Source organism: Physcomitrium patens, chromosome 18 (genome assembly GCF_059467195.1).
Source record: "Physcomitrium patens ecotype Gransden chromosome 18, ASM5946719v1, whole genome shotgun sequence".
Taxonomy (NCBI): domain Eukaryota; kingdom Viridiplantae; phylum Streptophyta; class Bryopsida; order Funariales; family Funariaceae; genus Physcomitrium; species Physcomitrium patens.
In genome coordinates, this window is record NC_143427.1 from 16,094,732 (window position 1) to 16,166,820 (window position 72,089).

The 72,089-nt window shown below is 32.5% G+C and overlaps 3 protein-coding genes and 1 long non-coding RNA gene across 15 annotated transcripts; 3 read left to right on the forward strand and 1 right to left on the reverse strand.

Moving 5' to 3' along the window:
- The first annotated feature begins 27,286 nt into the window (after positions 1 to 27,286).
- On the forward strand, positions 27,287 to 31,117 carry LOC112295266 (uncharacterized). 7 transcript variants are annotated; one of them, XM_024546591.3, is made up of 12 exons: positions 27,287 to 27,456; positions 28,060 to 28,215; positions 28,389 to 28,448; positions 28,611 to 28,664; positions 28,831 to 28,891; positions 29,026 to 29,102; positions 29,361 to 29,410; positions 29,719 to 29,801; positions 29,931 to 30,001; positions 30,109 to 30,214; positions 30,325 to 30,581; positions 30,711 to 31,117. In XM_024546591.3, the coding sequence occupies exons 2-12, from the start codon at positions 28,165 to 28,167 to the stop codon at positions 30,786 to 30,788; spliced, it is 948 nt and encodes a 315-aa protein (XP_024402359.1). In that variant the 5' UTR covers positions 27,287 to 27,456; positions 28,060 to 28,164; the 3' UTR covers positions 30,789 to 31,117. The 7 variants fall into 7 exon arrangements, with proteins under 7 accessions (XP_024402359.1, XP_024402361.1, XP_090100579.1 ...); XM_024546593.3 differs by having other exon boundaries at positions 27,380 to 27,456; positions 28,063 to 28,215; XM_024546588.3 differs by lacking the exon at positions 27,287 to 27,456 and adding an exon at positions 27,461 to 27,703.
- Positions 31,118 to 31,788: 671 nt separating this feature from the next.
- On the forward strand, positions 31,789 to 34,913 carry LOC112295268 (ribosome-binding factor PSRP1, chloroplastic). The gene is made up of 6 exons (XM_024546594.3): positions 31,789 to 31,899; positions 32,172 to 32,537; positions 32,763 to 32,906; positions 33,553 to 33,798; positions 34,207 to 34,315; positions 34,520 to 34,913. The coding sequence occupies exons 2-6, from the start codon at positions 32,244 to 32,246 to the stop codon at positions 34,624 to 34,626; spliced, it is 900 nt and encodes a 299-aa protein (XP_024402362.1). The 5' UTR covers positions 31,789 to 31,899; positions 32,172 to 32,243; the 3' UTR covers positions 34,627 to 34,913.
- A 9,464-nt stretch (positions 34,914 to 44,377) lies between these two features.
- On the reverse strand, positions 44,378 to 46,981 carry LOC149987497 (uncharacterized). Its single transcript, XR_016498391.1, has 2 exons — positions 46,594 to 46,981; positions 44,378 to 45,493 (listed from the first exon to the last, which is right to left on the reverse strand). It is a non-coding gene; the product is annotated as an uncharacterized LOC149987497 (long non-coding RNA).
- A 4,556-nt stretch (positions 46,982 to 51,537) lies between these two features.
- On the forward strand, positions 51,538 to 56,101 carry LOC112295441 (protein NUCLEAR FUSION DEFECTIVE 4). Of its 6 annotated transcripts, XR_016498392.1 has the most exons (5): positions 51,538 to 52,242; positions 52,846 to 53,324; positions 53,591 to 54,651; positions 54,810 to 55,475; positions 55,648 to 56,101. XR_016498392.1 is itself a non-coding variant. In XM_090244454.1 (4 exons), the coding sequence occupies exons 2-4, from the start codon at positions 53,016 to 53,018 to the stop codon at positions 55,321 to 55,323; spliced, it is 1,884 nt and encodes a 627-aa protein (XP_090100580.1). In that variant the 5' UTR covers positions 51,538 to 52,242; positions 52,846 to 53,015; the 3' UTR covers positions 55,324 to 55,641. The 6 variants fall into 6 exon arrangements, 5 of the variants coding, with proteins under 5 accessions (XP_090100580.1, XP_024402813.1, XP_090100584.1 ...); XM_090244454.1 differs by lacking the exon at positions 55,648 to 56,101 and having other exon boundaries at positions 54,810 to 55,641; XM_024547045.3 differs by lacking the exon at positions 55,648 to 56,101 and having other exon boundaries at positions 51,887 to 52,556; positions 54,810 to 55,641.
- The last annotated feature ends 15,988 nt before the right edge of the window (positions 56,102 to 72,089 follow it).

Sequence of the window (72,089 nt, forward strand, 5' to 3'; positions counted from 1 at the left end):
TTCAACCTTATCTACTACAACTTCTAAAGCTTTAATAGTATTCCTATCCTTTCCATACATCTGTTGCTTTTCTTCCATAAATTAAACAAATGCCCTAAATAAATTATAGACATTCATTCTACTTGATAATAAAAACTTTAGAATTTCATCCTCCATCTTGACTTGTTGAAAAATTTAATACCTAAGGTTCTCTTAGTCAAAGCACCAATATATTGGAATAGAAAGAATTTGCCTTACAAAAGCGTTGGGCTTTTGGCTATCACTAATTGCTTAATCAAGCATCAAGATTTAATAAAACACAAAATTTCTATATTAAAATGGTTCCTATAGGAGAAATTACATCAATATATCATAAAAAATGTGATAAAAATATTAAAAAACCTTGTATATCCTTAAGGTGAATTTTTCTTGAATTTTAATAGTTTATATCTCACAATTGGATAGTCCAAAAAAATCAAAATTTTATATGAAGTATTGATATTCTTTTAAGAACTAACAAAACAAATTTCAACTACAAATTTATTACACATCTTGAGATATTGCTAAAATCCTAACAATAGCTTTAAACTCTTATTTACATACACCCATTTGTAAATATCTTTATATCTCAAAAATTAAGTACTCAAATACCATAAAATTTTAATATATAACTTTTTAATTTAAGAATGCCTTCTTTTGAAAATTTTAAAGCCAAAAATTCATGTGGTGTTGTATTACATGGCATTTGGCATCAGGTACCTGACTGTGGAAGATAAAAGAAAAATTGTAACAAGTCCTAATAACTCTAATAGATTCTTAAATAAATTATAATTAAAAATTAGAAAATATAATCAAACACCAATCAAATTCAATTAAAATTTCAAAGAAATTATACAAGAAATACAAAGAATTTCTAGAAATCCTTTAAAGAAATCATAAAAGAATAATATAGAAATCCAAAAAATATATACTAAAATAAAAATATTAATAAAATATTAAATAAAAACCTTAATTAAATCTCAGTCTAAATCTAGTGAAATTATAATCAAACCTTAGTCAAACCTTGGTCAAATCCTTATCAAATCTTAGTCAATCTCTAAATAAGCCCTAACCAAACTCTAAACAAATTATCAAATCCTAATCAAATTCTAATCAAATCTTTATCAAATCCTAAAAAAATCCTAACCAAATTTTAATCAAATCTTAAATAAATCTTAGTCAAATCTTAATCAAATCTTAATCAAATCATAAATAAATCCTAATCAAATCCTAATCAAATCTTAGTCAAATCTTAAATAAATCTTAAATAAGTCTTAACTAAATCCTAGACAAATCTTAGTCAAAATCTAGTCAAATCTTAATCAAATCTTAATCAAATCCGAGTCAAATCCTAAAAAAATCCTAAATAAGTTCTAATCAAACCCTAAACAAATTCTAGTCAAACTCTAATCAAATCTTAATCAAATTATAATCAAATCCTAATCAAATCCTAATAAAATCTTAAATAAATCCTAGTAAAATCCTAAATAAATCTTAAATAATTCTTAACCAAATTTTAAACAAATCTTAATTAAATCCTAGACAAATCCTAAATAAATCCTAGTCAAATACTAGACAAATTTTAACCAAATTCTAATCTAAATCAAATCCTAATCCTAATCAAACCTTAAATCAAATCCAAAATCCTAATCCTAATCCTAACCAAACCTTAAATCAATCCAAAATCCTAATCCTAATCTTAAATCAAACCCTAATCAATTCCAAGTAATTCCTACAACAGATTTAAACCTCAATTACTAATAAATAAATTATTTATTTTAATTCAAATTTTTTACACTTCTTAACAATTAAGTTAACAAAAAATATAAAAAAGAATTAAAAAAGATCAAAATTACAAAATAGATGATAACTTCAAAAATGTCCTCATGTATTAGCTCGCCTCTTTCTCTAATCTTGATGCCAATTTTCAATAGCCAATTACTCTTGATTAAACCATTACTTTGCTTCCAAACTTTATATACTTATTAAAAATTAAGCTGACTATTTCTATAAAAAAAAATTACTTCAATTTAACTAGTGAATTGACAGATATCTAAAAAAACCTCACTGGTCTTCAAAATCCTAAATTTTGAGACAATAACCTACAAAAACCTTCAAGCCATTTAATTTAATTTTTTGATCAAATCCAAATTTATAGCACACATCAAGCACAACTATACCTACAAATCTAAAAAATTTCACTTGTAGATATATTTCCAAACTTACAAAATTCTCCAAAAAATATCATCCATTTTATTTCAAAAATTTAGAATCATCCAAAACAAACCCTAACTTTGTAAAGCTCTTATAAAGTCAATACACACTCAAATCACTCCAAATAAATGTTCAAAGAAATTCATCAATTCAACTCCTAGATTCTATCCTTTACTCTCCAAAAAAAACCCCAAAATTATTGTCAAGACTTGGTTTTGTGTCTTAAGATGTAATTTCGAGCCTTGTTGATAATCGGTCCTCTCCAAGTATTAACTCTTGAGTTTCTAAGGTAATTTTTGCCACAAAATACTCTTAACTTCTTTTCAAAGGCCCCTACATTTTTTATTTTTCTAATCTACCTTATTTTGCTCTATTTGTGGTCCTACAAAGTGAGTAGAAGCCTATTTTGCAAAAAGGCAGCATTAGCACCTTTAATATTTCTATTCTTTGACTATTATCTATTTTTTTAAGATAATTTGTTAGAAAATATTTGAAATAAGACCTTCAAAAATATGATATTTTCTTCATCCTTTCACCTATCAGCCGTTTTGCATCATGACACCAAAAACTCAAGATATGGCTCCAACCAATACAATCAACAAAATGACTCACTTATTGCCTTTGAATTACATGTGTTGTCTTCAATGCTCTATAACTTCTTCATATAATTTCCAAAGAAAAAAATTCTTTAATAAAAAATATAGATATTAAAATCATCATTATAGTCGTAACTTTTGATCTCTAAAATCTATCATAAAGCTCTTTGTATCTTCAAAATAGCAATAATTTATTACAAAAAGGTACCTTAACTTCAAACGGCTATAATTTCATTACTTTGATTCCAAATCTTCTAAAATTTGTACACAAATTGTAGCTCAAACTCTAAAACTTACAATCTTAGCTTCTAATTCTCAAATGCTTCTTTTGAAGTTGCAAAAACTCTTATTATGGTCACAGACAGCCTGTTGAATGCCTATTGGACATGGCCTTGGATCAATAGGGATAAAGATCTTTATTCTTTGCCTTCATCTATCTATATCTTGCTTTCATCCTTCTAAATAAGTTCCTTAAAGATTTGGATCTTTATCTTTGAGATCCAATCTTTTTTTAAAATTTTATACTAAATATCTAAATTTTATATAATTTAAACACTATAATCAACATAAGTAAACTTCAAAATAAATTTTCTTACATCAAATCTCTTTAAATTAACCTACTAACTACTTTAATATATATCAATACTTATAAATATATTATATGTTATAATTAATTTTTATATACTATAAACAATTATAATACAATAACAAAAGACCATGGTTGTTTTAAAATAGGTAATGGCTGAAGAAGTCCATAAAGCCAATGACAAGGAATTTTTGACCTTGAACAAATATCACTTGATCGAATAAAGTCTTTTATAGCTTTTCACATTTCAAAAAGCTCTACATATAAAATCCAAAGTCTTCTTGTATCCAAAATATCTTGTTGTTAGAAAGTCATAATGTTCTTGATGAACACATAAATGTGCTTCTTTTTTTAGAACATATAGGCATCTTTCAAAATAAAGTAGGTTGTACTTAAATTCAAACTTCGAAGTATCATGAGACTTAAAATAAATATTCTTGATATCATGAATAAGAAGAAGATAAGACACACTTGATTGAATTTTCTTGAAAAAAGTAGAATCAACAGTCAATGTTGATTTCATTGCTTGAAGATGAAATTGTTTTGGCTACAACAAAATATTCTTTTGTTGATCAAAAGTTGTATCTTCTTTTTTGGTAGAAGATAAGAACGTCTATAAAGGGCATTCAACAAACCTTGTTGTTTTACTAATCAATAAGTGATATTAAACTTGAATCTTAACAAAGACATGTTCCAACGAGTCTAGCAACAATTCAAAATATGTACTAAAATGAAATACTTGAGGTTCTTGTAATCCATATATGGTGACAAAACTAGAAGCACCTTCCAATTCATGATGCCATTCTTGAAAAGAATCCACAATTGTAAAAAGTTCTTTGTCGTAGATCTTATAGTCAATCTTAGCTATTATAAATTTCTTGAAATAGAAAGCTATTAGGTAGAGCTTATTATCTTTTCTTATTTGTAAAAAAATAATATATATAGAAAAATTTAATGTATTTATTTTTATAAACAATGCCTTAAAAAAGTCGACACAATTCAAGATTGGTATAGAAATAAATGCATATTTTGAGGATTTAAAAGATACTTTATCTTCTTTACTCCAATCAAGTTTGTCTTTACATATACGATATATAAGAGGAGCCACAACTTAAAAAAAATTCTTAATGAAGATCTGATTGTAGTTGGAAAATCTTAAAAAACATTGCACATCTCTTATTATTCTTGAAATCTTCCAATCTATAATAGTTTGAATCTTCTTTGGATCCATCTTAAGTCCTTTGTTGGAAATGATATATCCTAGGAAGTCAACTTGAGTAGTGTGGAATATTTACTTTTCAAACTTGGCATACAATCTTACATTTTAAGTTTTTATAATAAACAAAAAAATATTAACTTTATGCTCTTATATATTTTTAGAATAGATTAAAATATCATCTAAATAATAGATAATAAAATCATCTAAAAATTCAAAAAAAATATCATTCATAAGAAGTTGAAAAGTAGCTGGTGCATTTGTGAGTCTAAAAGGTATGATATTATATTCAAAGTATCCATACCTTATTCAAAATACAGTCTTCTATTCATCTCCTTCTTTAATGTAGACTAAGTTGTATACTCCTTGTAGATCTATTTTTATATAGATCTTAGCTTGATTTAGTTGATTAAAAAGTCTAGTTATCAAAGATAAAAGATACATATTTGTGTTGCTAATCTTGTTGAATCTTCAATAATCTACACACATTTGCAATGATCCATCATTTTTCTTCACAAATAAGATAGGAGCTTTTGTAAGAGATTTCCAATGGTGTATGTAATTCTTGGCCAAGTTTTTGTCAATGTACTTCTTGAGTTTAGCCATCTTATTTTATAATAAATTTTAGATTGGACCAAATGGTGGCTGACTTCTTTCTTTAAGGTTGATTGAGGAATTATATGGATAATACTCCCAAAAAATATCTACAATCTTTTTTTCAAAAACATCTTAAAAATCTTGATATTCACTTAAAATGCCACTTGAAGTCTTTTCATCATTAAAAATGAGTGTGGCATAAATAACAAAAGGTGATCTTTCTTTTGTAATATGCAAGAAAGTTTTTGCACCTACGAGTATGAATTTGGCTATACTAGGCTTATAATTTTTTACAAAAATCTTAATAATGCTCTAAAAAAAATGAAGTTTATGAAAAATCTAATCTATCATAGCATTATATTTTTCTAGCCATGATAAATCTGAAATGACCGGATCAAAAAGAGACCTAATTATATTAAAAATTATACAATTAATATGACCATTTATTGGTACATCTATAGGAAATGTTTTATGAGTAATATCTCTAGAAGATAATAGATGGCCATTTGTGATTTCTACATGTATGGGTTTAGTTTTTTGTACTAATGGTATTTTATGGCTTTCAACAAATTCTTCATTTAAAAAATAAGCTGAGGCTCCTAAATCTATTAAAGCAAAGGCTTTTTAATTATTAGGTCTTAAATATACATCTATTATAAAATAAAGAAAAGATTCTAAGGAGAGAATAGGACCTTCATTTGTACAAGACTAGCTACGCAATTCCTATTATAGCTAGACAAATTTTTTTTTTCACATTTTTTCATCTTTGACAGTCATATTCTTCATTTTATAGTTGCATCATTTCTTTGGACAATATTAGACAATGTATTTAGCTTCTCTACAATATAAACATAATCATTTTTGACAATAATAAGTAATTTCTCATTCAATATGAAATTTAAAACGTATCATATTAATTTCTATGTCTTCTACTTCCAAATGTTTAGATTGAAAGGTCGTTGATATTGTCCTTAAATTGTAATAATGTAAAGGTTTTCTTATACAATTCTCATATTAAAACTCAAAAAGTTGATTTCTATACTTCATAGCAAAGTCAATTCCTTGACTCAATGTTTGAAGATTAGGTAAGTTGAACATCAATTTCTTTACCTCATATTAAAATCCGTAGAAAAATTGGTTGATAAAAGCAGTATCATTTCAGTTGATATTAGTCGCTAATTGTTAAAATTGTGAAGCATATAGTATCACTGATTAATTATCTTGTTTGAAGATATGAATCTTATTGACTACAATACAAGTTGCATCATGTTCTCTACACATAGATCAAAACTTTGCCAACAAAGCCTCTAGATTATCCAATAATAGATCTTATTGTTTAAAAAAAGATGAAAACCATAATAATGCCAAATCTGAAAGAAATGTACCAATGAATCTAACTTACAATCCTAGTATTGGATAGCTTTGGAATTGAAGTTCATTCATAAGTTGTACTTAATTAATAAATCCTCAAAACTTTGACCTTATGCCATTAAACGTCTAAGATAAGATAATTCTAGTTTCTTTAATATTAGAAGAGTGTTCTATTATAGAAAAAGGAATGTGATTTGGTGTAGATGTTGAAGTGGCTTCAATCATATATATATCTTCACTTCTTGCTATTTTTGTTACTCTTGGTGGCAATAAATTAAGTTGATGTATTACAAGCATCAATTCCCTCAATTACTCTTCTATTTGTACTATTATATTCTTTATTTCAAGAAGCTCTATCATGATAATATTTTTTTTAAAAATTACTAATATTACTCAAGACAAGCAAAAAAAAGACTTGAGAATAAAAAAAATATTAAGAACAATATTAGTTTAGAAGAGGATAATCCGCAACTTCTAATATGCTTATGTCTTATCAAAAGCAAGAGATAATCCAATCTTAATCAAGAAAAGACAAAGCTCTAATATTGTAAGTGCACTCTTGTCAATCTATCAATGACATGAATTGAAGATGATGCATAAACGTATGAAATTCATATAAAAAAAATAGAAATAAAGAAATATGTATATTAAAAAAAAAAAAAAAAAAAAAAAAACTAAAATGGCTAATGCCAAAAGATAAGAAAATTAGAGACTCTTGAATGTAGATTAAAAGTAAGAAAAGAATTGACAATAGTGAAGAAGGCTTCACTCTTGCTTCTATATCTATTATCTACTTAAGGTCTATATAGCAACGTTCTATAGGACCTCCAAAAATGAGTTGATTTTACATGACATGTAACTTGACTTGCAATGCAAGTTTTCTATATGGGCACCACATAGTTAGCTTGTTCCATAAGCTCTACTACATGTGGCACATGGTTAATTTGTTGACTAAGTTTTTAACCTTCCAATCATCTACAAATACATGTAAAGTAAAAACAACATCTCAAAAGCTTTTAGGAAGCGTCTCAAAAAAATATTATGAAATTAATATATTTTTATTTACTCCTACCTATTCATATTACTTAAATAACAATCACAATAGATATATATCCGTGATAGTTTTATAACTGTTTTTTTTTAGATATCAATATTTAATTTTTTTAGATAATTTTTATTAAAAAATAATATTTACTTATATTTTGATATATATATAATATTAATTTTTTAATCTATCTAATTTTATCTTATTTATAGCCTTATATAATAAATAGAAGCTTATTTTATAAAAGATAATGTTATCACTTATTAATTTTACTATCTCCTTCAATATTATGTATATTTTTAAGGTGATTAGCTATTATATTTTAAAATAAGATCTTCTTCAATTTAATGTTTTCTTCTCTTTTTCATCCATTAGGCATGTTAGAACATGATACCACCATCAAAGCACTATAATTCATTACATCTAATTAAATTGCTTCAAGCAAATGCCATACTTTCTGAATATAATATATTAATCTTGTTATTAGATCCATGCTTGGCCTTCTAATTTAATTTTTCTTAATCATTCTTCTTTAGGCACTTATTATCATTGATTCAATGTCCTATTTAACTACATTTATTGCATTTGGTATGTGTCTTTAATTTATTGATATATTTTTGTAACTTTTTTTTAAGTCCACAAGTCTTACTACTCTAGCCATATAATGCTTATAAATTGTTTTTATCAATATCATTCCTAAACTTATTGAAAAAAATTTCTTTGAAAAGTTGAATTTAAAATTTAACTTTAATTTGTTAATTTGTGAGTATATTGTATCAAGTTGTCAACACTCTTTTGAACTTACTTAATATTATGCAAATAATTTCAATGACAATGCTTACATCACTAATTTTTTTTTTTATCTAAAACAATCACCTATTTGGCCATAGGATCAATCACAATGATATAGGTTGCAATATCATGAGCTGGAATATCTATGAGAGTTCTCAATTATTCTCCAAAATTTAAATTTTTATTATTTCTTGATTTCATGATAATTAAACATGTTAAATTAGGATTTATATAAGTAGAATTTAGTTTTATAGAATTTTTAGGATTATAAACTTTGATGGTATAAATTATAGCATAATTCCTTGAATTAGGTTAATTAGGATTAAAGTCATAAGAGTTCTAAAATTAAAATAATAACTTAGTTAATTTTAATAATTAAGAGGTTGTTAGTCACTACTATGAAGATTGATTAAAAGCCTATGAATTCACCTATAATTATTTCACATGATTTAGAATGAACTAGAATTATAATTTTTTAAAAGTTTTAGTGAAGTTTAACAATAGTAGTTTTGAAATTTCTTCTAATTCAAAAATTTAAGTGATATAGTAGTTCTTCTAATTAGTAGAAGCCTTTTTAATGCAATAGTCGTACCAGATTCATCCTGTGGAGTGAAGAAAATAAGATCATCACCTCCTTTAAAATACAAGTAGAGCAATGAAATTTTCATTTTGAAGGATTTTATAAGAATTATCAAGATCCTTGTAGATAAAAACTTTCATAAAAATTGCAATCGAGCATGAATTGAAGCATGTGAATAGTTGATTTTATCTAGAAAGGTATTTTTAATACAATAGTGAAGTTAGATTTACCAAAAGAATGCTTTCTTAACTATTTACAAGAGCCATCAATCTTAGTAACGAAATTGACTCTTGGATGAATGAAGGCCATAGATCTACATTAGGGATCTTAAAAATCAAAGGTGGAGATGTAGCCGCCCTTTTACAAACCACTATTCAATTGTATAAGAGTGGCTTAGTTCCTCAAGCCCTCTCTCACACCTCTTTTAGTAAAGGACAAAGCCATGCCAAATTTTGGTCCTAAATCCTAAACTTAAATTTGTTTTTTATTTTTAATCTTATTGTAAACTTGTGATTGTATTTGCATGGATCTTGAATAGTGAATGATGGTCATTGGATTTTAAGACATAGGTCATTGTGGTAGATAGCTCCCTCGGCCTACCAAATACTTAAAGGATTTAAGAGCCTCAGATTTTCCTCAATAAGTTATTCAATTTTTTGAGCTTTGAAGTGACATTTTTTTATAGTAATAGCTTTTATTTTTAGCTTTCTAATAAAGTAAAAAATTTCTTGATTTGAAGTAAGGACAAAATTTTGGTAGAATTTTGAGTATACATGGGTCGGCTACCTTAGTAGTTTAGATCATCCATTTTTGAAAAGATATTTCTCAATGCTTACTTATTAGATTATTGTGAAATTTTGGAAGTAATTGTATCTTTAATCTGAGCTTTTAATGGCATAAATTTCACTAAATTCAAAGATAAATTGATATTTTTTATAATTTTCAAGTAGAAGGAGGTTGCCTACTACAAAAATCTTAATCACTCAACTTTGAAGGAATATTTCTCATAGCTTAAATAATGGATTAAATTTAAATTTATTAGAATAAGAGCGCCTTTAAGTTAAATTTTTAATAAACTAAAAATCATTCAATTTGGATTTATTCATGAATTTTTTTTAAAAATTGGAGTAGAAAGGGATTGCTACCCTCAATTCTTGGATGTTATCAAGGTATCTTTGCTTTTATCTCTTTTTAGTCCCACTTTTATTTTTATTTTTATATTAATTCATAACTTCCATATTTTAATTTTTAGATTTAATTTTTAACTTTTAACCTTTGATCTTTTTTTCTTTTATTTTTAATTTTAATTTTTGACTTTTATCTTTAATTTTTATTTTTAATTTAATTTTTAAGATTTTTACTTTTACTATGGATTAATGGTAATAATCTTGGATTTTTATTTTTATTATGGATTATAGTAAATATGCTATTTTGACTTAATATGTGTTTATAATTGATAGGTAGGTTAGAAATTAACCACATATTGATAGCTTATAGAACAAGCTAATTATATGGTACATATATAAAAAAATTATTGAACAAGTTAAAATATGTGTCTTATAAAGTCAACATGTTTTGGAGGTCTTATAGATCATCACCACATAGCTCCTAGTTAAGAGTATATATGGAGGCAAGAAAAAAGCCTTCTTCACTCTTATCAACACCTTTTTAGTGGTTAGTCTTATTTTTAGACTTTCTAATCTTCTTATTTTTAGCAATAGCTATTCTAGTTCAATAATATATCATCTTTGAGTGACTTTTTAGTTCTTTCTAGTGTGACAAAAGTGTATTGAAGATTTCTTCCTTTGAAATTTATGTCCTTGATAATTTGACAAGAGTGCTGATTTATTCTTTATGTCTTGTTTTAGAAATAAAAAGATTATCTCAATTCTATTATTACATTTTGAAGGTTGCAAACTATCCACTTTTAAATAAAAAATATTATTTTCTAATCTTGATCTTTTTTTTAAAGAGAGTCAATTATCTATCTTTGTAGATATTTTTATTTAGTATTAGAGGTTATAGATTATCCTCTTTTAGTTTAACTTTTTGAATTTATTTGAATTGTCTATGAAAAGAAAGATTATAGATGCTACTCTCAATGGAAATGAAAATAGATTTGTAACTATTGTAGATCTTCATGAACTTGGCAATACTCTAAGAATAAAAATTTAATGTATTTCTAACCTGAATCATGAAGGTACTATGCCTACGCCTATGGAAGAAGTTTAAAGTCTATGGTAAGAAGTTGTACAAATAAAGGAAATAAGTAGATTGATCTCGCAACCAAATCCATGGGATTCCACTTCTACAAGTATGATGGAGACAAGAATTAGTATGCCTAAGAAGTTTGATGGAACAAAATCAAAATTTTGAAGATTTCTACAACAAATCAAACTCTATCTAAGATAGTATCCCTTACAATATGTTGATGGATTTACTCAAGTTTAATTCAAAGATGTATTTCTATCAAGAAGTGCTCTCTTTTGATTTGCAACTTTAATGGAAAAGGATTTGTGACTCTTTTATAATCTGAATTCATTCCTAGAAGTGTTTACAGCCACATTTGGTGAAAGTGAATAAGAAAGAATAGCAAAAGCCAAGGTCTTATCTTTACCGCAAAGATCATGGTCAGCCACTATATATGCTATTGAATTCCAAAACCTTACTTGCAATGTGGATTAAAATGATAAAGCCCTTATCAATCAATTTTAATATAGGTTGAAGGATAATATCAAAGATTTATTACTGATAATATCAAAGGTAAAATCTTTGGAATAATTTATTGCTCAAGCCATTACATGCAACAATTAATTATTTGAAAGATGTCAAGAATAAAATTTTGGATAGAGAAGAACAAATCAAATAATGATAGAAGCTCTCAAGTTTTTAGAAACTTATTCATCAAGGCCAGAACCAATATAAATTGATACAGTACATTTTAAACTCCTCATGGAGTAGAAAAAGACTCAACGATGTCAAGAAGATTGTGATTGTCATTTTACTTACTCTAACTAATCTAATCAAAGTAAACCTATATAGGGAAATTCAAACACAGGGAAAGAATACCACATGAGCTTATACGTTAGGGTCACACAATTAACTGTATTCTACACTACTTAAAATAGTAAAGAAATACTACAAGACTTTTTCTTGCTAATGAAACCCTTTCATTAACCGATAACCACTAAATGCAATCTGCACTGTCTCAAAAGTCCACACAAAACACAAAAATTCCATCCAACACCAGGAATAACCAATCTTACTCAATTAATCTGGCTTTATACAATTTCTGTTTTTCCAGATTTCTTCGGTCTGAACACACACAGTTTTCAATTAACCACGATCATAATCTTCCAGTTATAACCAATCTTCACAGAATCTGATAACAACTTCCAAATTTCTCTCCTTCAATCACACAATACTTTAGTTACACACCCAATATCTCATAAATCATTTCCCTGATTTATTCCACGAATTCTTTTTACAATATTCAAAACTTTAAGCAACAAAACAAAAAAAACAAGAGACAGCATCAAGCTTATCCCGGCTCATATTATCAGATTCTGGCTCTTACTTCCTCTCTCCCATCCTCTTTATGCTACCACAAGATACCAACTGCTACATCTCTAATGAAAACTGCTTTTCCTAACTATTCATCCATTTTACCTACTGAACTACCTTTTCAACAGTCATCTATCCATGTTTACACTATAAACTAAGTATCTACAATTTAGCAAATAACTACTTATTCTACATAGCCCCACTCCCATCTGTGCAACGTCCTCGCAAACATAGAACCAATACATAACTAAAAAAAACTTCTCCAAAATTTCTATTTATTTGATACATCCAATTGATTAATTACTACATTATTCGTTATTGGTTCTACCGATTCTGGCTCTAGTGGTACGTCTTCATCCTCTTCCAATATTTCAAGTGACTCCTTTCTCAACTGGGCTGAAAGATCTTCATTGTATTCTCCCAATTCACGGACCTGAGCTTCCAGTTTCAAGATTTGGGCATCGCGAAGTTCCAACTGATGTTGCTGCAGACTCATCCCTTTTGGGACATCTTCAATCGACACTTGAGATTGGCTCCTCACAGTTAACTCTTCCGTCAATTTTGACACCTCATTTTATAAAACTTCAATTTCAGACCTCATTTTCTCCGTTTCACATCTCAATTGGTCACACAATAACGCTTTCTCTGTCACCAATAACTCTGGCTTGTCTACTTCCGCTTGCAACTGGCATTTGAACTTCTCCCATTCCAAATCCCATGACTTCCTACTCTGAATCAATTCGTCCCGTTGTCCTTCCACAATCCGTGAAATCTGTTCTTTTTCCTTTGTCCAAGCCTCATATTAGAGAATCAATTTCCGCTCCAGGACCAACTTGGCTTCTTCAATTTCTTGAATCCTCAGTTCTTGCTCCTTGATTTTTTGATTTTGATCCGATATCCTTTTTTTACTATCCTCTCAATCTTGTTTACTTCTGTCTTCTACATCCAATGCTCGTACCATACAATGTATTTACAAAATATGCTTCAATACGGTATTTTTAAGAGATACTCCTTCAGGTAATCGACCTTCTGGAAACGCCTACTGGTTGATATCTATCAATAATGGGACTTGATTCTCCTCTTCCACTGCAATACCACTTGGAACCCGTCTCGCTTCGATAACCGGAGCTACCCCTTGAACCACTGTACGACTTGATTCTCCAATTTCGTGTATTACATCCGCTGCATTGTGATTCTGTGCCAACAAATTTCGTTCTCTCTGCAAAGGTGCTGACACTAGTATAGGATTTTCCTCTTCTGACGGTGGTTGACGCAATGTGTGCGCGATGACAACATACACATAATTTGAATAAAACAAGGATGTGAACTTTCCCAATTTGAACTTGGCTCCTATCTCCGCATGAATACGAGTAGCTACGTAAGCCACCCAGTTGAACACCATCCCTTCAAACACCCCTACTGCTGCATACAATAATCGTTTTGACACATATGTGGGATGTCGGTACAATCCTAACTACCTCAGCACGAAACGCAACCATTTCACATATTCTGGTGTAATCGCCTTCTGAGTCCGCCATCCTTGACTCCTTTCAAACGATGACATTCCTCCCTTGAAATATCTACCTGGGCTGAAATCACTTGACTCATCAGTCCCTACTGCCATCTCTCCAATGGGAAGAAACAACACCTTTTCCAGGATTGTTTCATCAATCCCAATAATTTGTCCTTGAACGACACTCGATCCATCCTCGGGGTCGTAATTCTCAATGTATTCCTCCACTAATGACACATTGATTGATGGTAAACGCTCTGAATGGTGCAAAAACTGGAACAGCTTTGCAGTCCAAAAATCCCTTATTTTTCTTTGCGTCCAACAGATTTCTAACTTTATCGGCTCCATTTTGATAACGATTATCACAACCGGTGGTTTTGCTGTGCGTTTAGCTCTCACATTTTGGTCACTTTCATCTCTGTCTACAGCTCTCTTGGTACTTTCAATCACCATGACTCAAATGCTTACAGGTCCTAACCGTCAATGCGATTCTCCAGTATGCCCGAAACACTAAAATGAAACACAAATAAGTAACAACAGAATATAATATCACAGAATAATCTTTAATAGGAGCCCCACTCCTATTCCATTACTTAATGATGAGAACGACAACATGGTACCCATACTGTCTATTTCTCACTTTCTTCGCATCTGACACAATAGTGATAACTAAATATTCTTGCAGCCGCCTCTACACCTTATACCATAATTAGGTCCCTCCTGAGTCCATTCGAAGTCCCCTCTCTTCAAATGAAATAAAACCCGTCCCGGATTTTAGGTATTATATAACCGTAAACGATTCCCATTAATGCGGGTATTGAAATGATGGCTCGTAAAATCCTCCAATTGAACAAATCCATTGGAAAATCCTTCAATTACGCGATATGGCCCATGTCAGCGAACTTGAAATTTTCTCGAAAAATGATTGAATCGGCTGACATACAGCAATACCAAATCATTGGGCATAAAACACTTCGGCCGCAGTTTACTATCATAGTAACTCTTCCTCCGTTTTTGAGTGGCTTCCATGTGGAATAGAGCGACAACCCATATTTCATCCAATTCCTCCAATTTCATCAACCGAGAGTGTAATGACTCGGTGTCACTGAGGCATTTGTCTAAGGCAATACGTAAACTGGGAACCTCCAATTCGATAGGTAAAATTGCCTCTTGACCATAAACTAATTGGAACGGAGTAGAGTGGGTAGTTACTTTATAGGCGGTACAATAAGTCCACAAAGCTGCAAAGAGTTTGGTCTCCCAATCAATATCGGCCCCTGAAATTGTCTTAGTCAAGACTTTGCACAAAATGTCGTTGGTCTTTTCCGTTTGTCCATTGGCACGAGGATGATAGGGAGTGGTCTTACGATGCTTGATCTCATATGTGGTCGTCAAGGCGGCAATGGCAGCATTGATGAAATGGGTGCCTCGATCGCTGACCAATTCCTTGGGACACCCAAAGCGAGTGATAGTATTCTCATATAGAAAAGTTGCCACTGTACTGGCATTATCGGTGCGGGTAGTAATCGCCTCTGCCCATTTGGTGACATAATCTGTGGCGACTAAGATATACTGCTTTTGACCACGTTTTGACGGAGGTGCAATGGGACCAACAAAATCAATACCCCATTTTTCAAACGAGATCTGGGTCAAGATTGGTACTAATGACATGGCAGAAATACCCGTAGGTCGACCAATTCGTTGATAAGGATCACAACGGCGAACGAACTTGTGGGCATCAGAAAACATTGTGGGCCACCAATATCCGGCCATTAAAGCCTTGCGAGCAGTGCTATCTCCCACGAAATGACCACCACAACTATCCAAATGACAATCGGTAAGTATCGACTGTACTTCACTGGGAAAGATACAGCGTCGTAAAAGACCATCTTGGCCTTGTTTATACAAAGCATCACGAATCATCGTGTATGGGGCACTCTTCAGAATAAGGCGCTTCTTAAGCTTGTCCGTGAAAGTTGGCGGAAAAGTATGGAAGTTTAGAAACTGAATAATTTCGCTATACTCGAGGGATATCACATCCACCACAAATAATGCGGCGTCGGAAAGATCGTAGGGGACAGGCTCGTTGCCGAGAATATTAGACAACCGAGATAAATGATCCGCATTCGCATGTTGCTTCCCAGGTCTGACAACCACCGTAAAATTGAACTCCTGAAGGAGTAAGACCCAGCGAGCAATGCGCCCACTCAATTGAGGCTTATTAATCAGATATTTGAGAGCATCATGATCCACATAAAATACAAATGGATACCCAAGCAAATAGTATCGAAATTTTTGAACCGAGTATATCATACCCAATGCCTCTCGTTCAGTAGTAGTATAATTGCGTTCGGCAGCCACCAATTATCGACTGGCATAAAATATGGGATGATCTAATCCCTTATCATCCTTCTGGCTTAACACCGAGCCAATAGCAACATTGGATGCATCAACATACACATGAAATGGCTTTGTCCAACAAGAAACCACCAATATTGGTGCAGAGACCAATTTTGACTTTAAGACCTCGAAGGCTACGGTACACTCCTTGGTCCAGAGGGGACTAGTACCATCAGACAGAGGTTTCTTCAGTAAGTTTGTTAAAGGTTGACAAATAACTGCAAACAAACTTATAAATCGTCGATAATAACTGACATGACCAACGAATCCTCGAACACCAGAGATTGTCTCCGGTCTGGGTAAATTCATGATATGCTGCACTTTGTCAGGATCCATAGCAATACCACGACTGGAAACAATATGGCCCAATAATTTTTCGGACAGAACACCAAATTGGCACTTCTCCGAATTCAACGATATCCCAAGTTTGGCACACTGAGCCAAACATTTGTCTAAACAATGAAGATGATCTTGTTTGGTACTGAATGTACAAAAGTCATCTAAAAAGATCTCCATAAATATCCAGAGATAGTCTTGAAAAGCCTGAGTCATCATGCGTTGGAACGTGGCTGGGGCGTTACATAACCCAAAAGGCATCTCGCGATAAGTAAATGTGCCCCAATCCGTAGTAAAGGTTGTCTTGAGCTGGTCTTCTTTTGCAATTTGAACTTGATTATACCTGGAGAAACCATCGAGAAACGAATAGCATTCGTGACCGGTGACGGCATCCAATATACTATCCATGAATGGTAACAGAAAGTAATCTTTGTTGGTGGCTGCATTAAGTTTCCGGAAATCTTGACAAATTCGGATTTTTCCGTTCTTTTTCGGCACCATCACAATTGGAGAAACCCACTCACTATTCGGTACCTGGTAAATGAAACCCACTGCAAGAAGCTTGTCCAATTCTTTCTTCACCATAAGGAAATATTTAGGATTAAGGTGATGTTGCCTCTGGCGTACTGGTTTAGCGTTTTCTTCCAATATGATACAATGTTCACAGACATCAACGGAGATACCTTGTAGATCATCATAAGTCCAAGCAAAAGCGGATTTATGATGTAAGAAAAATTTTGTCCAACAGGTCAACTCTTGTTCCTTAATACCTTCGTAGATCTTAATTAGCCGAGGTTCGGCCGTGGTCACTAAGTTAATAGTTTGACATACATGTTCAGCAACAATACTCTGTTTCAATTCCCGCAGTGATTTAAAGTTACTCGGTATGTCCGACATATGCAAAGTAACGAATCCCGTCTCGAAGGCACTAACATGGTGCACATCGTGCCGAGGTTTCCAGTCAATACTAACATAAGCAGAGTTTTCCGAATCCTTCAGGTATATCAAGTACTCCTCCGGACCTCGACATTGGTACACCACCTCAAGGTGTTGTGCTGCCTCCACATTGGCCTCCGTACTCGGTACTTCTGTGTCATCCTCGGAGCTAAGCTCTTCGTCCAAAGTTTATTCAGATACTAGCAACTGAGACTCCCCGTGATAGCGTACTGGGTACATTTGTAACACCATTTTATCTACACCCTTACCAATTGTCAAAGTACCCCGATCCCAATCGTTCTTGGCCTTTGCTTGATACAGCCAAGGTCGTCCCAATAAAATAGGATACGATAAAGTCGAACGTTATAAGCGAAAGACAATGTAGTCAATTTCATATGCAATACCTGTAATTATAGTTTGAACACTCCGTAAAATACCCATTAGCTTAACTCGGCTATGATCTACCATCCGTAATACCAATGTCGTGGGGACTAATTGTTTCAGATCTAAAGCATCTATTGTATCAGCGTTCATTAAATTGACGTTGGAACCTCCATCTACCTGGACGCCAGAGATCAGAACACCATCAATCGAAACATCAATGGTTGATGCACATTAATCAGGGTTCAAACTAACTTCACAAACTTTCATATTACGATGCCGATGTCTTGTTAGGGATGAATTCAAGGTGGAACGACACTCTGGTGCGATTGCTAGAAGTTGCTTCATAGAAATTGAAGATTGAATAGCATCCAAATCCTTTAAAATGTCGTAGTGTTCCATATTTAGGATAATTTCCAATGCCTTCTTCCGTTTCATGGATTTGAGTTTAAGTCCGTGAGGTAAATTATTTTGCTGTCCTGGACTTAGAATTGGAACAGCAGCTTGAGCTTCCTTGGGACTACCTTTCCCAAGGGGATCTTTCAACAGATATGATGCTTCTTGGAACTGTGGTGGGAACAGACCGGCTCGAGACGAAACTGAAGACTCCGTAATTGGGACCTCATTGGGCTTCGCAACCAAATCAGGGCTCAAGATTTTTCCAGTGTCAGGACCTGAATGAGATGGATCCGTAATTGGGTGTGATTGGCTCTTCCCTTTTTGCTGACTCTTAATAACAACGGTATGGACACATTCCACCCGATTTACTGGAAAGTCTTGAGGACCTCGATTTATCCCCTCCATTTTTCCTGGACTCTGGATTTGCTGATCCCGATTATTGAAATTGAATGGAGCATTACATTGCTGATACATATGCCCTAAGTGCTTGCAATTCCTACAAACTGGTGCATAATCGTCACTGGCTCTTAGATTGAGACATTCATTGGCATAATAACCAATCTATCTACAACGGAAACAATGCAATGGCCTTTTTGCACCCCCATCAGGCATATTGGGTGTCTCCACCGGTATATACCTACTAGGTTTGTTCCATGTAGGTTGAGAAAATGATCTTGGTTGTTCCGGTTGTACTTGGTTCAATGGCATCGATGGAGCATATGGCTGATATCCATGCTGCTCCTTACCATAGTTCTGAGGATTTGATACAAACCCCTGATTATAAGTGGAATTTTGAAAATGATTGACTGCTTGATTTTTTCGGTTAGATCGATTTCCATGCCATCCAAACATATTTCTTATTTGAACTTGATTGACATCCCATGGAGTTGGTGGAATCATGGTCGGATTACTGAATTGTTGTTGTCTTTGCAAATTCCAACAATTAGCGGTTAAGTACTTGCCTCTATAAAATGTATATTTACCCAACACTTGTGAAGGTGACAGGCATTCTGTTACCAAATGACCGTGGCCTTGACAATTACTGCACCATACATTGGTCCTAGTATTAGTTGGCTTTTGCCTCTTCTCCTTATCTTTGGCCATAATAACGGCCATTTCCTCCATTTTCTTTGTCAAGTTCAATAACAAGGCTTCATTGGAATCTTTTGAAGCTGGTATTATTTGTTTTTTTGCCAAAGTTGACTCTTGTGTTTGATATGGAAAATATGGAGCATACGCTGTTGTGACTTATGGTGGTAAAGCTTGCAATGGAGTAACATTAACTGGCCCCTGAGTATTGGCACTTGAATGGGCCACTATTTCGATCATCTGTGGATAACTATCCACTGATCCGTTCAAAGCCGGATATTGATAATTGCTTTGAACTAGTATCATCATGGCACTCGCAGTTAAAAACTGATCATAATAGCATTCCTCCCAAACCTTGGCTCTATCAAGGGATGCAGATACTGTAACTGGTTGAGCTTCTTTTACAAACATTTTTAGCTCTGGTGGGTGCAAACCATTTATTAATATAGATAATATAAATGCCTCCGACATTTGGTGGTTCGACCACTTACTAAGTGTATCGGCCACTCGGCCATAGTACGATTCCACCGCCTCTCCTAGGATCATTTTGCTGTTCATTAACCTTCCTTGAAGAGGGTCTTCAAAACCAATTGGTCGAAAATGGGTCAAAAATGCATTCTTCAATGCTTCCCAGTTCGAAAATTGACCAACTGGTTGACGGTTATACCATTCAAACGCCATATCCTTTAAAGTTACTAGCAACCATCGTAACCAAATATCCTCGGTTCTCCCATTATTGGCGACACATGCTATCAAAAACTACGACAAATGTTGATCTGGATCCACATCCAGAAAGCCCCTAAAGGTAGATAATGGAGCTACGCTAGTTTTGCGATCACTCACAGTACCCATTTGTACTGCTATGAGAATCGCTGGACCTTCCGTCATCATTGAATTTGACAATGTGACACTTAATTGTTTGCTAATATAGTCTGTGTCTCTCCCAAATATATTTTTCGAACTTTCCACCTTGCTCAATTTGTTATTATTATCCTTGAACAAGTTTATTGGTTGAATAAGAGGTGAGAATGACGGATTTTGAAACACACTGAATTGGTCCTTATTGACCAATAATTTATGCCATTCTATGGAACCAGTTTTGATGGAATTGGTAGTTTCCACTATTAGAAATGTACCCAATGGAGTACCCAATTCTTCTGTAATTCCTCCACTCTTAGTTAATGGTCTCAAAAAAAACCCTAACCTATTGACCAAATTTTCCGCAAGTGCTCTTGGCAATTTCTCCAACGGTATATACTTCTAAAATATTAAATGTCGATTAGCTTCTGGGTATGCTCGAATATGACGACAGGCATGCAACCATGGCTTAATCCAGCTTTGTCTATGATTCCTTTTTAACTTTTTTTGTTCTCGTTTTGCAACAAATTTCTTGCTTGCAATCTCTCTATTCTTTCTCTTGACTGCCGTATTTTCTTTACTGTTAAGTTTTCATTCTTAATAACCATACTCTTTCATTATATTCTTTTGCAACTGCTACATATTTCCCATCTACTTCAACCGGCAGTTAACACCTAACACTCCATGCTATTATCAATTTCCTCGCCAGCGGCGCCAAAATGTGATTGTCGTTTTACTTACTCTAACTAATCTAATCAGAGTAAACCTATATAGGGGAATTCGAACACAAGAAAAGAATACCGCATGAGCTTACACGTTAGGGTCACACAATTAACTGTATTCCGCACTACTTAAAACAGCGAAGAAACACTACAAGACTTTTTCTTGCTAATGAAATCCTTTCATTAATCGATAACCACTAAATGCAATCTGTACTGTCTCAAAAGTCCACACAAAACACATAAATTCTATCCAACACTAGGAATAACCAATCTTACTCAATTAATCTGGCTTTATACAATTTCTATTTTCCCAGATTTCCTCGGTCCGAACACACACAGTTTTCAATTAACCACGATCATAATCTTCCAGTTATAACCAATCTTCACAGAATCTGATAACAACTTTCAAATTTCTCTCCTTCAATCACACAATACTTCAGTTACACACTCAATATCTCATAAATCATTTTTGTGATTTATTCCACGAATTCTTTTTATAGTATTCAGAACTTTAAACAACAAAACAAAAAAAAACAAGAGACAGTACCAAGCTTATCCCGGCTCATACTATCACAGTCTGGCCCTTACTTCCTCTCTCCCATCCTCTTTATGCTACCACGAGATACCAACTACTACATCTCTAATGAAAACTGCTTTTCGTTATTATTCATCCATTTTACCTACTGAACTACCTTTTCAACAGTCATCTATCCCTGTTTATACTATAAACTAAGTATCTACAATTCAGCAAATAACTACTTATTCTACAAGGACTTATGCTTATATTATAGAGAAGCTGTACACATTACTCAATATTGTCTAAAGAAACAACTAAGCAAAAAATCAAAAGCATGGTTACCAAAGAAGACGATGTATTGGAACAAAAGTTTCTTCAGCTACAATAGAAATCGTATGGCTAGAATCTTGTATAATTCCTAATAAAAGTTCGATTCTCTCCTCAAATCCATTACTTATTTTAATATAGAAGTTTATTTAGGACCAAAAAATCATAAAGTCTTAATTTTTTTAGATTCAAGAACCTTAGCCTATTTTATAGATAAAGATTTTGTTAAAAAATAAGAAATATCATTTGTCAAAAAAACTAAACTTGTATATGTAGAAGTCATAGATGGTTATTCACTATCTTTTGGAAAAGTTACACATGAGACTGTTTCTTTAGATGTAGTAATTAAAGATCATTATAGCATAATAATATTTAACATAATAAGATCTTTGTTCAATCTTATTATTTTAGGATTATCTTGATTAAAAAAACATAATCCTCAGATAGATTAGATTTCTTGTGACCTTAATTTTTTTTGATAGTTTAATTCAAAATCATGTTAGTCAAGTAGAAATACATAAGTCTAAAATAAATAAATCCTTACTAGTAGATACAACAGCTTTTATGCATGCTGCAAAAGAAGGGTTATCTTTTGCTTTATATGCCACGTCTATTTTTGATGGCAAAAAGATGTTAAGTGATATTCTTAGTCAGTGTTAAGATTTTTAGGACGTTTTTTTTAAAAAAAACGTAGATATTCTTCTAAAGCATCATTTTTATGATTATTCTATCGATCTTTATGAAGGAGCTCAACCACTATTTGGACCAATCTATAGCCTATCACAAAACAAGTTGATTGCACTTTGGGAGTACATTCATGAAAACTTGATTAAGAATTTTATTTGTCATTCTAATTCTTCAATGGAACTTTTATTTTATTTGTGAAGAAAAAAGATGGATTTTTATAGATATGTATAGACTATTGAAGATTCAATAAGTTTACCATCAAGAATAGGTATCTTTTATCTTTAATTTCAAGTCTTTTTAATCAAATGAATTTAACAAACATCTATACAAAAATAGATCTACAATGAGCATATAATCTAGTATGCGTCAAAGAAGTAGATGAATGAAAAACTGTGTTTTAAACCAAGTATGGATATTTTGAATATAATGTCATATCTTTTGGACTCATAAATGTACCAGTTGCTTTTCAATATTTAATGAATAATGTCTTTTGTAATTTTCTTGATAATTTTGTCATCTATTATTTAGACAACATCTTAATCTACTCTAAGAACATAGATAGGCATGAAGTTCATGTTAATTGTGTATTACAGAAACTTATAGATGCAAGATTATATGCAAAGTTAGAAAAGTGTGTATTCTAGACTACTCAAGTTGACTTCTTAAGATACAATATTTAAAATAAAAGGCTAATAATGGATTCAAAGAAGATCTAGATTATCATAGATTAGAAGATTCTAAGAACAATAAAGGATGTGCAATGCTTTTTGGGTTTTGCCAATTACTATGAAATCTTTATCAAGAATTTTTTTCAAGTTGCAGCTCCACTTATATGTTTGACTTGTAAAGACATACTTCAGTGGAATAAAGAAGCCAAATCATCATTTGATGCTTGAAAAAAAGAATTTATTTTTTTACCAAACTTATATTATGTTGATTTCTTCAAGGCATTTTTTATAAAAACAGATGGATCAGACTTTGCCTTCAGTGTAATATTATCACAAATGGAAGCAAGTGACAAACTCCATCCAATAGCTTTTCATTCCAAAAAAAATTCAGTAGTCAAGATTAATTATGAAATCTACAACAAATAGCTCCTTGCAAATATGGATTCTTTTCAAGATTGCTGTCATTATTTAAAAGGTGTCTCAAGTCCAATCACCATGTATGAAGATCTTAAGAACCTCAAGTATTTCATGTCAGCATGTGTTTTAAGTCGTCATCAAGTTTATTGGAGCATATTCTTATCAAAATTTGATTTCAAGATCACTTATTGACTCAAAAAACAACAAGGTTTGTTGGACTCCTTTTCTAGATGTTCTTATCTTGCACCAAAAGAAGGAGATGTATCTTTTCATCAACAAAGAATAATTCTCTTGAAGTGGGACTATTTTCATCTTCAAGCAATAAAATCATCATTAATTATTGATTTAACATGTATCAATTAAATTCAATCAAATATGTCCTCGGATCTTCTGGTCTGTGATATCAAGAATAATTCTTTTAAGTCTCATGATACTTGCAAGTTTGAATTCAAAAACAACTTATTCTATTTTAAGGGATGATCATATATTCCAGAAGATAGGACACAATTACATGTTCTTCAAACTTGTCATGACTTTTCAAGAGTTGGACATTTTGGATACAATAAGACTTTGGAGATAATATTAAAAAAAAATTGGTAGCGTCAAATGTAGAAGATAGTCAAAGATTTTGTACAATCATGTGATATTTATTTAAGTTTCAAAACTCCTTGCTGTTGACCTTAAAGACTTCTTTAGCTATTATCTATTCCAAAAAAATCATGGTCTTCCGTTTCTATAGATTTTATCATGAATCTTCTAATCTCAAGTTCATATGATTTTATATTCATGGTTGTATATCATTTTATTAATATGGCAAATTTTGAATCATATACAAAATCTATCACAAGTAAAGAAATAGCTAAGTTTTTTTTTTTTATCAATATCTATTACTATCATAGATTCTTTAAAGATATTATTTCAGATAGAGAGACTCAATTTATATCAAGATTTTGGAGAATCTTTTTCAAAATATTAAAGGTAGATATAAAGCTTTTTTTGATTTTTTATCTTTAAACTAATAGACAAATAGAACATGTGAATTAAGTTTTGGAGTAATACTTAAAATATACCATAATCTATCATCAAAATAATTGAACAATTATTTTGCCATTGGCAGAGTTTGCATATAATAATTTGATACATTCTTCCACTCAACAAATACCTTTCTTTGCCAATTATAGTTATCATCCATAATTTGATACTTTTGACTTTTTAAAAGTTGATAATCCTGTAGTACAAGATTTAGTAAATTATTTGTTAGATCTATATGCAACAATGAAGGCATAGTTAAAAAAAAACTCAAGAACAACAAAATATTAATGAAGATGCTTATCATAAGAAACAATAATAATTCAACAAGATAATAAGGTATGATTACTTTGTGACAATATCAAGACTACATGTCTTTGTGACAAGCTGAACTATCATAGGCTTGAACCTTTTTATATTAGTGAATAAATCAATCATGTTGCTTATTGATTATATCTACCAAAGTCTATGAAGATTCACCTTGTATTTTACATGTCTCTTTTTTAGCCATATAAGATTGAATATCTCGGGAAGAATATAAATGCCACCTCCTCCTATAGAAGTGGATAATATTTAAGAGTTTGAGATGGAAGAAGTATTAAATTCAAGGTGGCACCAAAATAAGTTAGAATATCTTATTCATTGGCATAGATATGATAGTAATGAATGCACATGACAGCAAACTAAGAATCTTGTAAATGCAGCAAAAAGAGAGTTGAAGCTTTTCATTGACTACATCCATCAAAATCAAGATGAAGAATAGCAAATCTTTGCTATAAAAGAAACAAAATCAAAAGAAGATAATACTGTACCTTCTACCTTTTTTTGTAGCTTGTGTATATTTGTCATACTAAAGAGATAGAGAACCAACAATCAATAGATTCAACTCAAGAGCTTTGTTTTGAAACTTATCAGATGAGACATTGCAATTGTCACAATCTTTAAGATGACAAAATTAAAATGAAGATCTTTAAGAATAACATGTCTTTCCTTGAATAAATAGGAAGATACAATATGTTTAATATGATGACTTTGGAAGAGAGTCCCAATATTTGGTGATTTTATTACAAGTAGGAACAATTCCTGACAGTGTTCCAAATATTTTATTTGAAGGAAGTTATGAAAACCTCAATAACGATCAAATAATAAGATGGTCCTCTTGCCTTCGTATGGGATACTATCAACAACTGAGAGGACCTATCAACCATCTTTGAAGAGAACAAAGACTAAAGTATGTTGCAAATACAATTTACTGCATCTTGGATTTCTTCAACATATGAAGACCGTTTTTCATAGAACTCATCTCTAGAAGGGGAGATAATGTCATGGATATATATAGGTACTCTAATAAATACCTATATAATTAGGTAGAAATTGGTAAAAGTAAATAAAAGTAGGTTAATTTCATAAGACCTTCTAGAAAAGCTTTCTATAAGCTTTATAGACATTGCTTTGACTTTACATGTATTTGTAGTTGATTGATAGATTAAAAACTTGGTCAACAAATTAATCACATATTGCCAGCTTGTGGAACAAGCTAATTATGTGGCACACATATGGAAAACTTGCTTTGTAAGTTAAAATATGTGTCTTGTAAAGTCAACACATTTTGGAAGTCCTATAGGATATTGCCTCATAGCTCTTAATTAAGAATATATATGGAGGCAAGCGTAAAGCCTTCTTCACTCTTGTCAATGTCATTTTAGTCATTAGTCTTATTTTTAGACTTTTTAGTCTACTTGTTTTTGGCAATAGCCATTCTAGTTCAATAATATATCATCTTTGAATGACTTTCTAATTCTTTTTAATGTCCTAAGAGTGTATTGAGAATTTCTTCCTTTGAGATTCATATCCTTGATATGTATCTTAATATTCATTTCTCTTGATGATTATTAACAAATAATTGTTTTGCTTTATAGAGGGACTAAGAAAATCTATTGTAATTGTAGGTTGTACTTTAGAGTGCAAAACAATAAAGCCTCAAGATCCATATCCTATTTAAAAACAAACAATAAAGAAATACATTCAAGATAGAATTATTCAAAATATAGTAGAAATATTTATTGATGATTGAATAACAACTACAAAATTACAAAGCACATTGATGTGCTCAAAAAACACACAAAACATGTTGGAGCACCTGATATAAAAAACTAGCTAGCATTGTTGGAGGAGAGTCGATAGTAGCAAGAAAATCTCCAAACCTGCAGTAATCTTAAATCAGCTTGAGAACACTGCAAATCTCAGTAGGCAGTTTGTGCACACTAAAAACAACACGAGTGAAATTAGAAATACTCAAAACAAATCTAGGTTGTGAATAAACAAAAACAAAAATCCAATAGCAAATAACCTCACTTCTGAAGAACGAAACCAATGCAGAGAGCCTAAATTGGGGGGCATTTGTTAACTCCCCATTACGATTGCCCGAACGGCAATGGGTCCCGAGGCAGGCCCAAGGGGGCTGGCCGGGACCCCAGGACGCGCACGGCCCGTGACCGTATTCAGGATTCTGGCGAGCCCTGAGTGACGAGGGTTGGGATTAGGGTTTAGGGTTTGGCTGTGATGCCTCCAGCAAGCTCCTCCGCGTCCATCCCCTAGGTGGGCTTCTCCCTTCTCCCACGACCTCCATGTCCGGTTCAGGCCTCTTTCGCCTGCATTGTTCCTCATCTTGTCTCGCCTCGGAATCTGGATTGTTGGAGTGACTTCCAATTCTTCCGTTTTCTTTGTCGGAGTGATTTGTGCTAGTGTGTTCGCCTGATATTATCGAAAGAATCCGGATATCAATTGCCATACCGAACACTTCCAGCTTTGTCTGAACTAGTAGCAGTGCAGTCAATTTCGTGAGGTTTATTCCTATTTTCATAGGGCCTGCATTTTAATTTAGGGTCGAAGGCAAGGGCGACATTGATGTGATGCGGTGCTGTTGATTTTGTTGCATTTCCGTGTCTTTGGGAGTTGTTTGTAAAATTTATCAAATTCGTGACATAATTGTCGTAACTTTGAAACCTTTGTCGCATTGCTCGAAACATTGGTCTAGCGCGAGACCAGTGCGATTTTTTTGTTTGTTTGTTTGTTTGTTTGTTTTTTTTTTTTTTGGTAATTGCAAACTCGAACTAAATCCCGTTTATGTAGTTTCTGAGGTTCGAGTTACGCCGAGTTTTCATGTGTAATCTTCTGACTCTCTTTGGGTCTTCCAAACAGTAGGATTTGACAATTTATTTCTGGAGGTAGACGCCATCCGGAATTCTTCATGCGGAGGGTCCTAACTCGCAACTGAATTGATTGCTTTCATCTGTATTGGGAATCATGTCGCAATCACGGCTCCACACTCGCGAAACTTTGCTTTCTTTTCTTCAGGTATACATTTTCTTGTAAATAATGGTTCCTTGTTTGGTTCAGGACTTGTTTATGCTTCCCTTGCCGCCACTGCCCGTTATGTTTCATTGTAATTGTTTTATTGCCTTCCGCTCGCGGGAGCACCTGAACTTTGTAGTTTCAGAGATTCTGATATTCTGGGGAGATTTGTGCAGGAGCATGGAGTTGACTGTGTGACGCATAACCATCCCGCGGTTTCGATAGTAGAGGAGCAGGTTAATGCTATGGGGTTTTTAATGCTAGATATTCATTTATTTTTTAATGTCTTATGATTGCATTTTGTGGCTGTATAGATTGGAGCTATTTCGGTTTAGAAGTTCTTTGATTTCAAGTGTATTTTTTTCATATGTTTAATTTGGTGTTACCTGCGATTACAGGCTAATCATGTTGGACATCTGGATGGATGCGTCAGCAAAAATCTATTTTTAAAGGTAATGAAGGTTCTGGGTATTGGTTCGACTGCTTCGGCGACTGAAAGTATGCTGGCGATGGATGCTAAGTCTGCTTCTGTTGGTCGACTCTACAACCTAAGTTATGAAAATTACAAACTGTGATACTGACAGATTGTTTGGTTGTACTGTCTGTGTGTGAGTGCAGGATAAAAAGAATCGATTATATGTAGTCTCAACGTTGACCACCACTCAGGTCGATTTAAAAGGTGCTTTTTGGATTTTGATTGGTGATGCCGTCAAGTTAGTGTACTAGGTGTGCTTTTACAAGTCCTAATCTTTCTCTTCTCTTGAAATCTGACGGATGCGTGACTGAACTAAACTTGAACATGTTTTCTCGCAGCACTTTCAGCACGGCTCGGGTTAGGCAAAGGTGGAGTACGTGTGGCTCCAGAGGAGTCCCTACAGTCTGTTCTTCAGGTAATCTTGCGACTTCTTAATTTCACTGGTTCAGTGCAGATCAGATATCCTGAAATCTGAATTGATTCAGCATCAAATACTACGTGGATGTCTTGTGAATGGTGACTCTCGTGAGCAAATTGTCGTGGAGGTGGCTGTTGATTATTGACATGCCTTCAAAATTGCCACCAACAGGTTTTCTTACACTACAATATAATTTTTGCTTGAACCTCGAAACATATTTGAATTGTTCTCAGTGTTGGCTTTTCTGCTGTGTAGGTGCCGCCCACTTGCGTGTCACCTTTCGCCCTTATCAATGAATCTGCAAGGTATCTGTTTACTCTCATTCTCTCTCATCAGTATGTTTTTAATAATATGTGTTATTTCTCAATACAATATGCTTGAATCTAAACAGAAAAAAAAAAAAAAAAAACCGCCGTATGCTTCATTAGTTTATGAAATTTTTTTGAACAAACTTCTTGTGCCTGTAAGCTGGTTAATTTTATGGAACCATCTCAAATTTAGTTATTCCCCTTTCGGCTGCACTGTTAGAATTCAATTTGAGCTGAGCGTTGAGTGGCTTCAGAATATGATTATTATATCTGTAAACTTAAAGCGTGTCCTGACGGTCTGTTAGGTCTGTAGCTTTGCTGCTGGATGTTGGATTTCAGAAGCAATCACGGGTGTTTTTTCATCCTTTGTCCAATGACGTCAGCACAGGTCCGTTTTAAGACCACGATTTCAGTCGCAGTATTAAGGCTCTCTTTATGTTGTGGATGGACGTTTCTGAATCCTACGCCGACGAAATTATTTTAGACTTACAATAGTTTTGTTGTGATGCCTTTTCAGCTGTTACAACTGAAAATTTGGACAAATTTTTGAAGGCAATTGGCAGAGAACCTTCCTATGTTGATTTCGAGGTATGAAATGAAAAGTCTCTTGTTGATCATTTCGAAAATGTTGTTGGGAAGACGGTATTATCAATCAATTGGATCTTGGTTTGTTCCTCTTACATACCGTGCTGCAGGCTGTAGTAGTCGTCGGCAAAGACCAACCTCCTGACTTAGCATCACTGGTACCGAAGGAAGCCGCTAAGGAAACTGAAAGCCAACAAGGAACTACAGAATTGAAAGGTAATTGAGAGTGAAAGGATGATATGATTCTGTGATTGCCCAATATGCGTTCTGTCGCTTAAATCAGCCACAAGTCAGCACAGTTTCCTGACTTTATCTCATGCTTCCAGTGACTGCTGTAGCGCCAGCTACGAAACAGGCCGCTGCTGCCCCACCAAAGAAAACCAAAGCCGTCGTGCCAAAGACGGAGGGCGTGGTGAGAGTGGATGTATGCAGTGTACTCGCCTCTGTTTTGGATGATGCTGTTGCTGCTGCTGTCGCCGGAATTCATTCTTCAACCTTGGAGAACGAGAAGAAGCAGGCCGTGGCTGAAGCAGTTGATGCTGCTATTAGGCATAGGCTAGCTCCAGACCTGGAAAGCTTACTGGTAAGGTTATGATTCTGCTTGCCGCATTACTCATCACATCTGATGCTAGGAGCTGTCTTAATGCCTGCATGTTGGTGTAAATGGCTCGAAAAGTCATTGAAATTGAACCTCTGTGATCGGCTGTTGTAGATGACGTTCAAGAACACAGTGTACGCTGAAGGCTTCAAGTCCGCAACAGAAAGCCAAAGACTTAGTTCTGCTCGGTAGCATCCGATCAGCTTTATCTGCGATGGCTTCAAGTCCATCTTGTTTCATTGCGACGCTCATCTTCTGCATGCACTCAATCTTTTTACTTATTTTTTTTTTGTTCCTCAGCTTTATCCTGATTGAAAGCCTAGAATTCTCATTGTTTGGTCAAATAGATGTACCATACTTTGAGTACTTTCTTATGAAGTTGTTTTCTTCCCTCATCACTGCACCTGCTATTGTTGACAGAAAAAAGATGTGTTCTGAGTTACTCTTTGTTCATGTGATACATGCTCGAGTAGAATTCCGACATTGAAGCACTATGCTGCTAAAATTATTTTTCATATCAATCCCAGAGTATGTGCATTTGTCTCTTGGTTGCATTTTATTTACTATCACATGTCTCATCTCGAGATCCAATCCTTTGATCAACATTGGGCTTGCAGGACGAGCAGTCTAATGTTTTCATTTTTGTGTTGATATTGGATCGTATTACAACAATTCAAGTGCAGCTTTATGAGCAGTTGAGTTTTTTTACCTTAAGTGTCGCTTCTTTAATCTTACACACACCAGACGATTTTGTATAGGCAAACACATCGTTTTGCACATGAACAATGCACCCTCGCACCTCTGCAACTCATCCTCCTCACGAGCCAATCATTCAGTATCACACCCCAAGCCCCCTTGCATCGAAATATGAATGATTTCCGAAACTACGCTACCAAATGCACCTTTTTTCTGCGTATCCTGTAGAATGATCGGAAAGGATTCTCTCGAATAGTTAATATAAGGAGAAGATGAGATATTAAGAAAAGCAAGCTCGGAGAGGATGGATGTCGGGATGAGATTCTGGCATCCAGGCAGGTGGGTGAAGGGTCGGTAGTCTAAATACCGAGACTAAGGAAATCCAAAAGATCCACCTCAGCACCGGATGGATAGACTTGGCTGCGGTGCTAGCTGGACACGGCTTCCGGATCGCTCTTGTCTTTCGATAGCATGCGATGTACTAATCTCTCTCCTTTTTGTTCCTGCTGTGTTCTTGTGAGACGGCGCCTCCAACGATTTGTTTCAAGCCCTTTTTTATTTTATTTATTTATCTATTTTCTTCGTCCATCTGCTCGGTTTTCTCGAGGTGGGTTCATGTGTATTGATCGCTGCGTTTTACTCCATGTGGGCTCTGTCTTGCTGCGGTTTGCAGGGTTGTGGCTAGATAGATATGTTGTTTGATGTGCTGCGGTGTTTGTATTGGAGGATTGTTTCTGTGAGACTTCGTGAGGTGTCATTGTACTTGGGTTATCGTAGAGAGGAGAATTGCAGTGGTTACCAACTAGTGGAAATCTGGTTGAAGGTGTCGTTGGGTTTGATTCTTTTACTCAAAGCTGATACTTGGCTCTTCTTCTGCAGAATTTGCTTTTGCAGAAGAATCAAAGGCCATCGCTCATAATTTGTCGAGGGAGTGGAGAGAAGTAGGGCACAATGACGACGATTTTAGCCACGGGGCAGGCAGCGAGTGTGGCCTGCTGCAGCTCTGCAAGGATACCTCAGAGCAACATTGCTGGAAGGGCGGGTCTTAGCTCTTCATTCTTGAGGCTGGAATCGGCAGCCGCTATTTCCAGCTTGAACTCCTCTTTTCAAGGTCAGGCCTGTCTTGATGTGTCGCATCTCGGGATGTCTGGGGGAGAAATGCAGAAAGGGAGGGTAACGACGTGCATGGCTTGGGGTGGCGCTCTTGCTGGAGTGAGGCTCGTCATCCAGGGCAAGCATTTGGAGGTACATGATCCCCTGCCTTCCATTCCTGTTGGTGTAGGTGTTAACGTTGTGCCGCTTTATTTGTATTGAATGTGATACTGAGCCTGCCGACATGTACTTAGTTCCAGTCTTTAGACTAGGGTTCATAATTTCACTCGACTCAAGGATAAAGCGTATGATGCTTGGAGAGATACTTTCGAGATTGGCGCGACTCTAACTCTAGTGTGATGCATGACTTGGCAACAGCTGACAGATGCTATCAAGCAGTATGTGGAGGAGAAAGTTGGCAATGCAGTGCACAATCAGAGTGCACTTGTCAAGGAAGTAGATGTAAGAATGTCCGTTCGAGGTGGTGAAACAGGGCGCGGTGGGAAGCTTCAGAGGTGTGAGGTAGGATTTCGTAGAAATTGCATCTGGAAGCACAACAAACATCCCAACTTTTTCCATACCTTCTTTTGCTTGTAATCAAATCGATCGTGGCTTGGAATATTCTACAGTCGACAAATTAAGTGATTAAGCGTGGTCTTTAATTCCGTCTTAAATACCGTGCAACATATTAAGTCGACAATCGATCGTGGCTGGGAATATCCAACAGTCTTTAATACCGTCTTAAATACAGTGCAACATATTTCGGAAGGGTTAGAAAACCATGATATTCTTCGTGAAATTGTTAGAGTCGATTACCCTCTTAATATTTTAATTAGTATTGGCTGATCAAAGGTCCTAGCTAGGTAATTTATCGCGTCTTTGAGGTTCTTGTTCATCTGTGAAGTTCAATTATGTGCAGTTTTTATCACATCTCATTGTAATATTGTTATCTTTCGCATTTCCTCGTGACCCTAGGATTTTGTAATGCGATGTCCTCCACTTACGCTGTTTCGATCTCAGGGTATTATTGTATCTATTTGACTGAGTTACCAAGCATTTAGGTTGAAAACTTGCCCTTTCGTCATTGAATGTTCATTTTCACAATCCTTTCCCATTCTCTTTTTTGATTAACGTAATTCGGAAAAATGGTGTGTCGCTTGTTTGGCAGGTCACATTATTCACCAAGAAACACGGCGTTGTGAGAGCAGAAGAGGAGGCTGAAAGCATGTATGCAAGCATAGACAGGGTTTCCGATGTCATCTCAAGAAAACTTCGAAAGATCAAGGAAAAAGATGGAGGCCACGGGCGCCCCACCAAGTCACGCCATTCACCCCGCATTGGAGAAGTGTTGTCCGACGAAGTCGTGGACCTTGATCCCATTCTCGGGAGGAAGCCTGATGATTTGCCCGACGAGGTACGCTGTCACAAACTTAATATTTTCTCAGATGCTTCTCATCAAGCGAAAATTTTGTTTCAAGTTAGTGACGCTGGCTATTCTTTCCGCACATAATGCTCGTTCTCTAGAGAGTTAGAAACTTATTAATGCTGTGGTCTTCAACTAGGGAATATAGTTGTTATTTTTGCGAATTTGTGTACTTTGTGCATTGCACACCTTGTGCTCTTCACGGAAACCTTCAGACCATGACTGCGTATGTAAATATGAATACTGGCAGTATCCTCAGTAATGATACACATCGTGAATCAGAGCAACTTCAGTGCCTTATTGAACTTAATGTGAATATGTAACTGCTGTATTATCAAACTCTTTATTTCTGGATAGTCATAATCTTGACTGAGGGACTTGTCTAACATTTTATTGCAGATCGTTCGCACGAAGTACTTTGAAATGCGTCCTATGAAACCACTCGAAGCTCTCGAGCAATTGGTCAATGTTGGCCATGATTTCTACGCCTTCCGCAATGTCGAAAGTGGTGAGATGTTCTTCCTCGTCTGATGCATGACTGGAACAAAAATAGCATAGTTTAAGGAGAATTCTGATACTGCACTTCTATATGGATAAGGGATAATCTCAGTTAGTCTCGATTGTCACGAAGTAGGTGTGTTAAAAGTTTGTATTGTGTTTCCTCTGCGAAATGTATCCTTGTGTGTTGATGGCTTCGAATTGGCGTATGCAGGGGAGATCAACATCCTTTACAAGCGAACCCACGGGGGTTACGGAATAATTGTCCCTCGAAATGAGGAGGCTTGGGAGGCTGGTAACGGAGTATCGAAAAGTAGCTAGAACCTTGAAAGTCTGGAGTTCCACTCTAGAGACATCTTTGTGGTCTGTTATTTTCAAAGCTGTAAACTTAGCCGAGTCTTAGACCACATTGATGGGACTTACTGTAGGATTCTTCTCTCTCTTGATTACCAGCTCTACTTGCATCATGTTGCAACTTGTATCGTATTCCACGGACACCAACTTGCTGATCCAATTTCAGAATGTGCAGTTTTCAAAATGTAGAAAGGCTGAGGACTTTCACTCCAACTCTTTGAGAAATCTTGCATTTTGGTAACAACCGTTATGTATACTACGCTTCAATCTGCTGGATGATTGATAGAACGGGTCAGAATGATTTTGATCTTCAAGAAAGTAAAAATCATTATGGAGAAAATTTTATGTAATTTGAATATTAAATTCGAATGATGGGCATTCCGAATGCAAGCCAAACCAGTGTTGGGATGTCTTAATATGGTTGAGCCTCTTTATCTCTGGATTGTGACAGTAATGAATTTAACACATGACGATTTCAAAGGGCAATTCCTGAATCTGAGTTAAATACCAAGTGAATATTCTGAGGTATTAAGTTTACCTGAGCTTGGATCAGTTGTAGCACGTCGAATGAATCGAAGAACTAACTTCATTTATATTTAAACACTAACAGGGAGTCAACTGGATATTGGTGGTAGTGCAATGTCTGATATGTTGATGATTGGAATATCTTTCATGATATATTTGGTCTATGTTTGAAATAATGGTTTCTGCTGAATTCTATTAGCTTGCAGCATTACATAAGTAGACACAATGACATCCATTTCTCTCAAGAAAATCCAAATTTGGAAACTTGCCAAAATACAATCTCCTTAAGGTTAAAATTAAGAGTAGTTTTTTTGCAAAAATTAGTATAGAAAATGGTTAGATTGATACAGAAGGAGGATTGTTTGTGAGACTAGATTTAGTTGAAATCAAACCTTGAATACAAAAACCAATATCCACAACAAAAGTAGGATTCCTTGATAGATCAAAAAGTAGCATTTTAGAGGGACTTGAAGGGACTTCAAAGAGGTTAGATGTGTAGGAATCTGCTATCTAGATTGATCTACAAATTGTTGCATTCATAGAAGACTTGAAATGCAATACTTATACCAAGTTTGAGCATGAATTAATGGTAGAAAGAGGAGATCATGTGATTAAAATTTGATATTAAAACTTGAAAAGAAAATTGCTTTGAATCCAAGCTTTTCTTTGGTCATTTCTCTCAATTTGTAAATTGGATCCATTTCAAATTTGTGAGTTTATTGTGAACTTACATATCTAACAGCATGCAAAATCTAAACTAAATCCAATAGCAAAATCAAAGGCTATAGCTTATTGAATATACAACTTGAAATTTATGGATCAATATGGTTTTTTAGAGGTTTTTTAGGATATCTTTAAAATTTGCTTAAAATTTGATAGGATTTATTTAGAATTTTGTTAGAATTTGCTAATGATTTGTTTTTGATTGTTTAAGATTATTTGGATTTGAAATTTAGAATAAATAAGATTTAGGATTAATTAAGTTTAGGATTTCTAAGAAAATCAAGGTTGTCAAAATGGATGTTTCTAAACATCTTATTCATTGTTTTTTGGATTATATGAAGAATTTTAGAGCTTAGACGAATTTCTTCTATAAATAAATATCCAACACATTTCTAAGCTATAATTCACATAACAAAACAACGTGTAATTGCCTAAAAACATAATAAACAATGCAACATGGTAATACAAAAAAATACGTCATTGAAATGTAGTAGTTGTACGAAGCTATAAAGTGCCAATTGTATCAATATGTACTGCTGACTAGACCACAAAAAAGAAGTAGGATATAAAACTTCATGTTTAATATAGATTTATATATTAATATAAAATATGCTATAGATAGAGTGAAAATAAGTGAAGATAGAATGGTAAGAAGCAACATAAAAGTGGAGATGAGAGAGTACCAAAAGTAATAAAATAAAATAGAGGTATAAGAATTAATGACAACCATGGACACTTATTGGTAGAGCAAAATTTTCTACTAGGCTAGGCATATGTTAAGAGAAAATTTACCAAAATAATATATGCACAAATATGTAGGCTTCTTAGTTTGTACAATATTTGGAACAACCAATATTATTGTGTGTATTGAAATTGAATTGATATCTATACATGTTATGTTTGTGTGTTTTATGGAAAATATTCTTCTTTAATAATATTTTAAAAATTCTCAAAAATCGTATGAAAAATCATATGAAATACAATTAGTTTAAGAAAAAAAATAGAAAATTGATATATTTTTTCATGGACAATGTAAAAAGTTACAATTAACAAATTATTATTTCTATTATCTTATAAAACATAAGAAGAATTGTTCAAGTTTTAAAATTGAGATTCATACTTTAAGCTTAAAGAAAATTAAAATCCAACAACCAAAGATGAATCAAAGGCAATCAAATACAAAGCACAATAGATATAGAGAATTTAGAAGTATTTTTATAATAGATGCATACATTATCTATGTAAGTAGATGTAAGTAGATGTAAGTAGATGTAAGTAGAAGTAGATAGAAATATGTTAGGTAGATAATATCTTTTATAAAAAGCTTTTAAGAAGTTGCTTAGATATTGGTTAGGTCTTTAGTCTCTTATAGATATGTCATGTGGCTATTAAAACTTATCCTATAAATTTAATATATTTAGGAAGTTACTTTTGGAAGCAACTTATAATACTTTAGGCCAAAAGTCTAATAATCTTCAAAATGATTCTACAAGACTTTTTTGGTGGCTAGCATATATGAAGGCAAGATTTTAGTATTTTAAATCATATTAATACCTTTTTTGTATTTTAATCTTAGTTTAAGACTCTCTCTCTCTCTCTCTCTCTCTCTCTATATATATATATATATATATATATATTATTTCTATTTTTTTTAGAAATAGTTTTTTTACTTCTTTTTTAATCTTGTATCTTCTTTTTTTAATTTTATTTTTCATTCTTAATGACAAAAGAATATATAATCTTCGTAAATTTCTATTTTTATTTATGTCTTTTATAATTTAATAAAAATACTATTTTTTATAATTATTTTGCTTAAAAAGAAAGTAAATGATAATATTTCTTATGGAATTTTATTATATTTCAAAGATTATAAATTATTCATATTTAAACTAATATTTCGTTTATTTTTATCCTTAATAATTAAATAAACTACTTAACTTTGTAAGAATTATGATTTGATATTAAAGATTGTACATAATCTTCTTCTAAATTAATTCATATTTTTTTTAGTACTTTATATTTTAAGTCTAGTTTATACTAGATTAAAGAAAAAAATCATTGATGTTATATTGTAGAAATTAAGAATATAATTACAACCATTGGAAATTCTTAAGATTTAATTATTATTCTTTGAAAAAAAATCTCATATACTAGCATTTCAACCATGGAAGCCTTAATACTATGTATCTAGAATAAGTCAATAATAAAGTTTCCTCTCTATACCAAAAAGTTATCTAATGAAAAGAAACAAGTATAAGTAGACTAATTTTATAATTGAAATTTTGAAATCTAATTATGAAAAATACAAAAGAATCAAAGATTGATAAACTAAAGAAGTTTGATAGAACAAAATCAAAACTATGAGAACTTCTTTAATAGGTCAAATTCTTCTTATATTTATATCTTTATTATTACCTTGATGGTATTACTCATGTGAGATTTGTAGATATACTTCTATTAAGAAATGGTTTGTATATATATATATATATCTTAAATAGAAAATTATTTATAAATTATTTATAATTTAAACTTATTTTTAAATCCATTTATTTAGAAAGAATAATTTAAGAAGAATATAAAAACCAAAATTTTAGTCTCTACAATAAAGATTATATTTAACAACTATTTATCTTTTGGAATTCCAAAAAACTTATTTGAATTATAAATAATAATAATAAATTTCTTATTAATAAAATTTTAACATAGTTTAAAAAATCATATTATAGATTTATTATTGATAATTATAAAATTATAAGTATTATAATAATTTATCACTTAAACAATTACATTCAACAATTGCTTCTTTAAAAGATGCCAAGAACAAAGATTTGGTTGAAGAAAGACAAATCAAGTAATAAAAAAAAATATTTAAGTTCTTAATATTCATTTTATTAAGACTAAAACCTATTAAGGTTAATACAATTAAATTTAAGCAATTAACATAAGAAAAAATTATTATAAAAATTTATATTTAAATTATTTAAAAGCATGTAATTAAGTTAAGGATATTATATAAAATAATAAATTCAAGATTTAGAATACAAACTAAAATGTGAAAAATTTTAAAAAAAAAATATATCTTATTATAATAAAAAAATTGTAATTGGATAATTCTAGACTATAACTATCAAATATAAGATTTATGAGACTATTAGATTTTATATCTTATTTTAGAATTTTTAGAATTATTAAAGTTTCAAGTTGTAACTTTTCAACTTAAGTTCTTTTAGAGATAGAATCTTTAACATATTTTATTGATAAGTATTTTATACTATAGTCCAAATTAATATTCTAAAAAATATTTAATTAGCTCTAATAGAGATTGTTATTAGATAACTAGTTGAATTTAGAAATATTATTAAAAAGATTAATTTTTTAAAAGTAGGATTAACGCATTGTATATTTAACATTTTTTTTAACTTCATTCAATGTCCTTCAAATCTAATAGTATTTTTTTTATTTAATTTTAATTATATAAATAAGACATTGATAAAAATTATAAAAGATTATTTTAAGATTTATTCAAGAAATTAGCAAAACATTTTAATTCTTATTTTTTAGAAATGAGATATTTATACAAGGAGAAATTTTTTGTTTTTTTTTCTTTGTTTTCTTTTTTTTTATATGTAATATTAAGTCTTTATTTAAGTAGAAATTAAAATATAATCTCACAGTAATAGACTTAGTCGAATATTTTCTTAGAATTCTTAAATCAATTATTCAACCTCTTTCAAATAAAGATTGGATTATATTACAAATTTGCTTAATAATCATGTATTGTTACTATCAATGTGGTGCCCTTATTGGCAAGTAGAACATTTGTTGGTTCAATATCATTAACTTAAGCTTATTCCTTGATATCATCTAATATCAATAGATCTTTTTTCTTGTCCAATAGTATCTTTTGTCTAAAGAATATATCCATGATTTTTTTTTTTTTTTTTTTTTTCTTTTCTTTTCTTTTCTTTTGAATCCTAGATATTTATAAAAATGATATTTTTCAAAGGATGTAAGTATTCTAATCTATCAGATTATTCTTTTAGGCTTGAATACCTTCTTAAATAGAAAGTTAAAGAGACCAAGTTCTCCAATCCCTCTAGTAATTCTTCTAAGCTTTAGTACCTCCATAAATCAAGAATTGTCAAAGAAGTCACATTCCTTTAATTTGAGAGATATTTGAGAAGCCAAGTTCTTCAATACCTCAAGTAATGGTGCCAAGTTAAAAGGATATTTCAAATCAAAAATTGTCAAAGAAGTCAAATTTCTTAATCTTCTTGATAATACTACTAACCATTTACATCCTTGCAAATTGAAGATTATTATGGATGTAAGGATCTCTAATTTCTTAGGTAATACTACAAAACTTGTACATCATTGAATATCAATTTCTAATAGTATTGCTTTTGATAATAATGCTTTTGGAATTTATTCAAGGAATGAATAATTTTTTATTCGCAATATATTTAATTTTATATATTTTTTACAAAGATCTTTTTTTATTAATATTTGGGATTCTTAAGCCAAGTAATTTTATTTCATACTGCTTGATGATGTTGCATCTATCAAAAGAAACTTTAAGTTTCAAGAATATTCAAGAAATAAACTTAGCATCTTTGAATTGCAAAGGATATTGAAATTATTTTTTATAGTAATGTAGAAGTTCAATATTCAAAGAAAGCATGATTTTACATTTAAGATCTTTATATCATAAGTAAGATTGTTTGAATTATCTTTGTAATAAAAACCTTCTAATTCTTTGGATTCTTGAATTTTAAAGCAACAAAAAATATATAAAACTAATTTGTAATAAAATTGAGATTTATAGACATAAATTACATCTTCAAAAAAAGACATACAAACAAAAAATCATATTAAAAATATTTTTAATCATTTTATATAGAAGAAGATATAAAAAAATTTAGAACATTTTTGTAGCCATTATAAATGATCTCATAATTTTTTTTTGTTTGAACAAAATACAAATAGTATATTACTTCACTTATAAATCTGTGAAAAGAAGCCATGGTTTTTTTCTAAATTTGAGAACCTCCATATTTTTTTTCAGTAATCATTTGTCTCATGTTATATAATTAGTCATGCATCTCTAGGGATATATTTTTTGTATTTATCAATATTAATGATTAATGCACCAATCTATTCAATGTATTGGCTGAAGTGATATCTTTGTTGGCCTACATATGCAAGGCTCTTTCTTTTGATATGCCATTGGAGTACCTATCTCTAAAAACAAATAAGCTATATACAAAAACATATTTTTTTTCTTCTTTGTTGAATCCTTCATCAAAGCTTACTCTCATGGTAATCCAAAGTCAATCATCACCATCCAAACACCTTCTTCTCTTTATCCTTTGTAATGCATGTTTTCAACTTTACAATCTCTCTTTTCTATGGAAGAATACACCCATGACTTTCAAGCTGAAAGATAAGCCTTTACAAACTTTTACAATTTTTTTTCTAAATTAAAAAAATTTGGTAGCAAACACTTTTTATCAATTAAAAAGTGAGTAGCAAAGAGCTCTATTGGCACATGATCATTCAATGTGTTTATATTCACTTTGCCTTCCTCTGCCACATGATCTTTTATTATACTCCAATCACATCTTATTACTATCAATGTAGTGGTTTTTTTGATAAGTATGACATCTGTTAGTATAATATCATCAACTTAAGCTTGATCCTTGTTATCATTCAATATTAAGAGAACTTTCTTTTCAACCAATAGTTTCTTCATCATCTTTTTTGCATGTACTAAATTCATGGCTTTTTCTTCAATTTTAAGTTTTAGAAAAATTTTATATAATATTTTAAAGCAATGGTTTCTATTTTTGAATGGTCTAATATAGCATAATGTATTATACATGGCCTTAGTATGATTAAATGCATCATTTGTCAATATGGACTTGTCTATTCTATCCATGCTAATAATCTCTATGGAATAAGCTTTCTTGAGATAATATTTAACTTTAAAAAGATTTTTTTTAATAAAAACTACCAATTTAATATGTATGGATGGTCCATCCACTTATAAAAATAGGACAAAATTCAAGAATTTAGATCATGGTGAATATTCATAATTTTTAATTTTGAAAAATTAATATTATTTTATATTAAATATATCAACTAGTCATAATATGTTATACATCAAATCATTATTTAGAAGACATTATGTAATAAATCAAATTCTAACCTTCTTTTTAGGATGATCTTTCATGTATTTGGAAGCCATTGTCATATTTTTCATCTTTGTAGAATAATTTGGGTTATATCCTGAAAATATATTATGTAAATATTCTTTTGATATAAATCTTTATTTCAAATTTTGAAGTCTACTATAAATGTCAAAAAAATATTGGCCTTTATAGAAGATTATGTGAATATTTTTTTAATATATATATATTTTCTTTAAACTTTGAAGTCTATTACAAATGTCAAAAAATATTGGCCTTTATAGGAGATTTAGAGTGCAATATTCTTGGACCAATGTAGCAAATTCTTCACAATTGATAAATAAATCTAATCTCTCATCTTTTTTTTCTTTTTCAATAATATCTTTCAATTTATTTACCTTAAAGAAAGGTTTCTTTCTTGAAAGAATCTTTGAATATATTATTGCAAATGACCACACATTAGCTTGAAAAATACATGACATATAAGTTAGGCTCCACCTAGATACCTTTGGTGTCATATATTATATTATTCTAATATTCTTTTTTTATTCTTTAAGTAACTTTGATTTACTATAAACTTCTATATTAAAAGTGCTATAATCAATCAACTTAAATGCATGATAAGAATAAATATCTTTTTTACCTCTAATAATTGTAGAGCTTACAAGTATATTATCTGACTTTAAGTCAAGATGTGCAACATGCGTATCATGAAGGTAATACATACCTTTTGTAATTTAATATACTACATCAATTATAAGTAAATATGGCAAGGACTTTGTTGAATTCTCCAACATCTTTTCCAAACTCATATCAATAAGTTCTATAATCAAACACAAGTTCTTATTGCGTTTATTAATTCCACAAAAAATAAATTAGATAAGATTTGGATAGTTCAAGCCCTTTAAGATATTAGCTTCTTTGTAAAATATATCTTACATGCCTTCTAATTTTTTTGTTGCACATGAAAGTCTCAACCAATTTGACGTATATACTTCTTTAAAACTTCTTTTTTTAATATTTTGTATAAAATTTGGTGCCATTTAAAAAGCTTCATTAATAGGGACCTATTTAAGCCTTCATTTCAACATTTTTTGATCATTTTCAACTTTTTTGAAACAAATTTCTTCAAATTGAATAGAAATGATTTGCTATAGATGGCTAATCAAAAACATCTCACATGCAATGTCATAATAATATTACAAATCCATAAAGAATTCTCAAAAGACCTCTTTATTTTATAACTAAAATTTAATTATATGACATCAACAATCTAAATTTGAATAATTCATGACCAATATTTGAGCCTTCAATTAAAGATGATATAATTCTATAAATACAAGGTGAAATCTAAAATTCACTTTGGTAGTTGAGAACATCTTGACAATGGCTTTCATAGTTAAGATAAGTTTGCCAAGAAGATGTATACATTGGTTCTTATTCAATACTTCTATCTTTAAAAAAGCATCTATTTTCTTCAAAGAATCTTCAAGGTCTAGTATAATGATGCTTAGTCTTTCCAAATATTCTTTTTGCCATTATATGAAACTTGCGCTTCCAATTTTTTATAATGATTTTTTATCTTCAATATGAATAATATTCTATAGTTTAATAAAATTAATTTAATCTACAAAATAAAATACTACTATACAATCTAATGACACATTTGAAATAAAAAATATACTATATATTCAAGTATAGATCTTTTATTCTATTCAAATTGTCATATAATGGATCAATTAAGAAAAATTTAGAGTATGAAATTATTTGTAGACTTAACCAAATTTGCCTATTTTCTTTGTCAAATGCATCACAAATTATATGCACTTAATAAATAGACCAAAGTAAGTTCCACCAAACTCTAAATCTTTCCATGGATTTGAAAAAGTAAAGTAATGCCCATTGTGGAGGCAAAGGTAAAGTAAAGTAAGGCCTCAATCCAAGCCAAACAATCATGCATTCACAATCCTCACACTAATCTCAACCATGGCTATAAAGACACAACGAGCATGTGCATACGGAAAACTACAATATTGTGCATTTGATTCGAAACCAAATAAGCCTCTACATGTACTTGTAACTTGCAAATGGAGATTGAAAAGCCTTTGGCAATCTCTCTATCTTTGTCATTGAGCAACTTAGATAATGTGGTTACCATTAGAACTAGCTCAATATTGAACTGATATGGTAACCACATTATTGAGCTGGACCACAAAACCCCAGCACTCAATGGTTCGTCAAACGGATGCTACAAATTATATTCTAATACATTGGCACAAAAATTTGCATTGAACATCAATTGTGACTAATAAATTTGTGAAATGCAGCAACATTGATCAATCTTCTAATCCACGTTTACCTACTGAACTTGAGAGTTGAAGATATTGTACAAAATAATTGAGAGCACTACTACACTTATAAACTTGAAAGCATAGGACTCAATCAGATGCACCAAGGGATACTCTAAAAGTAATCAAGACACAAGTTCATCTAGTACATGAACGACAATAATGGTCCAAAATGTTGGTAAGCAATTATAGACTCAGGTTTACTTGGATCAAGAAGCACTCAGATGGACCTTGACGTTAGAGTCTGCACTCAAAGAGATCCACCAAAAATCTTCAGATTTAGCCTATTCAGAAACAGAGATTCAAGATCCTTAATTATTAAGCTCAAATTGTTGCCAACACACATCACATAAATAATTCTAAAGAAAATTGAAGACTCACTGAAATCATAGTAAGAAATCTGCGAAAAACTGCAACAATCCAACCTTTGTCATAGCCCCACAATACATTTGAAAGCTAGTATAACCAGATTGGCTCCCCTCTAATATCCATGTACTAGTCAAACACCATTGAAGGCAAGTTTGTAAATAGCAAAAGATCTCTGACTTGCTTCAAAATCCAAGACATAAGCTACTGAAGCTAATAAAACTCTAACATGCGTTACAATGACCTCATCAAAAAAAAATTTGGGCTACAAATCCCACAACAATGAAAATGCAGAGACTCATTTCAACTCTGATTAAGCAAATGGCCCTAAAGACTTCAGAAAGTATTTTACTTTGGATTTATAAGCAGTTAGCGACTATTTGGCAATGGCAGACAAAGTCCCTTGTGAAAAGTTTGGCAGCTTACAATCTAACAAGCTGACTCAAGATTGAGAAGCCTGGTGTTGATTCCAGCGTTCCTTTTCATCAATTTCAGCACACCACATGTACGATATTTTTTAGTCTTGTCGACAGGAGCCCAATTCTTTACCACTGTAACAAACGTAATCGAATCTAAACAGCTGCAGTTTGCACCAGTATTACTAGAGAACCAAATGACTTCCCAACATGTACACATTTACAACACAAGCATAATCAAGACTTCTCAATATGATTGTAAAAGACCCTGCAAAGAAAATGCACACACAAGTCAGCTTCATCGCTACAAATCTTAAACATGACATGCGTAAGAATTTTAAAAACAACTGAGTTGGTTAACCGTGCATTTGCCCCCTTTGTCTGCATTATTCCTACAGACTTTCTCAAAGTGGCTATCACAACCTAATTCCATAAGCCAGAACTTCATGCTGCATGCATTGGTTGCAAGACTTCAATGTATATGAACACTTGCTGTCAAGCAACATCAATCTACATGATTTCATAGATTCCCAGAAAAATCCCACAACATTGAATAATAAAAGGATTTCACATTTAGCACATCCATAATTTGACGACTGACTTGCAAGAGGCTTACATCGACAGCCCACAGGCCTGTAACTCAGAGCAGTAAAAACACAACTTGCCGATTTTCATTATCAGCGACAACGATGCAGGAGTATGCTAATATAGTTCTATATCTGATACGAAGTGCTCATTAGAAATGCTCTTTTCAGAAAGAAACACATCACTATGTTATATTACTTCAAAGGGACCAGCGACCCAAGATACACACGAAATAATACCCCGTCATCCTACCAACGGAAGCTGCCAACCTTTCCATAAGTGAAAGAGATCGACCGCTGTAAGATAGTCATGGTATTCAAATGGACGAGCCCAGTTTCACGAATGTGTATGAACTGACTTGACTAGCATAATGATACAAGACAGTATCATTAGAACCAATATTTAGGTTTACTCCATTGATGATGCATTCATTGGATAGAAGTAAAAGGAGTTGGAGAGACCAAAATCAGCATAGACCATCCTACGCTCAAACAACTCAAAAACAGGCAGGTCAAATTCCTTCTGAACAGTTTGCAGAATATAGTTTGTAGTCAAAACAGGGGTACAGACTGTCTGGTCGTATATCTAGGAGAAGCAGCAGGTCTTCCTACCTAGGAAACCACCCAACAGGACCTGAAAGACGTCTTCTGCTCGAGGTCCTACCAGGCTGGCCCTTTCGTTGCCCCTCGAAAACAGGGAGCCGACGTCACAAAACTTAACGACCTTCTTGACATGAGTTTAGAGCGTAACTTCAACAGCAGAAGAGTGGGGTTGAAACAGAACCTTCGAAAGCAACAACAGATCTGTCTCGCACGACACAAGGCTCGAATCGCAGTTCTGCAAGGCTTGGGGTTCGAGCAGCTCCTCAACATAGAGAATGAAGCTGGCTACCAGACCGAATCTGCAGCGCCATTGGACTGCATTTACGTAGAGAATGCGCGTGAGTGAAGCACCAAGATGACGCGAGCTCATCACCCAACCCCAACCCCCAACACAACACGATCCAGCAGCAAAAGCAGGCATATGGAAGAAGCATGCAAGTGTGGTGAGCCAAGGATGCAATAGATGCTCAAAACTGGAGTTTACGAGGGAGGCTGGAAAGCTCCAAAGCCCAACAATGTAATATTACAGTCAACATCTCTAGAACCTGAAACTTAATAAGGTTCACGCGACTCATACCTCTCGGACACCAAGATCATCGCCCTCAATGGATACCTCCGCACAACCACGACCAGTTGTCAACTTGTAAGAACCTGGCAGAAACCCTCTGATGTCTGGCACTGAGATTTTTGATGTTGCAAGTGCAGAATCACAAGGAGTTAGAATAAAAAGCAATGTCTTGGACCAGACTAGTCAAGACTAATCTGTAACTTTGAAACTTAGTGTTATTAGCGTTGGCTAGCATTTTTGGGGTTTATTCTTCCAATCCAGTGATCAGAGCTATTTTCCAACTATGTATAATATAGTCTGCACGCACAATCATTGGCACTGAAATAGAAAGTCATTGATCCTTGTTGTTGCAGACTAAGTAACACAAGTATAATAAAAAAGCCTTTGATTATCAATTGGAGTTATCTTTGGCATCCATTTTTTAATTTTTTTAGAAAACTATTTACATTGATAGAAGCATAAGTAATCATCAATGATTTTTTTTTTTTTTTTTTTTTTTTTTTTTTTTTTCTCTCTCATTCAACAAAACAGTTTTTTTCTCTCTATGTCTACTTTATTGTAGACAAAATCTTTAACTTTAATCTTAAGGTAACTTCTACTAAAATCCTACTTTAAGTTTTTTTTTTCCTTTCTATCTACAAATCATAACTAGTAATTAGCTAATATAGAGATGATTTAACTATCTTTCTTATTGGCATCAAACATAATGTAAAATATGTAGTAAACATCATCAATAAATCCAATCAAAATTTTAGCCTCAACATCAATTTGACCAATTTTATATCTCTTTGGTGCTTTTGTAACCTTTTTCTCAATTGAAATAGTCAATATTAACATACATAGACAAATAAAAGGGACTTAAACATCTCCCTAAGTACTTCTTCAGTTTCTATTTGATCTCTCCAAAGACTAATCACTTCTTTATTCAAAGAGTCAAAAGAAAACTAAAATATTAATGCTCCAATATAGTTAACATAAAAAGAAGAATACTTGTGATTATTTTTTTGTCTCTATTATTTTATTTTTTAATTGTTTAAAAAAATTCTTTTGCTGCTATACATTAATTAGAAAATTAGCCAAGAATTATTTATAAGCAAGAAAAAAAAAATGACTTCTTAATGTATTTAAAATATAAGGCATACTCTCACAGGTTTATATTAGCCTTAAATGTGTTACCAACCTTATAGATAATCAAAGTTTTTATGCCAAGAAACTCATTAATAGTAAATATTATTAGATACAAAATTCAACACACTTAACTATTTGGAAGAATATTTGAATGATCTTTTTCACTTCTATTGATTAATAATTTATTTTTAGAAAAATATAACAAGTTCTAAAGTTCAAAGAATAATTTAAAAAACACAAAAGCTACTTGATAAAGATTTCAAATATATCCTACAAAATAAATTTTATGTTATATTAAAATATTTTCTTAAAAATAAATAAGAATTCTTAATAATTGATACTACTATTCTAAAGTATATTACTTTAAAATTATATAATTATTTTTTAGATCAAATAAAACATTTGTGATGCATCTATTCTAAGAGCTCTTTAAATTTGAATATTGCAACTTCAAAATACAACTTCCTACCATCTAACCATCATTTATGAAAATTCTTAACTTTTTAAATATATCAAGCATAAAATGAGACTTTAGCTCTAAATCTTCTGAAATTTTAGAAAAAAAAGTGGATTGGTTTATATCATTAAAACAATCTACATTAACTTATTGTTATTTTTAAAATTCTTAAAGATAAAAGAATTAAATGGTTATTATTATTTTTAGTAATATAGCCTAAAATATCTTAATAATATGTAAAGCTATATTAATTCTATAAAAAGACACACATATATAGAGAGAGAGAATGATAATAAATATCTTTAGATTTTTTATTTTTTATTTATTTTTTTAATTCTAGGTCTCTATTACATTGTCAAGTAGTAAAATATTGAGAAAAACAATCAACCAACTATCACTTCTTAATCTTCTATGGTTTATAATCCAAGTTTGACTTTGATATAAATATTTTTTTATAAAATAATTAATACAATCTAAGGAAATATAATGTAAAAAAAGAAGAAACTCCTCAAAGTCATATTACAATCTTTACAATCACAAAATAACAAGGATTATTTCTTTTAAAGTTTATCTCAATTTTTTTTAAAATTAAAATTAAAAGAAAAAGAAAATTAGAGCTAAAAGAGAATTAGTGCTTATTTACCTCATTTGATGCAAAGATATTGCAATTAATGCTCAATAGAAGAAAATTAACAATGATCTATATGACACATGTCTACTATACCTTTTTACAATTTTTTTAAAAAAATCATTTATAGATTTTGGTTATGCAAATTTCTTCAATATATTTTGAATTGATGTACAACCATATTTTATTACCAGGAATGGCCCAAAATACCCTCTTCAACGTTCTTTTAATATCTAATAAATAATATTTCATAAAATTCTCATCTAATTCAAATACATAACAATTAAAAAATAATTATTCTATGATTGTAAGGACAACCTTTTAAGCTTTTTAGAAGCAACAAAGTAGTATAAACTTCAGACAAGACACTTAGTTTGAGAAAAAATATATTAATTAAAATGGATTAGATTTATAGATTACAATAGAACTAATTGTTTGAGACACTCATTCTTATAAAAATGATCTCTCAATGAGCAAAAATACATAAAAAAATGAAAATATCTACTTGGATCAAAGAGAATTGTGAATCATGAATGTATGGAACTTCGTCACATAGAACTACAGTCTTCATCTAAAGTTAAGAATACACTATGTTAAACTTGGGCATTACTAAGGCTTGTTCTATGCAACAAATGCTCCATTAATTAGCAAAGAGATTCATCTCCTTTTGTTTCAATAAAAATATTATTTAAAAATACAATTTCTTTGGCAAAATTCAAGACAATAGCCATGAAATGATCTTTTTTACTCTTTTTTTTCTTTTTCTTTTATATATATATTATGGAAAAAAATTGTTATGAAATCACATTGCACTAATTACCAAATGTAGTAGTATTTGGAATCAATTCAATCATACATACACAAGATATACATGGTTTACTTCCAACATGAAGCTATGTTCAACAACATAAGCACATGCAAAAATCAAAGAATCCATAAAAGAAAATTTTACTTTGCCATGTATAATACATACATACAAACTTGTAAGCCATTAATCATTTTATTTTTACTTTTTAATAAGTAAATGGGGGCTAGTTATAGGCCCTTAGAATAAAAAGGCCCATTTCAATTAAAAAACTAATGAATTGATTTTTTGGAAATCCTCATGAGATCATTGATGAAACTAATTTGCAGTTTGATTTTCTTCTAACCGTTGGTTGCTGAAAAAAATTGAAAATCTCCTCGGACTTCGTGAAGATTGTTACATTGCTCGTCTCCTTAAAAAAAATCATAAGACGACGGAAGAGATCCAAGAGAACCAGGATATATATTGTAAGTATCTTCTCTCTGGCTTTCAACTTCAAAATCCTTCAATCAAAATCAAATCTTGACACCAGAGAGCAAGTGTGAAGTACCTCAGAACGATTGTGGTGAAACACAGACCTGGAATAGAAAATCATGTGACGACGAGGCCAGAATCGAAAAAGCACTCGACAGAATCAGATAATATGCAGAAGTTCAGCGTCATGGGGTTGTTGTAGGAACCATCAAAACATTCTCAAGGGTCGGAAACTCAGTCATTGTGGAAGCCCAAATCATGCTCTGGGTTTCCAAGTCTGACTCACTCTGACCTTGTCAACGTGGATACCATGACATGGACAAGAAGCGAAATTTTCAAAAGGTCTCCAGTACAAAAAAAAAAACAAACAACAATCACGAGTCAGTAACGGACAATTATCTATACTCTACTTCTAAGGAAGCACTTTCCACTGGACAACACTCAACGGAGCACGCCATAAAAATTGTAGCAGAGTTGAAATCAGTCTTTTCATTAGAAATCTCCCCCTTCTCTCCCTACAATTCACTTCTATTACAATAGAGAAATCTCCCCCTTCTCTCCCTACAATTCACTTCTATTACAATAGAGAAATCTTGAGTCTCAAATTCTACACATTTTATATCTATATATATATTCTCATCATAAAAATATGTCCATAATTTTAGTAGACTGTTTCAAACACAATTCACACATATTTGAACTAAAATGACATTTCAAGAAACAGAACAAAGCTGGGAAAGGGGACGAAGTAAATGTATGATGGGGATGGAAGATGGATGAAATAGTGTGGGCTATAATGGTCCAATTACAATGACAAGGAGGAGCAATCAATATACAATTGGAGGCGTGGGACAATATAAGGAATGATACAAGATATGAGAATAGAATGGAAATGAATGAAGAGAATGCATGCCATGCAGCAAGGGAAGGGAGTGGTGGGGGGTTCCCCTTTTAAACCAACGCCTTTGTAACGAACTCAGTGGGGCACCTCTCTAGAGGAGGAACAGGAGGAGACAGAAACAGGAGACATTTCCCTTGTGTCGCTTTCATTCTCCAAGTTGTGTCCGTCTTTGTGCTGCTTCCCCTTTGCTTCGTCACAGCCCCTGATCCATCATGCAGCTCTCCCTCCCTCCATCCATTGTATTGTGAGAGGAGAGGAGGAGGAGGAGAGGGGACGGCGGTGGGGACAAAGCATTCAGCAGTGGCCCTCCACTCCAGGCTCAGCCTTGCACCGCACTCAATCCCCCCGTTGGAGAGGAGAGTTCTCTTCACCTGCTCTTGCGCTCGACCTCGCGGTGGCGATCCAGAACCCCCCCCTCCGAACCCACTTTGCGCAATTCAAAGCAATCTCGTGCAGCGTGGCAGATACGGGCATTCCGTCTTAAAGGGTTGTCTGACATGGACACTCTCCTCCATCCCCATCTCTCAGAGCTCGACGTCAATGATGTGTCACAGTGCCACTCTTGCGTCAGCATCAGTCTCGGTGTAAAGTTTCGTCCCACGGTATTGTTGCCGAGATGAATGTCTCAGTCCGTGGAACACCTCCCCATTTCCCTCCTCGACAACAGTCCGCCAGCTCCTCTACAATTCGCTGGAGCCGCGTGGTCACGGCCCCTCACATGCATGCATCCCAAGTGGAATGATAGACAATGCTCGCCTCGAGGCGCCTCACACCAATCGAGTCTGGTAGAAAGAAAGCTACAGCTGTGATCCGATGTGATCACTTCAAACGAATTATTTTCTGGGGCTCTATACTCAAGCGCAGTTCAGGTTAATCTCATCTGAAATATTCAAACCTGATTTGTGTGACGATGCTCCGCCGTTCAAGTTCGCAGTCTTGAGAATGTTCTCTGACGAGAGTTTTTGATTCGTGAGTGATGTGATGTCTAGGGTTTGAAACTGCTTTCTATTATGATGTGTGTGTACATGTATCCCTGCGGCGCTGTTGTCTCGGGAGCTACAGACCCTGTGTTTGGATCCTGCTGCGTATTGGTCGTAAGTTTTGGGTGGTTGCAATTATGTTCGCTGAGGCAGAACGATCATTGAGAGGCTACAATTATCGTGACTGGGCTTGACTTGCAGAGGTTTCTGGTGATTTGAGATGTTTTTTTGTCTTGAACATTGTACTTGCTGTTTACTAAAGCTTCTCTAGTCACTTTAGTGTTCTCAGATCCTACACTCGTCTTCATCTGCTAGGTTATTCTCGAGTCTTTTTTTTATTTCAAGCGATGATTCATTTCTACTCTGCCAAAACTTGGCCGGCATGGTTTGTTTGAGCTAGGAAGAGGGGCATGGAAACGATATAGCTGGAAAGTGCTAGTCTATTTGGAAAGCAGAGCCGGAATTCACAGAATTTAACTCAATTTCTTGCAGTGCGAGACTTCTAGCTACATCAGTGTTGCAACGGGGCCAGGCAGACGTGGTCAGTAACGATTCTAAACACACATTTAGTGCGAGTACTACGCCAGCTGAGCTGCATTTTGAAGGCTCAATCTAGGTTTTTGCCTAACTGATATAAGGTTAAGTGGGCCGCCAGTGAGCGGATGGCATTGGTGAATAGATGGTTGGTGCTGGTAGTATCAATATGGCTGCAGTCATGCGCTGGAATTGGGTATGTTTTCGGAAGCTTATCACCGGTGATTAAGGTCTCCTTGGACTACAATCAGAAGCAAATTAACCGGCTGGGTGTGGCCAAGGATATCGGCGACAGCGTTGGACTGCTGGCGGGGTTCATGTGCGATTGGCTGCCAACATGGGGGCTAATCTTTGTGGGCGCACTGCAGAACTTTTTGGGATATGGATGGCTTTGGCTCATGGTCGTTAAACGAGTTCCTCAACTCAATTTCGTCTGGGTATGTTCCGTCTGTGTACCAAACTTTGCGACACACACACTCTCTCTCTCTCTCTCTCTCTCTCTCTCTCTCTATATATATATATATATATATAGATATAAGTCAAGGGTAGGAACTAACGAGTTGTGCGAGGACATTGTATGTTGAGATTGTCCAAAAACAGTGTGGCGCAATGAGGAAAAAGGTATAGTGTGTGAAGTCCATCTCTGATAAATGTGCTCATGAATGACAATGAAGTGCATGCTTCGGTGCGGTGGGGTGAACAGGTATGTCTGCTAATAGGTGTTGGGACGAACGGCGAATCATATTTCAACACAGCTGCGCTGGTCACGTCTGTGCGAAATTTTTCGCATTACAGGGGCCCTATAGTGGGGATCTTGAAAGGATTCGGCGGTCTCGGAGGTGCCATTTTTACGTGTATATACACGGCTCTGTATGCCCCCGACCAAGCGTCCTTCATATTTATGGTAGCAGTATTGCCAACACTGGTGGCATTGTTGTCCATGTTTGTGATCCAGCCATTGCCCTTTGAAGCAGAACTAAGTACTGTGCAGGACAAAAAGTTCAATTTTCTGTATGGCATTTGTTTATCACTAGCCGCCTACCTGTTGTTCACCATTCTCGCACAAGATAGCACCGCGGCTACTACAAACACAGATCGTTTCTTTGCATTGGGATTACTAGCATTCCTTGCTCTACCCTTGGTCCTCGTTATTCCGTCTTCCACGGGCAGGGCACAGTCCCCGGAATCTGCCACAAGCTTCCAAAGCGAAGAAGGTCAGTTGAAAGCTCCTTTACTGGAGGATATCGAGACCAAAGCTGGTGCACCAGCAGGCAGTTACGATGATGGAGAGTCGTCTGCCGGCAGCAGCGGGAAACAGAAGCCAAATGACGGGCAGAGTTTTGGAGAGAAATCTCTGAACTGGAAACAGTCTTCCCGTTTCAAAGAAGATTCCCTGCTCTTTAGCGAACTAGAAGATGAGAAGGAGTCATGGCCAGAGCCTGTGAGGAGTGATCGATTACGCAGAGCCAGTTCGCGATTATACCGGGCCGTAGCTGAAGGGGCCATAAAGTTGAAGCGGAAACGGAAGGGCCCTCGTAGAGGCGAAGACTTCACATTGAAGCAAGCTCTCAGAAAAGCAGACTTCTGGCTGCTTTTCTTCGGGTTGGCGTGCGGTGCTGGATCTGGTTTGATGGTAATAGACAATCTGGGTCAGATTTCGCAGTCTCTTGGATACAAGGACGCGCACATTTTCGTTGCCCTGATAAGTATTTGGAACTTCCTGGGTCGCCTGGGTGGCGGTTACGTCTCTGAAGTGATTGCCAGGTACGTTGTTCTGACTTACCACAGTAACCAAAACATAATTGCATCCAGCTGTAAACTGCCTCGAGGTAATCGCGTGTTCATTGCACAATAGTAGACGGACATTGAAATTGAAAAAACATCGTCTAACAGAAACAGGACCCTCGTGAAAACTTGAGCAGGGAGCATGCATTACCGAGGCCGATTCTTCTGGCGGCATCGCAGACGCTGATGGCGGTAGGGCATGCATCGCTAGCGGTGGCCATGCCTGGCGCGTTGTACGCAGGCTCATTGCTAGTGGGCATGGGATACGGAGCACACTGGGCCATAGTGCCTGCGACAGCGTCGGAACTGTTTGGTCTGAAGCATTTTGGCATAATCTTCAACTTCTTGACCATGGCGAATCCGGCAGGGTCGCTTGTGTTCTCCGGGCTGATTGCTGGAACTTTGTACGATCGCGAGGCGAAAAAACAGCATGGCGAATTTGCGCCGGGAGAAGTGGATGTGTTGAAATGCGAGGGACCGGTGTGCTTCCGAGAGACGCTGTTCATCATGACGGGGATGTGCATGCTCGGCGTGGCTCTCAATTGCCTCCTCGTTTCTCGCACGCAGCGCGTCTACACCATGCTGTACTCCAAGCAACAAAATGACGCAGCTGGGGATGATTCTGCAAATTCTTCACATCTTCCCTCTTAGACCCTCTTCGTTCCAGCCATTCTAAGCCTCTGCATTGCCTTGGCCTTTGCTCTGGTTTGCTTTTGTCCACGCCCTGGTTTCATGTGCACATTTTGTGTTTTGGTCGGGAATTTGAGCCTGCAGTTCCCATCTTCACCGCAACGCTCTAACAGGTAACCATTTAAGCCACCGCATGAGGGGAATGGCTCCAATTTAGTTCCCTGACCCTGGTTTTCATGGATCATGCCCACTTGCATGGCATTGCATTGCCACACTTTGCTCTTCGTTTCTCCTTCATGTATCATACTTTCACTTATATTGCGCTATTTCCCATCTTAATTGTAGTTCATGTGTCCGATACATTCTCGGCGCGGTAATGGCTTCACCCTGCGACAGACTGGGAAATTCAATTATTCATCATCTCACAATCGTGTAGATGTACTTTTCATATTCTAAACCAAATGTACATCTTCATGATCGTGAGATGAGTCACTTAGCGGTTGCAAAATTACATGGGGCTCATGTGGAGTTAGAGGTTGTTCGACGGCATCTTCAAGGCTTCACCTTCTATCCTATATTCTATTTTTAATAAGAAAATTCAACCTACAGTTAGAATTTATGAAAATAGAACCTGAAACTTTCAAAATTTTGCACAAATCGTCATGGAATTAATATCTTCACTTGTCTTTATGTCAGCTATGTTAGGGGATTTCCAATTACAAGTTTGTATCCTAAATTTCCATCTTATATGAACAATAAACAGTGTTAAGCATGGACTTTATCACACTAACTTTTTGGACATCTAATTTCAAATGTTTATGAATATTTTTCAAAACGTGAAATAGCCACAATTTGCTGCAGTAAATCATGGATTTCAAAAACGTACTAACTGATGGAGGATTTGATTTAGTATTCATGGTTTATTAATGAAAGACTTCAGTGGTTAAAGGTAATTAATATCTATCAATTCACTTTACAATCAATTTCTATGAATATAGATATAGATAAGTTTCTGCTACTATTACATAAATTTTTAATCTTATTCATATCTTTTACTTTTTGGTATAAGCTCATGGTATTAAAGATCATTCCTAAAAGAAATCAAAAGAATTGAGAAATTTGTCTATAATTTCTATTTTTATTATAATGGTTGATTTATTTATGATAGCATGGTTTTATATAGAAAATTGATTCATAATAAGAAGATATATATATATAGAGCCACCAATGTTGATACCACAACCACAAATGTTTCATAGAAATCTAATGAATCTTGAAGAATTTATAATTTAATATAAATATTAGTGTAATACTCTATATGGTTTATTTCTCTATTTTAAAATAACATTGTATATAATTGTAGATATATTGATATTGATTTAAATTGTAGATATTTTTTACAATCTTAAATGTATTGATAAAGCCAAATTGAAATTATAACAATTGTTTAATATGTATTGGTTTGATACTTAGTAGAAGAAGATTTTACTTTATAATTCTATGGAATAATATCTATAATTTAAATCAATATCAAGTTATTATATCTTCAATTTTTGAATATAATATAATATTTGCATCATTGGCTTTATATGATTTATTTTTCTATTTTAAGACATCATTGGGCACAATTGTAAAGAACAATCCATCTCCACAATCTATTAAATTAGATTAGTATAAGCTAGCAATTTAATCATGCAAGCAAGAAGAAATTAATATATATATATATATATATATATATATATATATAAGCATTGTTTTACTTCAATCTTCTTTTATTATTTTATTTTTACAATATACTTCTTTTTATCTTCTCTGTCATGTTAGTAGAAAAAAGCATGTAAACAACAATGAACCATGGAAATTTTAAACAAAAGCACCTTGAACATAACCAAATCTTCTAACAATTGAACTTGTACTTAAGTAGCTCATTTGAAGCATGACCATGTGATTTAAGTTAATTTTTTTTTAATATTTTTTATAAATATTATTTTTATGTAGAATTTTTTGTATTAACTGTGTTTGTCATAAAGTAAAAACTAATATATAAACGGCATAAAATTTTAAGAAAAAAATACTTACAAGTCTAAAAACAAATACATAAGTAGATTTTTTTTAAATATAGCATTAATAAAATAACTCATTTATATATTTGCAACTATATATACAAGTAAAATATAATAATAATTTTTTTAAATAATAAAAGTTATATCTTAATAAATAAAGAAACTTATTATTCTTAGAAATTATAATTAATAAAATAAATATATTATTTTATTAAGAAAATTCATTATAAAAAACTGGAATGAAAATAGACTAATATGATAAAATAAAAGAAAGAATAAAATTTGGTATAGAAAATCAACTTATAGAAACAAGTATAAATAAGATCAAAAAAGATAGAAGAGTGTTAAAAAGCAAAAGGATCAACCACCCATGTGTTTAAAAGATAAGGTGGTTAAAACCAGCTTTGATAGTTATTGCAGTTAGAAATAAATTAGTTTTACTAAATTAATTAGTATTAAAAGAAATTTATTATAAAAATATATAAATAACTTCAAAACTATGTTATTATCATTAAAAGAAAATCATAATAAAGAGATTATAATAGACATGCTTGCATATCATTTCACATACTTTTGGTCTATTATTGAGTTTTAAGAGTTGCGAGATGAAATGAAGTTATAAATATTTGAAGATTAGGTTGAAGAAAATAAAGACAAGAAGAAGTTAGTGAAGATATAGATATATGAAGATTAGTTGAAGAAGACAAAGATAAGATGAAATTAATGAAGATATAGATGTGTGAAGACTAAATTGAAGAAGGTGAGATAAAATTGATAGATAAAATTGACAAATAAATTGAAAATAGTTTTAAGATTGAATTGTTTGACGATGAAAAAATCAAAAAATGTAGAGATTTTAGATAAGTATAGAGATAATTTCTATGTAGAAACATAGAAGGAATATTTGAGATTCTTGAGGTGCAAGAATCTAGGTGTTTACAATTCAAATATATAAAGTATTATTAATATCATAATTTATGCTATTGCCACCACAATTTGCCATCCGTTACATCCTATCATAGTTTTACTAATCATACCACATGATGGCTTAAACTTATAGTAATGCCACAGATACAATTATAATCAATAATTATCTAAATAAGAAGATTTACATAGAAGTACGTAAAAACAAATAAATTATATAATATCTTGTGGAAAAGCTTTATAAATGAGAATTTAGATTTATGTGTGTCTATAAGTAATTGATAAGCTATAAATATAAAATAATCTTTGATATTCTATCCTTAAATTCATTAAAAAAAATCAAGTTATAAAATAATAACTAAGATTTACCATCAACTACTATCAAGCTGATTAGACACTTTCTTGCCATTAGCAAAGTAATAATATGATACATTCTTCTATTCAAAAATCATCATATTATGCTAGTTATAGTTGTTATTTATAATTTTATATTTTTAATTGTACAAAAGTTGATAATCTTTTGATAGAAGATTTAACAAATTATTTATTAAAGCGACATATGACAATAAAAGTATAATTAAATAAAGCTCAAGAATAACAAAAGATCAACATAGATGCCTTTTACATGAAAAAATCTTAATTATACATAACCATTAAGGTATATTTACTTTGTCATAATATCAAGATTTTTTTTTGTAACAAGTTAGATTATCTTACACTATGACTATTTTTTATTTGTAAAAAAAATCAATTCAGTTGCTTATTAATTACACCTACCAAAATTTATGAAGATCCATCTTGTGTTTTATATATTTCTTCTTGAGCTATACAAGACAATAGATATATAAAAAAAAGACATATGCTACCTTCTCCTATAGAAGTAAACAAAAATAAAAAATTTGACATGGAAGAGATCTTAGATTCAAGGTAGTGCCAAAATAGAATAAAAAATTGTTTGTGGTTTCTTTGTATTTGTAATACTAAAGAGATGGAGAATAAAAAATCAATAGATTCAACTCAAGAATTATGATTTATTAAGTTACTGAATAAAGCATTAAAATTGTCATAACCTTTAAGGCAACATAATAGAGATGAAGATCCTTTATACTATCTATCTAAGATCTACATGACAACATTCTATAGGACCTCCAACACATGTCTAATTTGTGAGACACATGTCTTAACTTACAAGACAAGTTTCTTAAATATATGCCACTGTCTTAGATATACATATTTATTCTAATAATTATCTAGATAATAAGAATAGGTAGAAGTAAGTCAAAGTAGATAAATATGATAATATCTTGTGGAAAGCTTCATAAAAACTTCATAGACGTTGCTTTACCTTTATACATGTCTATAGGAGATTGATAGGTTGAAAACTTGGCCAACAAGGAAGCCACGTGTCAACATGTTGACCACTTGTAGTATAAGTTGGACATATGGCACACACCTAGGAAACTTGTCTTGCAAATTAGATATGTGTCTTGCAAGTTGAACGCATATTAGAGGTCTTATAGCATGTCGCCATATAGTTCTTAATTAAGTAGTATATATAGAGGCAAGAGTGAGGCCTTTCTCATTCTTGTCAACTCCTTTCTTGCTTTTAGTTTAGTTTCAAGAGTCTTATGATTTCTAGGCTTAGGCAATAGCCATTCCAATTCTTCCTTGAATATACATACTTTCTTCTATTTTGTCACTTTTCTTTTGTCATAGATTCCATGAGTTTATGTATCTTCTTCTAGTTTGTGTCCTTCACAAATTGATAAGAGTACACATATAATATCAGAGCTTTGTCCTTTCTTAATTAAAGTTAGATTATTCCATTCTCTTGATAAGACATAAGCATATTAGAAATTATGGATTACCTTCTTCTAAACTGATATTGTTTTTAGAATTTTTTTTTCTTGATTCTTGAGTATTGTATTATGTGAGAATAGATATTTTATTTTTTATATTTTATTCTACTAGCATAGCAGAGCTTGCTGAAATGAAAGGTGCAATGGCTCAAATACAAGAAAAAATAAGAAAGTTAATGCTTGCAATGCATCAACTCAGTCTACTACCACAAGGAGTAGCAAGATTATCAAAAAGTGAAGATATAGAGATGATTGGAGTTGCTTCAACATCTATACCAAGCTTCACTAGTGCTCCTACAATAGGACATTGTTCAAGTTTCAAAGAATCAAAAATTGGATTGCCTGAGAAGTTTGATGGCACAAGATCTAAGTTTCAAGGATTCATCAATCAAGTACAAGTGGTGATTGAACTACAGCCTCAAAGTTATCCAACTCAAAGATCACAAGTCAGGTTTTTTTGAACACTACTTTCATATTCTGATTTATCATGGTTTTTATCATTTCTTGAATAATATAATGCAATATTGGATAATTTGGAAGCATTCTTGGTAGAGTTTCGATCTATGTATGGAGAACATGATGCAATCTATATTGCAACCAACAAGATTTGTATCTTGTGACAAGGCAATCGATCAGTGATATTATACACTTCATAATTTTGAAAATTAGTGATAGATATTAAGTAGAATGATGCAATACTCATCAACCAATTTCTTTATGTATTACAATATGAAGTAAAGAAATTGATGTTCAATTTATCTAATCCTCAGACATTGAATCAAGCAATTGATTTTGTTGTGAAATGTGATAATCGGCTTTTTGAGTTTTGATCTGAGAATCGTACAAGGAAATCTCAACATTATTATAATTTAATGATGAGACTAATGACTTTTCAATCTAAACATTTGGAAGTAGAAGACATGCAAATTGATGCTGTATGTTTCTTATAAACAAGAAAAGATTTATCGTCGTCAAGAAGGACTATGTTCAAATTATGGAGAAGCTAAGTACACTGCTCAATATTATTTAAAGAAATAAGACAACTACAAAATGAAGAATACTACTGCCAAAGATAAAAAATATTAGAAAATAAATTTATCTAGCTACAATAAGGATTGTGTGGTTGGAATCTTGTACAATTCCTAATAAAGGTCCTATTCTCTCTTCAAAACCCTCTTCTTGTTTTACAATAGATGTACATTTAGGATCTAATAATCACAAAGCCTTTGTATTAATAGATTTAGGAACCTCACCTCGTTTTTTAGGTGAAGAATTTATTAAAAGTCATAATATATAATTAGTACAAAAAACTAAACTCCTACATGTAGAAGTCATAGACGGTCGTTTGTTATCTTCTACAGATGTTACTCATGAAACACTTCCTATAGATGTAATAATAAATAGTCATAATAGTCTCGTAATTTTTAATATGATTAGATCTTCTTCTAATCGAGTCATTTTAAATTTATTATCACTAGAAAAATATAATCCTATGATAGATTGGATTTCTTGTAAATTTGACTTTTCTTCAAATATAATTAAGAGTTTTTTTAATCCAATAGAAAGCCATGAGTCTAGTATAGCCAAATTTGTACTTATAGGTGCAAAAGCTTTTTTGTATGCTACAAAAGAAGGATCGTCTTTTGTTATTTATGCTACATCCACTTTAAATGATGAAAAGATTTAAGTAAAATTCCAAGTTAATATCAAGATTTTTAAGATGTTTTTGAAAAGAAGAATGCAAATATTTTCTTGGAGCATTGTCCATATATTTAAAGTGCTCAATTGATCCTAAAGAAAGAACTCAGCTGCCATTTGGTCCAATCTATAATTTATCACAAAATGAGTTGGCTGAACTCAAGAAGTATATCGATGAGAATTTGGCCAAGAATTTTATATGCCATTCAAAATCTCTTGCAGGAGCTCCTATCTTATTTGTAAAGAAAAAAGATAGATCATTGCAAATGTATGTGGATTATGAAGGACTCAACAAGATATGTATAGATATCTTTTATCTTTGATATTTAGACTTCTTGATCAATTTAATCAAGCTAAGATCTATATAAAAAAAGATCTATGAAGAGCATACAATCTGGTTTGTATTAAAAAAGGAGATGAATGGAAGACTGCATTTCGAGCAAGGTATGGACACTTTGAATATAATGTTATATTTTTTGGACTCATGAATGTACTAGCTACTTTTCAACATCTTATAAATGATATTTTTTGTGAATTTTTAGATGTTTTTGTTGTCCATTACTTAGATGACACTTTAATCTACTCTAAAAATATAAAAAAATATGAAGTTCATGTTCATCATATATTACAAAAACTTAGAGATATGGGATTATATGCTAAGATAGAAAAGTGTATATTCCACACTAATCAAGTTGACTTCTTAGGATACATCATTTCAAACAATGGTCTAATGATGGATTCTAAAAAAATTCACATAATCATAGACTGGAAGATTTCAAAAATAGTACAAAATGTATAATATTTTTTAAGATTTGCTAATTACTATCGGATCTTCATCAAAAAAATTTCTCAAATTGTAGTGCCACTTATATGCTTAACTTATAAAGATAAGTTATAATGGAGTAAAGAAGTAGAAGCATTATTTGAAGCTTTGAAGAAAGCTTTTACTTTTGTACTAATCCTTTATCGCGTCAACTTCTCCAAAGTATTTTTTATGGAGACAGATGCATCTGACTTTGCCTTGAATGTAGTCTTATTACAAATAGGAGTAGATAACAAATTTCATTCAATAGCTTTTCATTCAAAAAATTTTTTAGTAGCCGAGATTAATTATAAGATCCATGAAAAAAAACTTCTTGCAATCATGGATTTTTTTTAAGAATGGCATCATTATTTAGAAGGCACTTCAAGTCCAGTCAGTATATATACAAATCACAAGAATCTCAAATATTTCATGTAAGCATGTATTTTGAATTATCACTAGGCTCGTTGGAGCATGTCTTTGTAAAGATTCAAATTCAATATCACTTATTGGTTAGGAAAACAACAAGATTTATTTGATGCCCTTTCTAAATGTTTTTATCTTACACCAAAAGAAAGAGAAGCAACTCTTGACTGACAAAAGTTAATTTTAGTGAAGCTAAAAAAATTTCATCTTTGAGCAACAAAATCAAAATTGACTATTGATTTGACTTTTTTCAAGCAGATCCAAGAAAATATGTCCTTAGACCTTTTTGTTCATGATATTAAAAATAATTCTTCTAAATCTCAAGATACTTCTAAATTTGAGTTTAAGGAGAATCTACTCTATTTTAAAAGATTTTTATATGTTCCAAAATAAGAAATACAATTATATGCTCTTGAAATTCATCATAATTTTTTTACAGCAAGATATTTTGGATATAATAAGACTTTGGAGCTTATATTTAGAGATTTTTGGTGGCTTCAAATGTGAAAGAGTGTTAAAGAATTTGTGCAAACATGTAATGTTTATTCAAGATCAAAAACTCCTATTCATTGACCTTATGGATTCTTCTAACCATTATCTATACCAAAACAACCATGGTCTTCTGTCTCTCTAGATTTTATCATAGATCTTTCAATTTCAAATTTATATGATTTTATATTTGTGATTGTAGATCATTTCACTAAGAATTCTTTTTAACATATAGAAGGTGGATATAAAACTATCTTTGGCTTTCCGTCATCAAATTGATAGACAAACAGAATAAATAAATCAAGTTTTAGAGCAATATTTGAGGTATACCATTAACTATTAATAAGATGATTGGACAACACTTTTGCCATTGGCAGATTTTTCTTACAATAATTTGGTACATTTTTCTACTCAATAAACATCTTTCTTTGCCAATTATGATTATCATACATAATTTGATACTTTTGACTTTTCAAAAGTTGATAATCTTGTAGCAAAAGATGTGGCAAATCGATTGTTAGAGCTACATGCAACAATGAATACACAATTAAAAGAAACTCAAGAATGACAAAAAGCCAATACAGATGTTTATTGTAAGGAACAACCTCAATTCTATGTGAGAGATAAAATATGGTTATTTTTTCATAATATTAAAACTATTTGTCTTTGTGATAAGCTAGAATATCGTAAGCTTGGACCATTTTTCATTTGTAAATATATCAATTTAATTGCTTATTGATTATACCTACCAAAGTCTATGAAAATCTATCCTATGTTCCATGTGTTTTTACTTGAATCATACAAGACAATAGATATACAAGAAAGGAGACAAATGCCACCATCTTCTATAGAAGTGGACAATAATAAAGAATTTGAGGTGAAAGAAGTCTTAGATTTAAGGCGGTGCCAAAATAAGTTAAAATATCTAGTACAATAGCATAGATATGACATTAATGAATGCACATGGAAGCCATCTAGGAATCTAGTAAATCCATCAATTAAAGTTAAAGCTTTTCATGAACAACATCCATCAAAACCAAGATAAAGAGTCAAGAAATTCTTTGCTATAAAGAAAAATAAGCCCAATAGAGATTTCATTCTATCTTTTATCATTATTTCTTTAGATATTTTAGTGCTTAGGAGATAAAGAACCAACAACCAATAGATTCAACTTGAGAGCTATCATTTGCTGAGCTATTAGATGAGATATTCTAACTATTACAACCTTTAAGTGAATAAAATTGAGTTGAAGATCTATAAGAATGACATATTTTTCTTTGAATAGATGGCAAGATATAACACATTTGGTACCATGACCTTCAAAGGAACTCTCAGTCTTTAGTGATACTTTTGGAGGTAAGAATCACTCTTGATGCTATTACTAATGTTTTGTTTGAAGGGAGTTATGAAGGCCTCAATTATGATCAAATATCAAGGTGGTTTTTTTGCCTTGGTATGAGACATTATCAATGGTTGAAAGAACCTATCAACTACCTTTGAAGGAAACAAAGATCAGAATACATGATAAATATAATTCAGTGCATCTTGGACTTCATTAATATGTAATCACCGCTCCTCGTGGAAGTCGTTCTTAGAAGGGGAGATAATATCACGGACATACATATTTATTTTGATAATTATCTAGATAATAAGATTAATATGTCTACATATAATTAACTAATCTACATGTAGACATATATAAAGGTGAAAGCACATGTCATGTGATATAACGTTGGGTTCCAAATCTCATCAACTGTATGTAGTTTAATTTGGTTATTAATTTTTATCCATTGATAATTTTTTTGTTAGTTGACTTTATTTATATTAATTAGAGTTTGAATACTTAAATAGAGAAATATCTTTTATTTGATATTCTTATCAAGTTAAGTCTTATAAGTAAATTTGAGAATAAAAAAAATTATTTTAAAGATTTACTAAGCTACGGTGATTTAGCCAATTAATAAAGCTTTAAGGTTTTTTTTTTTTTTTTTTTTTTTTTTTTATCTTCACACTTGCACACTTGGATTCTTTCTTTGTGGTGTGAGAGATAACTTGATTTAGTTTGGTATAGATTTCTAATCTTTCACTTCATAAGAATCTCTTATTTTTTTTAATATGTGATATAAGAAGTTGAAATAATATAGATCAAAAAAAAAAAAAAAAAAAAAAAAAAAACTGATTTTTGGTTTATTTTTGCTGTTGGATTCTAAGCACTACTATATTGGGTGCCAGAATCCAACTAGGTTGTACTATTACACTGTTGGTATAATAATGCTAGGCATTGGATATGGTGTCATGTAGTAATATGACTATTTGATGAAAATATGAACAAAAATGATATTATGATTTGTACTCTATCATTTTAGTTTAAAAATAATTCTAGACATTTATACAAGGTTTATATGAAAGTCTATTACATTATTTTCTTATTTTAATAGCTAGTAAATTAAAGATTGGTTAGCAAATTTACCCTCTAGGTTATAAAAAAACTCTTTTAGTACTTTAGAAAGGCCATCAATTAATAAAAATGAAATAGATTAGATAAATGTTAAATATAATCAACTCCAAGATGAAATTAAGGTTAGGATTGTACTAAAAAATTCCTAGGAAAGATTGAATTTATACTCATGGAATAACCATTTATAGATCAAGATTGAAATGAAATCTCTAGCCACTAAAACGGTCACTTAGGGCAAAATAAGGGAGATTTTGGAAATCAAAGATTTCGATCAAAGAATTAGCTTCAAGCTCATTCTAGAGTAATAAAGCTTATTTTCATAATTTTTGAGATAAATTTGCAATCATTGTACAAAATTATGGTTTGTATTAGTAACTTTGAATTTATGTAATAAAATTAGAGCTAACACTATCAACTAGTTCATAAGATGTATATAACATCTATGGTTTTAATTATGTTAGTGTGTATTTGAATAGATGTATTATATATATGTAAACTTTTGTATTTATCTAATTATGCAATTGAAAGATATTCAATTCTTAGTACAAGGAGATACTAGAAGTTGGTAGTTTAGAGTTGGGTAGGATTTTGGCAATATCTAAAGATCTACTTATTAAGACAAGGAGAAATTTGGAATGGTTTTAGAAGACTAATATATCAAGCTATACACCAATTTGGAGCTAAAGTTAACAATTGGAGATAAAGAAATTATTTCTTGAACTTCATTATCAACCTTCATGTAAGCAACTAAGGGACACCAATATGATTCTTTTGTATTTTTTTTCATAGTTTATAAGTTGGATTGGGTTGAAATTTTTTGAGCATATAAGAGACATATTCTTATATTATTATGAATTTTTTTGTACCAATTGGACGATTAGATTGGAAATTATAACTAATTGAAGCTTGTTGCATAGAAATTGGATTTGGAGAGAAAATTTGAAGTTGCAAAAAATGGCAATTCATAAGACATTTAGGATTTGTATTCAATTTAGGTAATTAAGAAGATTTATTTTGTACATTTTGCATTGACTTTAAGCCCTTTTGCATTGGAATTCAAATTTCTTCCTTCTTAATGGTTGAAATCTATTAGAGTTTCTTATATAATTGTAACATATGACTTCACCTTCTACAACCAGGTGTCTTGGTGCATTTCCAAACAAGAAGACATATAATATAATATAAGTGGTGAACCTGAAGTGAATGTTTGAATGCTTTGATCTTGATCTACAATATCGAGCAAAACATGACTTTGTAACTAAGTCCAATGATTTCTTAGTGGAAACCAATTTCCAATCCAATTAATGAATAAAACTTTATTGGATTTTCATCATCATCCGTCTATCGACCCCACCAGATTTGAATGCTAAGATGCCATCTCCAACTGTTGCTATCTGATAGTTGGTTTGCAATGTCGTTCGAGTATAAGTCAGTTTTACATCCATCGCCTACTAAATCCTAAACCAACAGTATATCATTCATCTAAAAGATGGAAAGCTGCTTTTAACCATGGGATCATTGGACTTGGTCACATGGTCGATGCTTTTTCTCTATTGCGGAGAGCAAGATAAATGTTCCGAGGAGAGACATTCAACTTGAAGCGAGAGACGCCTGGAAGACTTGAGGATTTGGTGAAGTGAGAAAAGAAAGAGAGCCTATGTTTACAAAACCACACAATAGAAGATGATTGCGACAACTGAGGCACTGTATGGATGGTACAGTATTAGGTTCAAACGTAGGAGGGTTGACCTCCGCCGCAGCAACCTATGGGGGCTCATTTCTCAACAATAGATTTTTTTCGTGAATAGGTGGAGAGATATCAAATCTAGCAAGATGAAGAGAGTACAGCCCTTGCGTGGATTTTTTGTTGGCACAAGATTAGCGTGGTGGGTGGATGCTTCACAAGATTGAGTATGCGATAGGTGAAGACTAAGTAGTGGGTGATGGATCTTTTTAGATCTGGTCATGAGCGGTAGCAGCGGTGTCATGTTGTAACATGACTATATAGTAAAAGATGATAACATGGATCTTATTTTAGAAGAGCCAAGTTAAAAGAAAAAATAGAAAATATGGATAAAAGATAGGAAGGTAGTAAAACTTTTAGTAGCAATGCTGCCTTTTTAGAAAGGTGACTTCTACTTACTTTGTAGCGCTATAAATAAGACAAAATAAGGTAGATTAGAAAAATAAATAATATAGGCATTATAAAGAAGAAGTTAAGAGTAAATTCCAATAAAAATTGCTTAGAAAAACTAGATATTGATACCTGGAGAGGGCCGATTATGAACTAGGGTCGAAATCAGACCCTGGAGCACAAAATCGAGTCTTGACGATGACTTCAGGGTTCTTTTGAAGATTGGAGACTGAATAGGCTTTCTATGAGCATTGATTTTGGGTAATTGGGAGTTGATATGACTTTGTAAGAGCTTTGTAAAATCAAGATTTGTTTTAGATGACTTGGGTTTATGAAATAAAATAGAATTTATATTTTGCATGATTTCAAGAGTTATATAATACATCTATAGGTGAAATTTTGTGGGTTTATGGTTATACTTGTGTTCAATATGTATTGTGAATTTGAGCTCGATCTAACGGTTAAATTAAGGAATATTGAGGTTTAAGTGGATCAAGGTCTCAGAAAGTAGAATTTTAGGTCTAGTAGGGATTTTTAAGATTTCTTGCAATCTACTACTTGGATTGGAATGAAACTTATGTGAGAGGATATTAGACTTGATTTTCTATGTATATGAGAATTTTGAGATCAATCGAACGGTGCAAAGGAGAGATATTGGCTCTGGAAGATTAGCATCAAGATTGGAGAAGGAGGCCAACTAATACTTGAGCACATTTTTGAGGTTATTTTCAATGTGGTAATTCCGATCCTTTTCAAATTTTTTGTGCTTGTTTTTAACTTATTTTTTTAGAAGTGTGCAAAATTTGAATTAACATCAACGATTGATTCATTAGTTATTTAGGTTTAAGTCTGTTATAGGAATTACTAGGATTTGGTTTAGGGTTTGGTTAAGGTTTGGTTTAGGATTTAGGATTTAGTTAGAGTTTGATTTAGAGTTTAGGATTTGAATTAGGATTTGATTTAGGATTTAGGATTTGGTTAGGATTTTGTTTAGGATTTGGTTGGAGTTTGATTTAAGGTTTGTTTAGGGTTTGATTCAGGGTTTAAGATTTTATTAGGATTTAAGATTCAATTAGTTTTGGCATAAAGTTTGAATGAAGTTCAATAAGATTTCAACTAGAATTAAATTAAGATTGAATTGAGCTGTATTTGAGTGATATTTGTAATCCTTCATAATTTCTTTAAGAATTCTTATTGTTTGTTTGAAATTTTTTGACATTTTTTTGAATTTGATTAAGCTTGTTTAGCATTATTATGATCTAATTAGAGTATTGTTAGTATTTTATTAGAATTAAGATTTTGTTATTAAAATTTCCATTCTTCCTTCTACAGCATTCTCAAGCAAGACTTCACGTATTATGACAATGGCTCTTATCTTGTTCAAAAGCTCTAGTACACATGATTTTAGTTGTACTATGGATGTACTAATTGAATCAGCATTGATTTCACATACTGCACAAGTTGGATGTTGGATTTTGAATATTCTTTGGTTTTGTTTCATTTCTTTGTATATGGTCATTAGATTTTAGTGTTGGCAGAAAGTGCAGTACTAATTATTGGCTGTATTAGAGGATAAGGCTTAGAAGCTCGTACATTTTTGTGTACATTAAGTAATCAACAACGGTGTGCAGAGAAGATAGAACATACTACGTCAAAATCTTCTTTTTTAGCATTAAGTGGACTCCAGATCTAGACCTTTGTTTGGAGATCCTAAGCAAGACTTTTTGTAGATTTTTCTTGATGTTGGTGATGGAAATGGAGAGCTCAAGATTGTGATTTTAGTAAACATCCCATAACATGCTCCATTGTTGATCGAGTAATAGAAAGGAAGTTGGTCACTATTGGGAATGCAAAGGCTTCAAAGGGTGGAACCGTTGTGAATCTTATAGATGTGCAAATGCCTTAAAAGCGGACCTTGAGTAAGCTCAGGAAATTCTTTGGTCCAAAATTGTAAGTACAATGTACTTGTCTGATTAGCATTTCAGTTGCCATGGAATCGTCTAGTCTAGCTTTGCAATTGTTGATAACTACAATTACAAAAGAGAAACAATCTTCAACTTGTTGAAGATCAGCAAGTACTTGCTTAGTTACAACCACATAGAGATTAAGCATAGTATGTTGCTAATAGTCAAAAGGCAGCAAAGAATTAAAGGAAGTTACTGTGGTAACATCAAGAGTTTGTAGTTGGCAGCTAGGTTAAGAAAGAAGCTAGGATTTAGTTAGATGAAGTAAAAATGGATGTAAATATGAAAAGAATGGAAGTTGCGTTGTTGGTTAGCAAACCACCACCTATAAGTAAAGAGTATTGGAAGTAAGAATTATCTTTTTCCACACTTCTCTTAGAATGCAATCTTTGCTGATACTAAGTGTTTATAGCTTTTAGACTTCTTTTCTTCAATAGGTTATGGACATACTCACATTTGCTTGAGTGTTTTGAAGTTCTTTGAAGTGATTGTTGATGTGTAGATTAGATCAAGTTGGTGTTGTTGATGTTAGGATTTAGAAGTACCTAATTTTCAGATTCAGATCTAGATCTAGATCTTGGTTAGCTCTTACTTGTGGTTAAGAGCATTTTTTGGTGTTAGTGATTGGTTTTTTACCTTAACGCAATGTTATAAAATACTTGCATTGTGCTATTGCTGAGATAGATCTTTGGTGGTCTAACTTTGTAGTTTTCATGTCTTAAAGATGTTGATTGTATTTAAAATACCTCTTATGGTGTATAGAGGTGATTTGTGAGCATAAGAGTAATAATAGAGTGGCAACTCAGACTTGAGACACTGTTAGGGACATAGTCCTTAGAACCTTCTAGAGATAAGTTTCTAAAACCTTCTAGAGACAAACCTCTAGAACCTTCTAGAACCTTCTAGAAGCAAGTCTCTGGAACCTTATAGAAGCTTCTTAATTGATAGAAGATGTTAGGGACATAGTCCTTAGAACCTTCTAGAGATAAGTTTCTAGAACCTTCTAGAAGCAAGTCTCTGGAACCTTCTAGAAGCTTCCTAGTTAGTAGAAGTTGCTTGAGAAGCTTCCTAAATAGGAGTATATATTGGGATCGAGGCTGAAGAGTTCTTTAGTCTCGACAACACATCTTTTAGAGCTCTAGCTCACCTCTCTGGTGTTGTTCTTGTATTCATCTGATTAATCTAGTTCTTGCCAGTTCTTCTTGAACTTCTTGGTAGATATCAAGTCTGTATTCTGTGTCCGTGACAGTTTGTCGAGACTGAACTCACCTCAGATATCAGAGCTAGTTTCTTCTTTGTTAGAGTGTAGATTACCCCTCTGCTTGGAAGTGTACTAGTATTTTAGAGGTTGCGGATTACCCTCCTCTAAATTGATACTTCTTTTGTTACAATATTGGAATCTTATTCTTTTTGGAGAGAATGGATTATCCCTTTTTTTGAAGCTCTTAAGGCATTTTAGAGGTTGTGGAGTACCCTCCTCTAAACCAATATTGTCTTCTTGTAGAGTCATTTCTGCCTTCTCTTAGAATGGTCGGGGGCCAAGACATTAGTATGACGGAAAGTTCAGAGTCGAAGTTAGATGCTATCATGAATGCCTTCGCTACGTTATCGCAAAGAACTGCAGAGATTGAAGGAGTCGTGGCAAGGCTTCATAATGATGGAGCATCTGGGATGGCACAATCTAGGTTGCACCAGCCTCAAACTTCTACACTTGAAGAAGCAACTTTGCCTCAGGTTTGACAAGCATCATTGGTTCTACAACATAAAGAACCCCGAGTTAGCCTTCCGGATAAGTTCGATGGTACACGTTCCAAGTTTCGAGGATTCATCAACGAAATCAGGTTGATAACAGTTTTACAGCCCGAACGCTATCCAACGGAGGAGTCACGTGTTGGGCTTGTTGGAACCTTACTTACAGGACAAGTTCTATCATGGTTTGCTCCTTTGTTTGAGAAACGATCGTCCATACT

What these genes read in the sequence shown, in the direction of transcription:
- LOC112295266 (XM_024546591.3), top strand. Translation starts at nt 28,165, where the DNA reads ATGTCGCAATCACGGCTCCACACTCGCGAAACTTTGCTTTCTTTTCTT. An exon ending in CCCTACAGTCTGTTCTTCAG is followed by an intron (nt 29,103 to 29,360) that starts GTAATCTTGCGA and finishes TCTGCTGTGTAG; the next exon opens with GTGCCGCCCACTTGCGTGTC. An exon ending in AGGAACTACAGAATTGAAAG is followed by an intron (nt 30,215 to 30,324) that starts GTAATTGAGAGT and finishes TCATGCTTCCAG; the next exon opens with TGACTGCTGTAGCGCCAGCT.
- LOC112295268 (XM_024546594.3), top strand. Translation starts at nt 32,244, where the DNA reads ATGACGACGATTTTAGCCACGGGGCAGGCAGCGAGTGTGGCCTGCTGC. An exon ending in TCCAGGGCAAGCATTTGGAG is followed by an intron (nt 32,538 to 32,762) that starts GTACATGATCCC and finishes ACTTGGCAACAG; the next exon opens with CTGACAGATGCTATCAAGCA. An exon ending in GGAAGCTTCAGAGGTGTGAG is followed by an intron (nt 32,907 to 33,552) that starts GTAGGATTTCGT and finishes CTTGTTTGGCAG; the next exon opens with GTCACATTATTCACCAAGAA.
- LOC112295441 (XM_090244454.1), top strand. Translation starts at nt 53,016, where the DNA reads ATGGCATTGGTGAATAGATGGTTGGTGCTGGTAGTATCAATATGGCTG. An exon ending in CTCAACTCAATTTCGTCTGG is followed by an intron (nt 53,325 to 53,590) that starts GTATGTTCCGTC and finishes TGGGGTGAACAG; the next exon opens with GTATGTCTGCTAATAGGTGT. An exon ending in GTCTCTGAAGTGATTGCCAG is followed by an intron (nt 54,652 to 54,809) that starts GTACGTTGTTCT and finishes AAACTTGAGCAG; the next exon opens with GGAGCATGCATTACCGAGGC.